Source organism: Quercus robur, chromosome 4 (assembly GCF_932294415.1).
Source record: "Quercus robur chromosome 4, dhQueRobu3.1, whole genome shotgun sequence".
Taxonomy (NCBI): Eukaryota; Viridiplantae; Streptophyta; class Magnoliopsida; order Fagales; family Fagaceae; genus Quercus; species Quercus robur.
Window position 1 is genome coordinate 7,584,159 of NC_065537.1, and position 72,089 is coordinate 7,656,247.

General features: G+C 34.2%; 1 pseudogene; it reads left to right on the forward strand.

The window, feature by feature from the left end:
- The first annotated feature begins 29,230 nt into the window (after positions 1–29,230).
- LOC126721286 (glycine-rich RNA-binding protein-like) lies at positions 29,231–47,641 on the forward strand (annotated as a pseudogene).
- Positions 47,642–72,089: the final 24,448 nt, after the last annotated feature.

The following is a 72,089-nucleotide window of genomic DNA, read 5'->3' on the forward strand; positions in this document are numbered from 1 at the left end:
CGGACCGTAAGGTTCAATCCGGTTAACCGGAAACCGTCTCTTGGGACGGTTCTTTAAACCCAAAAGCGGTTTTGCACAAAAAATATAGTGGACCGTGCAAACTACGGTTGAACCTTCCGGGTTTGAGAGCCGTGGCCTGGTCTCACGGGTTAGGCTGAAACTTGTAAAAAATAGAAGAAGTAAAAGACGGGTGTTGATGTATGCCATTTTCTCCGTTGAACTCTGGCTTTTTATCTCTCATCCTCCCCACAAATCCGAAAATGCGTCCTAAAACACACCATCACCAAGTCCACAAAATAAAATAGAAATGAAAAGCACAAACCTTACCTTTACCCTGCTTCTTCTGCGTTTTCCAGCAGTTTTCCTTCTTCTCCAATCTTCTGTGTTTACTTTCTGCGTTTATTCTTCTTGCTTCTTTGGGGTTACCTTTCTTCTTATGTCACTACTACCCAAAACGGCAAAACTATAAGAAATCAAGTCTAAGAATTTTTTCTTTTTCCAATAAAGTCGTCTACCAATATGCAGACACTACCCCTAATCAAAAGTCTAAGAATTTTTTCTTTTTCCAATGAAGTTGTCTACCAATATGGCAGACACTACCCCTTCCCCATGAAAAGGTTGGACATGTGGCCACGTTTTCATTATTTATTTGCTTTTAAATTTTTTTTAATCATTTTCATTTTTGCATTTTTTATAAGACATTTAAATATCTAATTGCATTATTTATTGGTACTACAAACCCACTTATTCATTTATTAAATTCATGTGTTATTGTAAATTAAAATTTTTTTATAGATTAAACAAGTGTAAATATGATACGTATTTGCATAAAAATATAATGCTGTAAGCATTTGTTTTGTCTATAATATTCTATCTTATCTTGATAGTATAATGTAAATAAATAATTTTTTTTATTATTTTTTTAACAATTAATAATATTATGTTGATATAAAAAATACATTTGAAAGATGGTTTTCATTTTTATTTTTTGAACTATTTTATTAATTTTTTCTATTTATACTAATTTATTATATTTATTTATATTTTAAATAATTTTTAAATTAATCATGACATCTTCACGGTTCGACCTTGATTAGACCTCGGTCTAACCTCAAAAACCTTAAACCCCTTCGTTCTCCAGTTCTTTGAATGGTCCAGGTTTCAAAACCATTATATGGGTTTGACAAGGTGTGTAGAAGTTGGATGATCTTTTGTGTCGTTAAGTAGGTTCTTTCCTAGGAATTTCTATTCAATTCGTATATGTTGTTAGGTCCTTCCAAGGAGAAATTATTAGGATGTAGGTCTTGAATAGTCCCAACCAATAATAAAAGGTCACACATTTAAAACAACTCTAATTCAACTTCCTAAATGAAAAAACGAAACAAAATCACATAAATTTAACTCTAGTTTTTTTTTTTTTTTAAAAAGGATTAATTGGAAAAACACAAATAAATTTAATTTATATACGGGCAAGATTCAAAAACTTGAAATAAATTTGAAATCCAAAAGCTCAATCTCATCAGTTTATATTTAGTTATAGTGACTGTAGTCTCTCCATAGAGGTCTTTTTCTCTCAAAACTCTAGATTAGTTTCCTTCTTCCACTACACAACCATCACTAATTTGTTTCAGACTTTGATGGAAAAGAATGTGGATGACGAGTATAGGTGCTTACGTGGTCCATAGACGTGTATTTTAAAATAATGATGAAAATGAAGGCATGACAAATTTTCGTTAAAGCTGTAGAGCAATTTTTTCTTTTTCATCAAGATTTTATTCTTGTGTGTATTTTTTTTTTGTTTTTTTTTTTCAAATAACTATTTAACCACTGACTATTTTTTTTTTTTTTTTTTTTTTTACATTAATAGTGGTGGTAACTGATGTGCATGTGCAAATAATGTGGAATCAGCCATCATCTAATAGCAAAGATTGATGTCAAAGTTTTGAATTGAAGATTGCAAATGCAGGTTATATTCAGTCGTGGGTTTGCCATGAGCTTTGAACATTGGTTCTAATTTGATGTGCTTGTGTGGTTGGGAATAGTTGTTTTAATTTGGAATTGTAATATTTTGGGTTATAAATAAGGTTAGTGGTATTTGTGGAAGTTTGGAGGTTAGTATTTGCAAATGATTTTCGTTTTAGAGATTAATTTTGTTTTGGTGATTGGATTTCATTGTAAATTGTGTTTGTTTTGATAATAAATCAAACAAATAGGAAAAAGCTTGTCAATGGCATGTGTTGCCTAAGGGTGGCAATTCGTGTTCGCGTGTCGGGTTCGTGTCGTGTCAACTCATGAGCATCTAACTATATGGGTCAACACTAACCCAACATGTTTATTAAATGGGTCAAGATTCCTCAATCCTAACATAACCCATTTATTAAACAGGTAAGTCGTGTTGACCTATTTATCAGATTTTATCAAAATGAAAAAAAAAATATTTATAAAAAAACAAGCAAATAAATATTTTTAATATAAAATTCAAAACTAAAGAGTAACTGCATCACATATAATCATTCAAAACTAAAGCATATTTCAATATCACAAATAATCAATCACAATATGTCAAAGAAAATAAACCACAACAACTAATAAGTTTGTATACTTAGAATTTGAAGGGTATATTAGTAAAATGTCATTTAATTAAACTAGTCAAACGGATCAAATGGGTTCCATATGTTGAACACTAACCTAACCCATTTATTAAACAGGTTCATCATGTCAACTCGAATATGACATAAACCCATTAAGTCTCAACCTATAACCTGTTAATTTTGTGTCGTATCGTGTCGAGTTCGCGGGTCGTGTCCAATTTTGCCACCCCTAGTGTTGCCTATAAAATGCTTTTAACAAAGTAGTTTGTTGTGCTTGGCCATATCCTTAGCTACATTCAGAAAGTGACTCTCTCATTGAATAAAATGAATTGTATTGAATATAGGATCCGGCAAAACTCTTGTATGCGCTCGGCGCATGAGATATCTTTTTGGGATTTGGGGATTAAAGTTAGTTTGTGTTGTAAATGAATAAGCTCTTGCAAAAATCATCATTTTTTTTTTTTTAATCTCTTTCTAGATAAAATGTTGGCTTTTTTGTTTTAAACAATTATTGTTTTACATTGATAGTATAATGTAAACTAATAATTTTCTTTTCATTTTTATGAGTTAATAGAAATTATATAAAAAAACCAGTGACGTGGACAACTTTATTTTGAAGTCGTCTTTCTTTCTAAGCATGCCGCCCAAGATTGCCAACCAATGGTAAGTGTAACCACCACGTACTGAACTCAACTAAGCCTTGATTATTTTGAGAGGTGCTACGTCCACAATATTTTTACAACATTTTCACAACAAATCGTAGGTGGTTAGTTGTTATTGGTTCAAATTTGAACCTAATACTAAGATTATTTTTTTGCCCCAACAATAACAATCGGTAACAACTTGTCACTTAAGATTTGTTGTAAAAATGTTGTGAACATATCATTTCTCGATTATTTTTGGGTCTATCATTTGATTTGGGATTTGGTTGATAGCCAGGGTTTTTTTTTTTTTTTTTTTTTTGTGAATTTTTAAATGAAAAATTATCTTAAAATGGGGAGAGGGGGGGGGGGGGGGGGGGTTAACGGTCTTAGCCTAACAGAAATTAACAAAATGATTAAGAGTTTCTAAACCTCCAGGTTAGACTAGTTAACAATTTGCAACTGATATATTCTCAAAATTAATAGACTACGTGTTAAAATTTTGGAAATTTTGATTTTCGATCTTTTAAAATAATTAAAATTTTTTAGATTGTGACCCTTAAGGTTACAAATTATTAGTGAGATTGTTACGTGACAATTAAGTTTAAAGTTAGCATGTTTAGTGTCAAAAATCACGATTCCAATTTTCAAATCATGATTTTTTGTGTTTAATAAAATTTTCTAATCATGTTTTTTGGTCCATGCTCACATGATCCAAAGCTTAAGGAGTATTTGTGGCTGCTAGAATCAGAACATTTTCCACACCGTCGCATACACCCTGAAATGTATTGAAGAAAATTTCCATTTCAAGATTACATGTAGATAAGTGGAAGGAAACAATTAATGATAATGCCATGTATTTACTATTTAATAAAATATAAAAACTTATTATGAACAGCATTGCAAACTAGCCTGCCATTCTAAACTAATATAACAATCAATTAAATAGCTATACAAATTAATTAAGGAAAAATCATATACAAAACACAACCAATACAAAATTATAACAAAAAATAGCAAGTAAATTTCATAAAACTAAAAAGCAAAACAAAGAGTAGAATCACTCACTCATCAAAATTTTGTAAACCCAACCCAATTTGCCTTGTTTTCTCTTTTGAGCCAAAGGCTGGGCTAGACCAAATTAATTTGGACCTTTTTTTGTCATAGCCCATCTACAATTTCAAAGCCGTGTTCGGGAATGGAGGAGCTGCTACAGTTGCCGATGTAAAGGAGTTTGGGTAGTTCAATCAGGCCAAAAAGAGATTGAATCTCATAGTGTTAGTCGGAGTTTGAAACTCTTCAAGCAAAGCCATCTATGGAAATGGGTGGAAGTGGAGAGTTGTCTCTTGCATCATCAGTCTGCCACAGATCGGTCATAGTTGCTGGATCTTGTGTATGTGTTTTCCATGGGGGAACCATGGAGAGGCGTTGAAGAAGAAAAAGAAGGAGATGGGACTCAGGTTTTATTTTGTTTAGTTCGACAGTTTCAGAATTGGGGAAGAAAGAGAGTAATTTTATTGAGTTTTTTATTTGGGAGGGAAATATTTTTTTTAATTATTATTATTTATTTTTTAAATATTGCTGATGTGAAAAATTGGGGAGTAGCAAATCCCATGTGACAAACTCTAAAGAAGTCAACAAAAAGTCAAAAGTTTCGGTTTTATATTATATATAAATGATATATATAATTTTTTTGGGGTTAAATATATATAAAATTAGGTAACACAAAAGTAACGATGAATGAAAAATATTATATATATATATATATATATATATATATACTAACCATATAAAAAGAACGAATAGCTCTTTCTACCGTACCAATTTGGTTTAGTCCATTTGGTGAGTTTTGACCAATTTGGTTTAGTCTATTTGGTGAGTTTTTCAAAACTCACCATTTGGCATATTACTTGAGCCTTTTTTATATTTTCGTCAGCTCACTAGTTTCGGTTTATTATCTTTTTTCTTTTCTTTTAAATGTTAGAGATATAATACGTTCACAATATTTTTACAATAAATTCTAGATAATAGGTTGTTATTTGCTATTATGGGTTGGCAAAAAAGTAATTTAATTTGTTAATTTAAATTAGAACCAATAACAATTCACCACGATTTGTTGTGAGAATGTTGTGAACATAGCACTTTATAAATATTTATATGTGTTGACACGGTATTGTTATACTGAAACAACAAATTTTCACAATTATTGAGGTGTTAATTTCTTATATGACAAAATAAAATATAAAAAAATATGAGATTGGGACTAAAAACAGCTGAAAATAAATTTATTGTGAAAATGTTGTAACGTCATGTTGTTACAATATTTTCACAATTTCCGAGATCTCAGTTCCTTATAAATAAATAAATAAATGTGAAGTTTACAACATTTTCACATTAATTTCACAACAAATCCTAGGAGCCGAGCAACTATTGATGGATAAAAAAGTTATCAATTGTGGGCTCAGTTTAAAATCAGCAATAACTTTATATCTATAATTTTTTTTAAAAAAAATATTGTGGAGGTAACATTTTTCTAAAATAAATAATAAAAAATCAAAACAGGACCTACCATGATTGAAAATAAAAGTATTGTGAAAATGTTGTAACATTTTGTTGTGTTCTCAAACTTGTTTTTTAAGTGGTGGTCATCATTTAAAACCAGTAATAATTTACCACCTAAGATTTGTAGTGGAAATGTTTTAGATGTAATTAATAAAATATTAGACAAGGACCTACTATAGTTGGAAATAAAATGTATTGTGAAAATGTTGTGACATTTTGTTGCATTCCTAGATTTCTTTTTTGGTTTAGTCAAAATTTGGTGAGCCAAAATTCACTGTTTCAAGCACAATTTTCTTCAGTTGGCTTTTTGTTTTGTTTTGTTTTTTTAATTTTTTTTAATATACAGTTTAATGTGTTTGTTCCAGTTTAAAACCAATAACAATTTGTCACCTAGGATTTGTTGTGAAAATGTTATGAACATAACAATATAGCATTATTCTAACATAAAATAATAAAATATCATACTAGGGCCCACCATAGCTAAAAATAAACGTAATATGAAAATATCATCACATTTTGTTGTATTCCTAGACTTCTTTTTTGATTTAGTTAGTTTGTTGAGTTAAAATTCACTTTTTCAAACACAATTTTCTTAGGCTGATTTTTTTTTTTAATTTTTTAATTTTTTTTATCACATTCTTTAAAGAAAAAAAAAAAAACACATAGTTTTACACATAAAAAATTTGTGTAAAAAGCACTTTCCCTCTTTATGTTTAGGGTAGTTTCATATCGCCCCCCCCCCCCCCAACACACACACACACACACACACACACACACACACACTCCAAGCTTTAAAGTTGAATGATTTTATCCTTTATATTTTGTAAACGAGCATATTCTTACTGTTACTATTTTAGTTAAACCTTAATGAAATCCTATGACTCCTAGAATATTCTATTGTACAATGTCTTAAATACCATACTAAATTTTAATGTCCCAAAAATTTTATTTGTGTGTTTTGAGTTATGTAGTGCTCATACTTGGAAAGTAAGAATGATGATGTACAGTTGCGAGATCAACTTCTTGAGCAATCTTTACCAATTTAATACTAAATCCAATACAGTAAAACCCCACAAAATACAAGGAAAAAAACTTTTGGTCATTGAATAAAGCCAACACAAATGTTATGTAAAAACCCATAACTTAACATTATCAAAACTTAATTGTTTATTATTCTAAGATAATGGCATTCGTTATCATTTTTAGTAGAATTTTTTTGTAAGTAGATTTTGCTTTTAGTAAAATAGGATCTAAGAAATTATCATATATTTTTTTTTGAAAAAAAGAAAATTATCATATTAAATAGATATTCATATGTTGAATAGCTATACTAAATTCAACTAAATGGTTTCATACTTCTTTAAAAAAGAATTATCTTAATTTTCTTGCTTAAGGAGCTGCACTTGCCTTGCAAGTGCAACCCACACTAGTATATATATAATTGCGCAATACAAAAATAATAATAAATGAAAAATATATATGAATGCTGGCTTCAATTATCCGTGGCATTTTTTAACCTATTTGGACTATTATTTGATTTATTATAAAAACAATTAAAATTTGGAAAGAAAAGTGTACGGATAGGATAATTGAATGAAAGCTAATTAAATTTGATATGAATAGGTTTTTTCGAGTAGAGGGATAGGGAGGCATATGACAACAAATTATTAAATATTTATTATTAAAAGAATATAAACATCGAAAAGGAATGGGGTTTGGGCGTGGGTCAGTCTCTGCCTCTGTTTGTGTCAAATATGGTCTTTATGCTTTCGCAATTCTAGCGGGTTTGTTCAGATGCAGTAGAAGAATATACGTAAAATAGACCTGTGAGTCTGTGGCGTCAATGCGTCATAACGCCAATCATTTCATGTTCTTAAGATAACATTCGAAGAAAGTTGGGAAAACAACAAAACATAACAAAACAAAATGTGTCGAAGCAGAAGTTAAAAATTGAATATACAAATTAGGTTAAAGGCATTTATTTTTTGTCTCAATGTAAAAATACAAATGTTGGCTTCTTTACTAATCCCAAAATTGGAGTATTTTATTGCAAATAATTCAACATTAAAAAATGCTTCCAGATGTCCCCCAGCTCCGGCCTAAGCATTTCTGAAATAATTATATGATATAGATGTTATATTAAATAATTAAAGTAAATGATAGTAAAAAGAAAAAATAATAATTAAAGTAAATAATTTGGTAATTTAAAGGATAAAGTTTAATTATAAAATTAATTGTAGACTAAATCTACAACCTTACTCAATAAAATAAATATTATTACATATTTTTAAATCTAACCATTAAATTGTATTTTCTTTACACTCCTAATACACATCAAATTTTGTGCCAATATGATATTATTTATTATATAATCTATTAGATTATATTTTATACATAATTTTAAACTACAAAAATTTGCAATTTAAACAATTTATTGGTGACATAGCTATTGATCTTTAATTTTATAGAATTTTGAAAGCACAAAAGATAAAAAAAAAGATGTAATTCAATGGTTGTGTAGACACACAATTTTGCACCCATGATTTAATCAAGGAGAATGACTTAAATGACCATCCATGTACCCCAAAAATCATGATTGCATTACATGCGTCAATTCTGGCATTACATGCATCAATTTGTCTTTGCATTATATGCATTAATTCATTTATTGCATATCATAAAAATGATCTTGAGATTCTAATGGTCGCAACGGTGTTTCCGGTTTTCAAATCGGACCATCGGATCGAAAGACATCGCATGATCAAGTTTGCATGATCAACATGCATTGTGTCTAGGTAGAGTCGACCACACATGATTAATTTAAATTAATTTTGATTGGTTAAACAATTAAAATTAATTAAATAATTTTGTGATTGGTTGATAATTAGTGTTTAAATAGGGATGCATGCATAGTAATAAAAGGGATGATTGGATAACGATAAAATTGTGGATAATCTGAACTTTATCAAGATTTATTTTAGTGTATTTATCTATAAGATAATTGTTCTTAAAAAACCTAAATTATCCAAAAAAGAGATAAAAAAATCATGGATAAAGGATGAAAACACGTCTAGGTGCGAGGACCGATAAAAAAACCCTAAAAGGGGAGTCCAAACGGCACTCGAACACGACAGAGCGTTCGGTGTCCAAGAGCCCATTCGACACTTTTGGAGTGCTGAACGACACTTTAAAAGGGCCGAATTGGCTCATTTTGGGCTTTGGCCCAACGGCCTTTGGGTGAAGATAAGGCACACCCTTTTTGATCTTTTCACAAAAGGATGCATCCAGATTCACATCCTAATCGTCTGTATTTATTTTTTAGAGTCTTTTGGCCTCTATAAATAGGGGCTGGGTCTCATAATTCAAGACCTTCTTTTAGACGCTCTGAGAGGCATATGTTTTGAGACTCTCAAATTGTTAATATTTGTTGATCCTCTATGAGATTTGCTGCAAAAATTAGGGTTTTTAGGTTTCAAAGATAACTGAATAAGTTTCTTTGAACCCTAAAACATCCCCTCAAGAACAAGGAGTGCTCATGCAAGAGGTTGTTGTCAATTACCCATTCCTTTTCTTATGCTTCTTGTTTATAATGATGAATGTTTTTTATCTTTGAATTATTAATCATTGTTTTGTTTAAAGCATGATTGTTTTTGTGCAATTGTTACAATCTCTTTCTTGAATGCCAATAATCTGCATGTGAACAACCCTTTTTCTTAAAATAAAAATAGATCTGCATCTTCATTAGATGTAGATCTGACTTTTTGTTAAAATAAAAACATATCCGCATCTTCATTAGATGTAGATCTGACTTTTTCTTAAAATAAAAATAGATCTGCATCTATTTTTTTTGTATACCACAAATATTTGTTTACACAATACTTTCCTAATTTTAAAGCTTTGATTACTGCTGGAGCCCAAATTGATGATGTAATAAACAATGGAACTATAAAGACTGATGTCCCACAAAAGTTTAAAAAGAATGTAGGATCTAATTTTAAGGTTGCAGAAATTTCCAACATCCATAAAAATGATCCTTATCAATTGATTGTACCTATTGCACCTGTGCAAGTACCACAAGTACCCAGACCTAGGAGGGAATTTCATAAGTTGTACATGCCCATAAGCCAAGTGTTTGACAAGCTAAAAGCAAAAGGGTTACTGAAACCCTTAGATCCAAGGCGAATTCCAAACCCCTTGCCCTCAAGGTTTAATGTGAATAAGAGGTGTGCTTACCACCAAGGCCCTAGTCATGATACTGATCGTTGTTTTACCCTTCGTCATGCAATTCAAGACCTAATAGACAATAAAGTGATTGCGCCGCCGACAAGGCCTAGCCTCACTAATAATCCATTGCCCAATCACAATTTTGGGAAAGGACCACGGATTAATTGCTTGATGATCGAAGAAGAAAACAAGGAAGACCCATCCGACTTGATCTATGACCTACTTGAATGCTTTATGATGACATGGGAAGAATTAATGGATAAGACATCTACCACCACCATAGGATGTGATATATGGAATGATGAAATACCAGAACCTGAGAACTACCCAACATCCACAAACGGGGGGAGACACTTCAAACCTCAAGAGGATAGCCAAACACCTACAAACCGGGGGAAGACACTTCAAACCCTAAGTAAATAGCCAAACACCCACAAGTGGGGGGAGATACTTCAAACCTCAAGACATTGATCTCTATGATCCAACCAAAATTGCCCACATTACAAGGGGAGGGAGACACTTCAAAACCCAACATTTAGAGATTGACAACCCAGTGGAAGCTTTAAACAGATCCACCTAACAAACATTTGCTGAAGAAGATGAAGCCCTCAAGCAACTACAAAAGACACAAGCCAACATATCCTTATGGGGTCTACCTATGGCCTCATACAAACACCGACAAAATCTAATAGACCTTCTCAACCAAATTCAAGTCCCTACAATCACAACCTCCCAGGATCTAAATGCTATGACTAGGTCCATAAATAGAGAACTTATTATTTCCTATTCTGACAATGATCTGACCAAGAAGGGGAAGCACCACAACGACCCATTGCATATCACTGTAGATTCCATGGGAAAGAGGATACCGATGGTTTGGATAGATGATGGAAGTGCTTTAAATGTGTGTCCTTTAAAGACTGCTAGTTGTTTGGGTCTAAGCATTAAAGACTTTGTGCCTACTAATCAACATGTGAGACCATACGACAACAGCAGAAGAGAAGTCTTGGGAACCATAACATTAGAGCTTACCATAGGACCAATGGTCAAGAAGGTGGATTTCCTAAATATAGCCTTATGCTTCAATATGCTCCTTAGGCGACCATGGATCCATGATACAGAAGCCGTACCTTCTTCTCTATATCAAAAGGTTCGGTTTCCACATGAAGGAGCTATTGTGACCATATATGGGGACACTTTAACTGTGCCTAAGCCTATTTACGGTATTGATTTTGAGAAAGAGCCGTTGACCTTGGATGGCTTTGAGATCGAGAAGCCTGGCTTTGAAAAGAGGGAAGAAGAAGTTAAGAAGATCCCAATAAACTTTGCCCCTTATGGTAACAACAATGTGGTAGCGATGATGAGGAGAATGAGCTACCTTCCTGGGATGAATTTGGGGAAAGCTGTGAAGAAGCCAACTATTCAAGACCTGGTAATCCCTACTGCCACACCACCTTTTGGGCTAGGCTATAAGCCCACTGATGATGACTTGTTAGAGATGGAAGTGAGAAAGATGGCTCGAGCCAAAGCCAAAGCAAAAGAACTTCCTTGTCCTCCAGATGCTCTGAAACCCCACACTCCTACATTGAATGGGAAGTTTGTAAAAGCTGGAGAAAGTCAACATTATTGGGGATTCCCTGAACCGAGATTTGATCCTATAACAAAGACAATGGTGCTCGGTTTCGAGATACTACTTGATTGCAACAATAAGGTTCCAGAATTGAAGAAGGAAGATACAACCTGGGTTTCTATTGATTGGGCTAATTACATGGACCTTGATGCCATGAATACACTCCTTGGAGATCATATTTGCAACATAGAAAAAGAAGAATATTGGGAGGCCTGCTAGCATACATTGAAGAGCTCGTATGAACTAAGAGCCAATGATGGAGATGAGGAAGGGGGAACATCCCCTAGTGATGATGAGGATGAGAGTAATGACAAGAGTGATAGCAGTAGTGACAGCAGCAGCAATGATAGTGGACATGATGATGATGACAACAACACCAATAGTGATGACAACAACAGTAGAAGTTATGATAGCCCATACAGTGGTGATGATCGGGGTAAACCCCCTAGTGATAGAGAAGATGAAAATGCAAACCTATTCTATGAGGAATATGACAGTGATGTGGACTACTATGATCAAGATATTGAAGATGATGCTGAAGCTAATAGGTGGAACTACATTAATAGTGATCAATACAGGCTGATAAATGTGTTAGAGAATGCAAGAAAGGAGAATGCATAAGCCAATCAAATGTACCATGAGAAATATCCCTATGGGCACCTTTCAGATTGGAGTGATATCACTAATGTTAGTTCAAGGTCTAGCCCTAGGTATGACAAGCATGGAAGAGAGGTTCTAGAATTGGGGTTGTATTATGATTCAAAACCAAGTTCAACAACCCCACATACTGAAGAGGAAGATGACTTAGACGCTAGGCTGGCCACTCTAGAGCAAAAACTAATGGTCCACAGTCTTAGAATCATGACACTTGAGAATGCTGAACTTAATGATGAGAGAATGGAAGAGAGTGAGTCAGAGCATCTCCCTCAACCCACTGACTTGGGCAACAAAGGCAAACACAATCTATTTGATGAATGGATGGATAATATAGAGCGCTTGGATGCTTTTGTGACCGACAAGCCCACAAACATGGAGATTGAAGAAGAAGCTACAGATTATATGGATGTAAATCCCACAGTACTGATGCTTAGGGAAGAAGGAGCTTACTGGGAGCCACCTGCCATTGTGGAGGCCAAGATTGAGTTGAAGAATTGGGCATGGAAGGGAGCCACCCACCCCTTGGAGGACTCTGTGAGGAAGATCAGGACCGTTAAGTCAGTCACTTTTGCCAAGAAAATCGAGATCGCTGAGCCAGTCACTCCTACCAAGAACATTGTTTCCATTCCTATTAAGTCTATTTCTGCTAATGTTTCTATTCCTGTTAAATCTGTTTGTGATAGTTTTTCAGTTGAGTCTGTAGAGTCTGTTAAAAACTCTTTCCCTTTTAATATGATTTTTTATTCTGCTTATTTGCTGGCTTTGAATGTTTTTATTTCTGAAATTGGTAAAGAAACTCTTAATAATAAGGAATTAAAACATGGATACCTAGAACCTATAAAAGAAGAAACCCAACCCTTTAACCTGGGAATTAATGATGATCCCAAAATGATCGAAGTGGATAATACCCTAACCACTTCAGAGAAAGATGCATTAGTGGCATTGCTGATAGAGTTCAAAGTGGTCTTTGCCTGGTCATATGAAGACATGCCTGGGAATGATACATATATAGTATAGCACTGCATTCCAATAGATCCAACCATGAAGCCGGTCAAGCAGAAGTTGAGAAGAATGAAGCCAGAATGGACTCTCAAGATCAAAGAGGAAGTAGAAAAATAGTACAATGCAGGATTCCTAAGAGTGGTCAACTATCTAGAGTGGTTAGCCAATGTGGTTCTAGTACCAAAGAAGGATGGGAATGTCAGAATGTGTGTAGATTTTCGAGATCTGAACAAGGCCAGTCCAAAAGACGACTTTCCTTTGCCTCACATTGACGTACTAATCGACAACACAGCAGGTCGTGCTTTGCTCTCGTTTATGGATGGGTTTTTAGGATACAATCAGATTAAGATGGCTCTAGAAGATATGGAGAAAACCTCCTTTATCACTCCATGGGGGACATATTGCTATAAGGTCATGCCATTTGGCCTTAAAAATGCTGGTTCTACTTACCAACGAGCAGCCACCACTTTGTTGCATGATTTGATCCACAAAGAAGTAGAAGTTTATGTTAATGATATGATAGTGAAGTCCAAAGACCGTGAAAGGCACATACTAGCTTTGTGGAAGTTCTTTGAAAGAATCTAATTCTACAAGTTGCAGTTGAATCCAAAGAAGTGCACTTTTGGTGTGACATCCGGAAAGCTATTAGGGTATATGGTAAGCCAAAGAGGAATTGAAATCAACCCAGACAAAATCAAGACAATTGTAGAGATGAAGGATACAATACATCAGCAGGTTCATGGCCCAACTCACTATGACATGTGAACCAATCTTCCGACTGCTCAAGAAAGAAGTCCCTACAATGTGGAATGAACAATACCAAGAAGCCTTTGATAAGATCAAGAGTTATCTGATGAAACCACCAATACTTGTCCCACTAGTTCCTAAAAAGCCATTATTGTTGTATCTCACCACTACAGATACAACAATGGGGGCATTACTTGCTCAATACCTAGAGGAGACTAGAAAGGAGAATGCAATTTACTACATTAGCAAGAAGATGTTGCCTTATGAAGAGAAGTATTCACCATTAGAAAAGACATGTGTAGCACTTGTATGGGCAACCCGTAAACTCAAACATTATATGCTTGCTTACAAGGTTTGGTTGATTGCAAGAATGGATCCTTTGAAGTACTTAATGGAAAAACTTGTGCAAGATGGGAAGATAGCTAAATGGGTTTTGCTTTTGTTAGAATTTGATATTAAATATGTGACTCAGAAATCTGTGAAAGGGAGAGTAATTGTTGATCACTTAGCCCATTGTTCACCAAAAGAAGCTGAAGAGAACCAAAAAGACTTTCCGGATGAAGACATCATGGAGATTGAGGTAGAATCATGGAAGATGTACTTTGATGGAGCAACAAATCAAAATGGAAGTTGAATTGGAGTTCTCTTAATTTTTCCAAAAGGGGCACACATTCCATTTTCTGGCAAACTCAATTTCCCTGCCACCAACAACGCCACAAAATATGAAGCTTGCATTATAGGCCTACAAGCAGCCTTAGGCCTAGGAGTGAAAGAGTTGGAGGTGTATGGAGGCTCAGCCTTAATAATCTCTCAGATTCAGAATAAATGGAAGATCAAAGAAGAAAGGCTAATGCCATATCATCAATGTCTCCAGAAGTGGGCGTCAAAATTCAGCAAGATTCAATATCAACATGTGCCGAGGATGCATAATCAAATTGCAAATGCTTTAGCAACCATGGCATCCATGATGGAGGGGCCAAAAGAAGATGAAGCTAGAACAATAGTGTTGGAACAAAAATAAGAACCAGCCTACTGCATGACAATAGAAGAAGATGAGGAAAAGAGTGGGGAAGGTGAATGGTATTTAGACATCCTACAATACCTCAAGGATGGGACATACCCACCATCTGCAGATAAGAATGACCAATTGACCATCCGAAGGTTGTCTACTAATTACATTATTTATGGTGAAAGGCTCTACAGAAGATCATATGATGGAATTCCTTTCCTTTGTGTAACTGCCAAGGAAGCACAACAAATTATTGAAGAGGTTCATGAGTCAAGTTATAAGCCACATATGAATGCACACATGTTGTCAAGGAAGATAATGAGATAAGGCTATTACTAGACTACTATGGAAGCCGACTGTGCGGCTCATGTTCGAAAATGCCATCAATGCCAAGTCCATGGAGATCTGAAGCACATGCCACCCATGCCATTACATACCATGACATCACCCTGGCTGTTCTCTACATGGGGAATAGACATTATCGGGAAGATCCACCCAATAGCATCCAGTGGCCATGAATTCATATTTGTAGCCATTGAGTACTTTACTAAATGGGTAGAAGCTGTTTCATACAAAGTTCTGAATTCAAAGAAAGTTGCTCAATTCATTCAGACCAATATCATTTGTAGATACGGGGTACCGCATGAAATTATCTCAGACAATGGGCAACATTTCAAGGGAGAAATAGAGAAGTTGCTATGACAATTCAACATTCAGCACCATAAATCTTCACCTTACCATCCTCAAACCAATGGAGCAGTTGAGACTGATAGGCCAAAAATGTATTGACCCCTTGTGATGAATTAATTGATTAATTAGCTAAGTTTAATAATTAATCAAATTAACATGCAGAATTTGTGGTAGCACAAACAAATCAACAAGTAAACTAAGTATGCAGCGGAAAATAAATTGACACGGCGATTTGTTTACAAATGGGGAAAACCAACACAGAAAAAACCCCATCGGCTGATTTTAAGGTCACCACTCTCAAGAATCCACTATTATCAAAACAAGCGGTTACGAGTAAAGGAATCCTAGTACCTTATACCAATCTACAGTTGAACCCTTACCCCAATACCCAATTGGACTTGTTTTGTAGTGACAATCTTTCTTTTTGATGCACGGCTCCAAGTACGTGACTAACCAATTGCGCAGATCTCAGTACATGACTTCAATCACCAACTAGAGAAGGTTGTTGGCTACAAAATTCTTCAGTTCATCCAAACGATAAAGATCAAGAAGATGCTTGGTTACAAAACCCTACGGTGCACAAACACAGCAGCTTCTTCACAAGAAAGATGAACTAGGGAAAATTATGTCTCCGGTCACAATTTGCATGAACAAACTTTGCTCAACACTTGTGTAACTTGTTCCACCTTTGACGGTCCTTAAAATAATCCTTTTATATGTCTAGGGTTGTGAGAAAAGAAAGCCTAAACATATAATCACAAATTGAATGAAAAACAGTCCTAAAAAACTGAACTTCATAAACCTCGATAGATGCCTATCTGTCGAGCTGCTGTTGAGCTACGGGCTTCATTAGCTCTTTAAGGCTCGATAGATGGCTAGCTGTCGAGCTTTAATGAACAATACTTTCTGCACTTGAATCTTGGACAGACTTACATGGCTTTAACACTTAACTTGAAACAAGGTTTCTTGAAGCATCAAACACATCCTAGATCTACCTAATTACAAGTAAAGTACGCTTTGTCAAAGGATTAGCCAATTACATAAATTAGTGACATATGTTCCTAAAAAGTGAAACACATATGTCCTAACAATCTCCCCCTTTGGCAATCTGTGACAAAACCACAAGAAACAAATGAGATATGAGAGAAGTCATAAATCACTCAACTCATATTCACTTGTTGAATACAATAAAATCTATCCTAGCACAAACTCTTGAAAAAATTTGCAAGAAGAGAGTTTATGGCGAGTAGACTTTAACAACCTGTATTTCTGAAACAATTTAAACAAAACTCATCAAGGCATCTTTGTGTGAAACAGAAATATTAGATGGCATATACGTAATAAGAAGCATGTGCATAAAGAGAGAAAAGAAACAACACATGTAAGGATAGGTGAAAGAAACATACATCAATATATAAAGAAAATAAGTACAGTGTATGTCAATAATGGTCACAAGACCCATGTACAAGATATAAATGTATCTAAAATGAAGAAAAGAAAAAGATACAAGTAATCCTCACTACATCCCTCAGTAAACACTCCCCTTGTCAAAAAATCTCCTATGCTAACCCTCCCCCTAACTATGACTACTCTTATAACCAAAACTACTCCCCCTTTTTGTCACAAGTGACAAAGGGTAAGAGTGTCAAGTAGATATCTCATCATCGCTGGGTGAGCTAGCATTTCCATCATCCTCATCATCGGAAGCAGTAGCATCATCATCATCAGCATCATTAGCACCGTCGAAGCCATCACTCTCATCTGTAGAGGCCACAAGAGTGGAAGGCATGGTGTAATCGCCCATCTCAGCCTAGCGTCAAGCAATGCGTCCAACACGGGTGTTCACTTGACACAACTCATCACTGAGAGTGTCGAGGCAAGCATCCATGCGCTGAAGCTGCGCCATGATGTTCTCGAGTGTCACTCTGCCCATAGAAGAGGAGGGAGTGGATGTAGATAGAGCAGAAGGAGTTGGAGTGGCTGTAGATCCAGACCGTCTCGAACGAAATTGCACCTCACTGCGTTTAACGGTACCAACATCTATAGCACCCATGATAGGAAAGGGATCGGAAGAGGGAAAACGAACCTCAAAATAGCGTAAAAGCCTCGTGATAGCTGAAGGGAAGATGAGCTTATCACAGGTCACCGTATCTCTATAGACATCTATGATAGAAAGAATGAAGTGAGAAGAAAAATCTATGGTAAGACCCTCAATAAGAGAAAGCAAAAACCGAGCATGAGGCTCTGTGATAGAGTTATAATGAGAGAGAGAGAGAGAGGGTGTAAAACAAAAGTCATGACCATGTTCAAAAATCGAGAGCCTTTTGCAAAGCCCGAACAGTAAGTGAACTGGCGCTCACCCCAATCGGATGGACCCTCACAAAAAGTAGAAATGAGCTCGTCTTTAGACACTGTTCTCAGACGCTCACAACTAGGGTAGTTAGGAAACTCAACCCTGGGGACACAGAGAACATTTGCAACAATTTGCGGTGTGACAACTATTCGCGTACCTCAAATGCTAGTAATGAAATGAGGTACTGAGTAGTCGAATCCATGCATGTTGGAGAAAAACTCCTGGATCAGCACGGATGGACAAGTGACCAGGGCGTCACATAGTGGACCCCATCCCCTACTGTAGATGATAGTGGGTAGGTTGGTGTCGGAGAATGAATGTCTCGTCGAGAAAAGTTCTCAAAGAAGTCCGATTTGGCCTTCTCATCACGAAACCGGATAGAGAAAGGAGTAGTGTCAACAGAAAAGGATGCCCCGGAACGAAGAGGGTTTCGGGACGGAGCAGATTTACGTTTGGGTGCCATAGAAGCAGACTAACGTAAACGGAGAGAGGGAGAGAGAGAGAAGACAGTCAAAAAATTCTCAAAGCAATTCAAATATACACAAATATATTGAATGTAAAGGACATATGCATGAAAATGCATGAGCATGTGACGTGCAACGGTAATATCATCATGGGCTCAGCCCAATCCAAACCTACCAACATATAAGCAGTTTAACATATATAACACACATCTAAATGCATGAAAATATAGTTATAATGCATATGAGATGCAATGCATGAAGATTTTAAAGCATTTTCACAAAAAACAACCCAAAAATTTCTCAATAACTTCATCAATTTTGAAAAACCCCAAAAATTTTTCAAAAACCCAAAAACTTAGGTTAAAACTCATGAAATGCATGAATATGAGAGATTTAGAGACTTACCAATTTAAGAACTTGATTAAGGACGAAAATCTCTTTGAGATGAAGTTTGGAGTGTGAAGGAGAAGTTTGGAAGGTGAAAAGGCATGGACAGATCGAGAGAGATCAAGAAAATGAAGACTGGATCGCGAGCGCCCCTTATATAGCCCATCAGTAAATCTTGACAGATTGAGAGGTGTTGAGGATCTTTCGAGCTTTAATGGGGTCGACAGAAGCATCTGTCGAGCAAGTGTCCAAGGCAAAAAGAAGCTCGATGGATCGAGGAACTGTCAAGGATCTTTTGAGGGGACAAAATCTTTCTCGATCGATCCACTTAGCTATCGAGAGGTGTCAAGATTACAATAAAAATAAACTGAAGAGTTCGACAAATAAGCCAGGTATCAAGAGGTGTCGAGGATCTGTCGAGGTTGCTTTCAAAACAGTTTTTTTCAAGAAGGGAAAAGCACAGATATGAATACAATCAAGCATGCAACACAATCAAAGATCCAAACAACATTTTAAACTCTCAAAACCATCTCTCAACAATAAAAATGATAAGCATTTAGATCCCAAAAAAAACACACACACACACACACACAATAAACAAGTCTAACCAATTTTATATTTCAAAAACAAGTTAAGATAGTTTAGTGAGCATACATTAACACATGTAAACCTTGTGATGGCCAAATCACATTGTACTAGCACATGTATCAAGAGTAGAAAAGAATATTGCATGTTGTGTGTGAAAAACATTGCAAGATTGCATAAACGTCTACATGTTATGACAATTTGAGATATGAGAAAATCACTTTAACTCACACACAATCATGACTTTTTGATGGGGACTATCACCTTCAAGGTACATCCTATAACTCCCACATCTCCTAGAATACATGCTTGCAATCATATATAAAGCATTTTGATCTTTTTGCTTTTATTTTTCTTTGCATATTTTTCTTTTAATAAGCATATCATGCATGAGCATATAAGAGATAGAAAAGAAATACCCAATGATGTTAAGCATTTTACATTCCAATTTTGCTATGCCGAAGCACACAAATGTCATTTCATGATTGGCAGGCAACAGTGGTGAGATAGTTATTTATGCCTTTCTCTTAGGATTTTCTAGTCTTTCCCGTAAAAAAGAGTGATACGAGTGTTAAGTGCAAGAGATTACTTAATCTTACTCATCACAAACACGAGCCACAAAGCTCAATTGCTTAGTTGTGCATAGGGATGCTCATCTAAGCTACAAAAGATACAAAGTTTAGAAGACTTTGTTTCAATGGCCATCCAAGGTACACAAGTACCAATGTACACAAAACACATACTGTTTTTGTATTTTTCTGATTTTTCAATTTTTTTTTATTTTTATGAAAAAAAAAATTGAAAATAAACAGACAAAAACATGTTAAGCAAAGCAAAGCTTAAAACTGGATTGACTCAAAATAAAAACAAAACGCACAAGTAATGCAAAAACAAAACAAGAAGGGAGAGAGAGAAACAGTGATAGAATCACTTGGAGCCCTTTTCCTTCCATACCTTGAAAGAACCTTTCCGTCTAGCAAACCCTTGATCTGACGGTGAGGGGGAAGAATTGAAACCGTTCAAGTTCGAAAGGAACATGAGAGCTTTAAGAAGATCTTCAAGAGGAGCAAGATAGGATGGAAACTGATTCTGGTTTCCCGATGCTATCATGCTGTTGCTCTGTTGAGTGGCTAGCCACTTATAGCCATTAGGTCGAGTATGACCAGTTGCTCCGCAGTGATGACAGAAATGCTGCTTTTTCTATTTTGGATTTTGAGAGTTAGTCTTCTTAGCCCTAGGGTTTTTAACTTCTTTCTTATCCTACTTAGGGGGTGCTCCTAAAATAGATTTACCCTTGTCTAAGTTCTCACTAGCTAATTCAGTTTTATCATTGTTCTCAATTTTAACATTATTAGTAAGAGGAGCAAAAACAGTAGTACTAGTAGAAGCAATACTAGGAGAAGAGAAATCATACCCTAAACCGGTTCGTCAGAAGCATATTTCTGAAGACTGAGCATCTCATCGAGCTTAGCGCTTAAAGTCCTTTCCAACTAAGCTCTAACTTGGAACAGTTCTGCCTCAAGTTTCTTGGTCTTCTCAACCAAGAAATTATTCTCAAACCTTAGTGCTCCAATAGTCTGATTGGCTTCATCAAACTTTGTGGAAAGCTCTTCTCGTTCCAGCTCTACATCACTAAGCTTCTTGGTGGTCAACTTATACATCTTCTCATGCTTCTCTAAGACCTTGTATAACTTTGCATAGGTTGTGTGGATATCATCTTGTTTATCCATCTTTTCAAACTTGGATTCCACCAATTCTTCTTCTTCATCCAAATCTTCAACAATCCCCTCAGTAGGATTGACAGTGGCAGTGAACACATTCAGGATTTCATTATCCTCATTGTCGGAATCATCCTTAGGCTCAGTATTGCTCAAGGTAGCAGCAAGTGCCTTGCTCTTCCCAATGCTCTTCAAATATGTAGGACACTCCTATTTCATATATCCAAAGCCTTGACACTCGAAGCACTTTGGTCCTGAGAAAACATTGTACTGACTGCCATCCCTAGCATCCTTCTTCCCTTTGTCTTGGCTCTTAAACTGAGAAGAACTGGATTGCCTACGGTCCTTATCGAAGCCCTTTCCATTGGCATTTTTCATAAACTTCTTGAATTGCCTTGTGATGTAGGACTTCATCTTAGAATCTTCATTTTCTGAAGACTCCTCAGTATCACTAATCTTGGCCTTCGGTGCCATGCTCTTGCTTTTACCTGACTTACCAATCCTTGTTAACCCTAACCCGTAGGTCTGCAGATTGCCAACCAACTCTGTCAAAGGAATCTTGTCAATATCCTTTGATTCCTCTATAACAGTGATCTTGGCATGAAATCTCTCGAGTAGAGATCTGAGCACCTTTCTCACAATCTTGGGTTCAGGAATGGTTTCCCCAAGATTGAAAGCTAAGTTTACTATATCCTTGAGCTTGGCATAGAACTTATCAAATGACTCATCCTCCTCCATCTTAATCTCTTCAAAACTAATAGTGGGTCTTTGAAGCTTCGAGTCCTTGACAACCTTTGTTCCCTTGTAGGTTGTCTGGAGAATGGTCCATGCTTCCTTTGCAGTTTCAGTGGAGGATATCTTCTTGAATTCCTCATTAGTGACTACACTGAACAAAGCATTCAATGCCTTACTGTTGAAGTTTGCCGCCTTGATCTTGGCATCATCCCAATTGGCTGGTGCTTCCATTGGCTTGGTCCAACCTATCTCCACAGCTTGCCACACTTTCTCATCTAGAGACTGCAAGAAAGCTCTCATGCGTACTTTCCAGTATGCATAGTTAGTACCATCAAATAATGGAGGTGTGATAAGAGACTGTCCTCTATCCATGACAAATAGGGGTCAATGGATCACACAACAAGGATTAAAACCTAATCATAGTGTGCCTGCTCTGATACCACTTGATAGACCAAAAATGTATTGACCCCTTGTGATGAATTAATTGATTAATTAGCTAAGTTTAATAATTAATCAAATTAACATGCAGAACGCGTGGTAGTACAAACAAATCACCAATTAAACTAAGTATGCAGCAGAAAATAAATTGACACGGTGATTTGTTTATGAATGGAGAAAACCAACACGACAAAAATCCCACCGGGTGATTTTAAGGTCACCGCTCTCGAGAATCCACTATTATCAAAACAAGCGGTTACAAGTAAAGAAATTCTAGTACCTTATACCAACCTACAGTTGAACGCTTACTCCAATACCTAATTGGACTTGTTCTGTAGTGACAATCTCTCCTTTTGATGCACGACTCCCAGTACGTGACTAACCAATTGCACGGATCCCAGTACGCGACTTCAATCACCAACTAGAGAAGGTTGTTGGCTGCAAAGTTCTTCAGTTCATCCAGACGATGAAGATCAAGAAGATGCTTGGTTACAAAACCCTACGATGCACAAACACAACAGCTTCTTCACAAGAAAGATGAACTAGGGAAAATTCTGTCTCTGGTCACAATTTGCATGAACAAACTTTGCTCAGCACTTGTGTAACTTGTTCCACCTTTGACGGCCCTTAAAATAATCTTTTTATATGTCTAGGGTTGTGAGAAAAGAAAGCCTAAACTTACAATCACGGATTGAATGAAAAACAGTCTTGAAAAACTGAACTTCATAAACCTTAACAGATGCCTATCTGTCGAGCTGCTGTCGAGCTACAGGCTTCGACAGCTTTTCAAGGCTCGATAGATGGCTAGCTGTCGAGCTAGCTATCGAGCTTTAATAAACAGCACTTTTAGCACTTGAATCTTGGATTGACTTACATGAATTTAACACTTGACTTGAAATAAGGTTTCTTGAAACATCAAACACATCCTAGATCTACTCAATTACAAGTATAGTACGTTTTGTCAAACGATTAGTAAATTACATAAAGTAGTGACATATGTTCCTAACAAGTGAAACACATATGTCCTAACAGAGACTACTAATAAAAACATAGGGCGAATCTTCAAGAAGAGCATAAAGAACTACAAGGACTGGCACCTACAGTTGCCCTATGCACTTTGGGGGTACAGATCATTAATTTGATCTTCCCTTTCTAGGCTTAACAGAAAAAAAAAAAAGATAGGTTGAAAACTTGAAAAGGCAATATCTATGCAAAAGGAGAGTAAAAAAAAGAGTGAGAGCCTGTTAGGTTGAAAACCTGAAAGAGCAACCTAGGCAAAGTTTAAGGCAAATAAAAAATCATCATCATTGAACTACGTGATGACCCGATCCTTCTATCAAGGGGATATGTAGGCAACCATGCATTATAATTTCCCAAAACCACCATTTTCCCATTGACCAAAGTTTCCAAAAATTCAACCATTTCATTAAACCATGTTATTACACAAAATTCAAGAACCCAAACCCTAAACCAAATCATAAAAAATTCCAAACCCCAAAAGCCTATACCTTAAACAGAACCCATAACCTACAAATCCTAAATAATTTCTAAACATAAGAGTTTTTACATAAACTTTTAAATAAACATGTTCAAAGCCAAAAAATAAGGTCACTTTGTCTTTCATCTTTTCTTTTTCTGTTCATCATTGATTTCTTCTATGAGAGGTACTTTGTCATCATTGTCCCTTCTTTTGAACTCATAGTTGTCTTCATTGGGTCTTTCTCGGTTGTCTTTGAGAAACTGTTCTATCATAGCAACCATCTCAGCTTCCTTGTCAACAATCTTGTTCACCAACCAATTAGAGTATTCGATAGTCATCTTGTGAGAGTGAACCTTGACAAAATATTGGTCCACTCGGTCAGCCATCTCTAAAACCCAATAGCATGTTCTTTATAGAAGTAGGATTTGTGTCCACAGGAGAGAAAGGTCTTTTTCTTTTGCCACTAGGAATTCCGTGCTCATATTTGAATTGCCTCAAGAGTCTATCTCCCTTGTAGAAAGTTGCCCTCCCCAACCCAACAAGGAAGATGTGGTTTCATCCTAAAGACCTCAGTAAAGAGGGTAGGCACTTCCACCAATAATAGTCGCATTGAATTGAGGTACTGGATTTCTTGTCTAAGAATTTCACCCAGTCACTCTCAGTTTGACACTCAGTTTTGATTACAGCCCTTCTAAGTAAATTGCTAGGCCCATAATTACTGGTTGTGGGCTTGGCAATCATGTCTAGTCGCTCCATTAGCCATATCTGCAAAGTCAAAGGACTCCCTAAGAAGATCTAAGTCTCTCCACCATGAAATACAGCATCCAGTCCTAGAAGAGTTTCTGCCAAGATTAGAGAAATAGGATTATCACCATCCTTAATTTGATTCACAACACTTATGGCTTAGGCATCCACAAAACCGCGCCTTCCAGAATAAAGCAAAATTTTTCCCACCATGCATAAAGCCAAACCGAAGTTTTTCTGCATATTGTCGATCACTCCATAGGTACGCTTGTCAATTAGCCGAGAGATAATGGCACGAAGATTCACCATATGACCTTCAATCATACTATCAGTAATGGAAGTAGGAAGACCGAGAGCATCAGACAAAGATTCCTTATGCCTGGGATCACAAGAAATCGCTACAAATTTTTTGCTTGGATCATAGCCCAGGAATTGTCAGACAGAGTTCAGTGGTGTTAAACCAAAACACATGATCTTCGTGATCCCATAATTTCACAACAACACGAAGGAAGTCCCTCTTGATTTTGACATTCCTCAGAGCCTTGATTCCCTCTAGTTTGAAGGTTGTAAAATTGGTTTTGGTACTGAAATCAAAGCTACAAACCCATCTGTTGATATCATGAATTGTTGAATGAGAAAAATTTTGATTGCTAGCCATGGATGACTTTTGCTTGTGATTATTATGTTTTACTAACCTTTAAGCAGAGATTTGTCGCAGGAGAATTCATTTATATAAGCTACATCAATTCCTAATCAGGTTTGAAATAGGTTTCAGAGTGTTTGTAGCTGACTAGGAGAGTGTTTCATGATCACAAATGAAATAAAAATCTTTCAAAAAACATGAAAATGCGAAACACGCATTGGAAAAGCGTGAGGAGTCGGCCCACCATGGCGTGAGCATTGTAGCATGGCACTCCAAAAGTGCCGAATGGCACTCCTCATATGCCACATGGCACCCACTCCGGCCATCGCGCATCTATGCAGTTCCATGCAATTTTGCACTCTCAGACATTTTTTTTAAAGATTGTTTAACATTCAAAAAGATTATTTTTGGTCAAACTAGGGTATTTTGACGCGTCTAACACATTTGTTTTCAAAAATCATCACTTGCATCATTGTTTTCAAAAATTAGTCAAATCAAGTTTTTTTAAGACTCATGAATTTATGTTCCAAACTAGGGGCATTCATCCATGCCTCATTCATTTTCAAAGAATCAAAAAAATCACCATCATCTATTTTTTTAAAAAAATCATAAACAAGATTTCCAAAAATCATGCATTCATTTTAAACTAAGGGCATTCGGCTTCACCTCATTCAAGTAAGTGCAGATTCCAACAGAGCCAAGTAAGATAAGTTCAAATTAGTACTACAAGATCTCATCAAGTGAATTCTAAACTTGTCTTAGTTAAAGTCTCTACATGATGCCAAGGACAAAGAGTTAAACATGGAAATTAATACAAGGTTGTCTAAGGAACACTTCCTTTTGTTTTGCAGAAAAAATAAAAATACAAGTCGTACATCATTAGGACTCTGAGTTCGCTTGCGTGACGATCTCCTTGATCCACCTCTGGAATAGCCACCTTCAGTATTTCCTTCCTGACTTACGAAAAAGCGAGGATTGTACTGACAATTTTCAAGTTCAAAGCTCTTGATCCTTTCCTCTAAAGTTTTTCTGGTAGTGTCAGCAGTTTCCATTCGATGTGCCTGAAAAGTAAGCAAAATTAGGTGTTAATTCTACTATCAAGCAAAGTTCAAGCCAAAGACACTCATAAAGCAATGTGGCATACCCAGTTCGAATCATTAAGCACATATTGGGAGGACTGAATGCGAGCCAATGGCTGCAAGCCTCCAATCATCTACACGCTTTCTTCCGCAAGATCCACATCAACCTGAAGCACAACTCTACCGGATTAAGAGCCACTCATCAAGCTAAGATGAAATAAGAATAACGAATTAAACATTATAGAACATACCAGATTGGGTCAAGGAACATTTGGTACGTGCTCTGGCCTAGTCAAAGGCATGGAACTATATGTTCCATCAGGATTCATCACATCGTACTGCCATGTCGAAAAATGAGGATAAGTCTCCATGAAAGAACTAAAAGAGCTACCAGCATGGTGAGGAGAGAGAATCTCTTCCTCTTCCTCTCCCCCTTCCTCTCCTTCAGAAGATGGAGGCTGAAAATACAACACGTAAGTGTTATTACCAAGCAGAAATATGAAAAGCAATTCGTAGAACAAAAATTTGACTTCAAAAGGGAAGAAAAATATTGTTCTGCCAACCAAGCAACCTTGCAGATGAAGTTGGATGAATTCAAAATAATTTCCTTCTACTCTTGCAACAATATAGCCATCACCGGCCAGAGCAATCTATTCATTAGTCAGAAAGTCACCCTACCGGACGGTGTGACAAGGAGGAGTTGGAATTGTGGTAGGAGGATACTCATGCTCAACTTGGGGCAACACCCGATCACCATGATACCATTACCTTCCATGCCCACACTCAAACAACACTTGGAGGCCATTCAGTTCAAGAACCCGCTCACAATCTACATATCCCTCACATCCAACCCAAGGATTTAAATCCATCTGAAAAGTCACAAAGGAACTTAGAATGAGAAAAGACTGAACCATAGCCAAGTGCCAAAGATTTCAAAAGAAAGGGGAGGAAGAATTCACATCATCAGCAGTCAAATTATCAATCACCAAGAGCCAAATTTCCAAAGAACGCCTAGAAGGTGTAGACAAATGATGTTTGGGCAACCAACGTAGAAATCTAGGGAAAATACCAACAACTTCTTCCCAGATTTCAGGACCAATTCCAAAGTACTCGTACATCTAGACTTGAAAAATTCACAATACCATTACCACATAGCCAAAATAACTTTCCAAAACCCATACATGGCCAAAATAATTTTCCACAACCTACACATAGCCAAAATAAATCCCAAACCTCACATGCCATACAAATGGAGCCCCACCCAAGCTTGAAAGGCTCCGCCTGGAGAGTTGGGTCATGAAATGCATTAGAGTAGCATAAGCCATACCGCCCCAGTCATAATTCCGGATTTGTTCAATTTTTCTTAAGCTCCCCAGTAGCGCAGATTCACAATACTGCCTAAATTCGGACACAAGAAGGTCCCAATAAAAAGAATCATGAACATATGAGGACCCTTTGCTGCAGTCTCACATTGGGGAGTATTCTCACATAGCCAAGACAAAAGAATATTGTTACTCTTCATTCTAGAAGGCACTACACCTAGAAGTTTCTTGAGCTCAATTGAAGTAAGGGAATCATTGACAAGAATTCTTTTACCACCCAAGCTCAGACCGGTAATAACAGAGAAGTCATAAGGTGTCAACATTACTTCCCTAATGCCTGGAAAATGGAAGGTACATGTAGTGTCCTAGAAGCGCTCTGCCAAGGCAAGAAGTAACTGAAGATCTTTGTATTCATGAGTTTCTTGATTTAACAGAGCTTTGAAGAAAGTGTCAAAGCCCGCTTCATTGAAGATATTTTTGATGCTAGGAGACAATGCTGACCATGCACTTTTCAACATTTGGAGACTGCCTCGACTTTTAAGGCACTGCAACACAAAAGTTCAACTTATCAATTTCCATAACCAAAACCCACATGACCAAAAATTTCCATAAAAAATATTCTCACAAAATACCCCACCACCACAAAAAAATCAATGCCCCACCAAAATTTCACCACAATCAAAATTTTTCACATGACCAAGGTCACCAACAAATAAATCCTACATGTCCAAGATAGCCATACAAGAATTCCCACAAGTTCATGTCATGCACAAATAAATTCTCACATAGCCAAAATCACAAATATTTCCAAGAACCAACATCACATACCCAACAAAAATTTTTCCATAATCAAAATTTCATACCCACAAATTTTTCCCATGTCCAAAAATTCTTACATACCCACAAATTTACCCACAAAATTTTGCCATGTCCATAAAACAAAGTTTACACATGCCAACAAGTTTTTCCCACATACATCATGAACATATTCACATAAGCCTACCACAATTTTCACAATACCATTACTCTCAAAATTCAAGCCAAAATTCATTCAACAACATCACAATTTACCTACATTGTCAAAATTCCATAAATCACCAACATTGTCCAATTTGCACCACAAAAAAAAAAAAAAAAAAAAAACACTTCAAGAATGCTCCAAAGCCAACATTCTTCAACATGATCAATAACACAATGCTCCAAAATTTCAAAATAACCAAATGACAATATCTCACCATGAAACTTTCAACGAAACATGCAACAACATTTTTCCAAGCAAGGAAACCAAAGAAAAAAAAACTCACCTTGGTGTCTACATGACAATATGGAACATGGGTCCTAGGGTCTTGAAGAAGTCCATCCCCATCATTCCAATCAAATGTTGGATCATATTTCTTACCATGAAAAGCAAGAAAAGAAGATCCCTTGGAGGAATAAGCCATCTTGATGCAAAGAAAATGGGTTTCACCGAAAATGGGTGTGTGATGAAAATTCTCAAAACATAAAGATCTAAAGAAATATTGATAGAGATGGATGAGGGAAGGTTAAGAAACTTAAAAAAGTGTTTTTTGTGAGAAGAAATGGTGTGATGAAGAAGAAAAATCAAGGGGAAGAAGAAGGTGAATAGTGTCAATGGAGGAAGCGAAGTTGATGGAAGATGAAGCAAAAAAGGAAAAAGGAAGAGACAAAGAAGTGGGGAGGCCAAAATTTCGGCCCCCACACTTAAAACTCAACAAAAAGCTAAGTCAACTCAGTCAACCAAAAAAAAAAAATCAAGTATTTTTCAAACTTCAAATTTTCAATTCAAAATTTTCATTCCCAAAATTTCAATCCCACATTTTAAACATAAGTCTTTAGTTTTCAAAAAAATCCAAACCTTAGATTTCATGATCAAAATTTCAAGCCTTAATTTTCAAAATTCTAAGTTTCAAAATTTCAGATTTCAAGTTCCAAATTTCAAGTCAAAATCTTCAAGTTCCAAAGTCTCAAAATTTTAAATGTCAATTTCAAAACTTCCAAGTTTCAAAGAATCAAATGTTTCTCAAAAATAGAATCTTATGTCAATCAAACTTTTCTTGATAAAGTTCAAACCAAGAAAGAACAAATGAAAATCATACATTTCAAAAATAGTGGGATCAAAAAGTTCTCATAATTTAAAAGTCTAGCCTCCAAATTTTGACTTTTGCAGACAATTCCAAATCGAAGTAGAGAAGACCTTTGATCGACATTTCAACAATTCCAGTTTCTAGGTAGAAAAGCCCTAGATCAACATTTCAGCACTCCTGATCGAGGTAGAGAAGACCTTTGATTGACATTTCAGCACTCCAAATTGAAGTAGAAGAAGACTTTTGATCAACACTCTAACAATTCTAGATCGAAGTAGAATAAGACCTTTGATCAACACTCTAACAACTCCAAATCGAGGTAAAGAAGCCCTAGATCAACATTTTAGCACTCCAAATTGAGGTAGAGAAGACCTTTGATTGACATTTCAACTTTGGATCGAAGTAGAGAAGACCTTTGATCGACATTTCAACAATTCTAGTTTCAAGGTAGAGAAGCCCTAGATCAACATTTTAGCACTCCAGATCGAGGTAGAGAAGCCCTAGATCAACATTTCAACAAACTCCAAATCGAAATAGAGAAGACCTTTGATCGACATTTCCACAATTCTAGTTTCAAGGTAGAGAAGCCCTAGATCAACATTTCAGCACTCCAGATCGGGGTAGAGAAGCCTTAGACCGACATTTCAACAAACTCCAGATTGAAGTAGAGAAGACCTTTGATCAACATTTTAACAAACTCCAGATTGAAGTAGAAAAGACCTTTGATCCACATTCCAACAATTCTGGATCGAAGTAGAGAAGACCTTTAATCAACATTACACCAACTCCATATTGAAGTAGAGAAGACCTTTGATCAAAATTTTAGCCATTTCAGATTAAAGTAAAGAAGACTCCAATCAAAGTGGAGATCGAACGTTTTAGTAATACAAATTAAAGTAGAGAAGCCCCTTTTGACCAACATTCTAGTAATTCCATTTTCAAGGTAGAAAAGCCCTTTGGTTGTCTTTCGTCAAGATTGAGGTAGATAAGCCCTTGGGTCGCAGACAGCTTCATTATCAAGATCAGGATTGGAAAGTCTCTTGGTAACCCCCAATTGTCAAAAGTCATCAACTACCAGCTAAGTTCGGTATTTTCATTGTTTTTTTTTTTTTTTTTAAAGAAAAAAAAAAGATAAGGCACTAGTTCATGTTCCAAGGTTTTAGGTTCAAGGGCTAGGTAATCTTTGAAAATTCAACCTCAATTAAATCATGGTCACTAAAAATCAGTGTCTTTGTTTTACATTGACATTCGCTTTCCAAGCTCTGTCAATGAGGGGCATTCTATAGACACTCAATTTTGCACCTATGATTTAATCAAGGAGAATGACTTAAATGACCATCCATGTACCCCAAAAATCATGATTTTATTACATGTGTTAATTTGTTCTAGCATTACAAGCATCAATTTGTCTTTGCATAATATGCATTAATTCATTCATTGCATATCATAAAAATGATCTTGAGATTCTAACGATCGCAACGGTGTTTCCGGTTTTCAAATCGGACCATCGGATCGAAAGATATCGCATGATCAAGTTTGCACGGTCAACATGCATTGTGTCTAGGTAGAGTCGACCACACATGATTAATTTAAATTAATTCTAATTGGTTAAACAATTAAAATTTATTAAATAATTTTGTGATTGGTTGATAATTAGTGTTTAAAATAGGGATGTATGCATAGGAATAAAAGGGATGATTAGATAACGATAAAATTATGGATAATCTGAATTTTATCAAGATTTATTTTAGGGTATTTATCTACAAGATAATTGTTCTTAAAAAGCCTGAATTATCCAAAAAAGAGATAAAAAAAAATCATGGATAAAGGATGAAAACATGTCCAGGTGCGAGGATCGGTAAAAAAACCCTAAAAGGGAAGTCCAAATAGCACATGAACACGAAAGAGCATTCGGTGTCCAAGAGCCCATTTGGCACTTTTGGAGTGCCGAACGGCACTTTAAAAGGGCTAAATTGGCTCCTTTTGGGCTTTGGCCCAATGGCCTTCGGGTGACGATAAGGCACACCCTTTTCGATCTTTTTGCAAAAGGATGCATTCGGATTCACATCCTAATCATCTGTACGGCCTCTATAATTGGGGGCTGGGTCTCATAATTCAGGACCTTCTTTTAGACGCTCTGAGAGGCATATGTTTTGAGACTCTCAAATTGCTGATATTTGCTGATCCTTTCTCAGATTTGCTGCAAAAATTAGGGTTTCTAGGTTTCAAAGATATCTGAATAAGTTTCTTTGAACCATAAAACATTCTCTTAAGAACAAGAAGTGCTCATGTAAGAGGTTGTTGTAAATTACGCTTTCTTTTTCTTATGCTTCTTGTTTATAATGATGATTTTTTTTTTAATCATTGTTTTGTTTAAAGCATGATTGTTTTTATGCAATTGTAACAATCTCTTTCTTGAATGTCAATAATCTGCATGTGAACAACTCTTTTTCTTAAAATAAAAACAGATCTGCATGTTCATTAGATGTGGATTTGACTTTTTCTTAAAATAAAAATAGATTTGCATCTTCATTAGATGTGGATCTGATTTTTTCTTAAAATAAAAATAGATCTGCATCTTCGTTAGATGTACATCTGAATTTTTCTTAAAATAAAAATGGATCTGCATCTTCGTTAGATGTAGATCTGACTTTTCCTTAAAATAAAAATGGATTTGCATCTTCATTAGATGTAGATCTGAATTTTTCTCGATTAAAAACTGATTTGTATCTTTCTTAGATACAAATTTGATTTTTCTTTAACATATGCAGACTTTTGAAATAAAGAAAAAGATTAAACATGATTGTGTTTGTGTTTGTTTTATTTAATTCATGTTGCATAAATTTATCTTATGAGTGAAACTCTCTTCATAAAAAATCTTTTCCATATTTTTTAAAACATATAAAAAACATATATGATTTTTTTTTTCTGTTATAAAAAAAAACCATTTTTTTTATTATCACAAAACAGATCTGATCTTTTACAAATCAAAAACTTTTTTTTTTGTTCTTAAAAATAGATCTGATATTTTTCAAATCAAAATACTTTATTTATGTAATAAAATCAAATCTGAATTTTTATCTCCAAAAACCACTTTTTTTTTACACATACAAAAACAGATCTGATTTTTTTAACAAACCAAAATCAATATCTTTTAATCACTAAAACATATCTGAATTTTTTTAACAAAGAAGAGACTTCATTCATAAATAAATTTATGTGATTTAATCTTTATTTAACATATTCAACATATCATTCATGACGTGCATTAAAAGGTACATTGGTCACAAAAGTCAAGAAGACCAGACTTTGTCTAGACGGAATGGGTGCCTAACACCTTCCTATTCCGTAACCTAGCCTACGGATTTAGGTCTTTGGTTAAGTAGATCTAAGCCTTGTCTTTACTTCTTTTTTTTTTGGGGTAGAATGTAACTAGGACAACAAGCCATGTAATTATTTGGTAGTTTGTAACTAAGACCCAAAGCCATGTAATTTTTCAATTTTCCAAATATGTAATTTTTTATTCAATCAATGAAGAGAACAATTCAGTCATGTATTTAGTTTTTCTTATTTTTTTTTAATAAACAAATAAGTGGCGACTCCATACCACTTACCCAAAAAGAGAGGTGCCCTAAAAAGCTCTCCAAAAATCTCTCTTTTTTGAGAGGCAACTTTCGAGGTCTCTCACATGTTGATTTGTCAAAATTCACCTCTAATCAAAATATATTGAGTAAAGTTGTAGTCTAAGACTACAACCAATTTTGCAACTAAACTTTGTCCCAACTTAAATATAAAAATGTCTGAGTTAAGATAAAGAATTAGTCAAATGTGTAACAGGTTGAAATCAGTTGTGGGCATAGCATTTGTCTTTATTAGTAATTTGACTTTCTCGTGTGTTTCTTTTGTGAAATATTTTCAAAGCATGAATTTTGATTGAAGAAGAAAAATAATTAGTGTTACCTATAAAAGATATTAAGAAAATTTGATAATAGAATCTCAATTTTTGTAATAATTTATTCTCTTCAATTAAAATTTCTGTATAAATAATTAAGTGTGAAGATGATTATATAATAAATGTTCATAATATTGTTTTATAAAAGCCATAGTTGGCATTTATTGAACTAATGCGTAACAATCAAGGGAAACTACATTTTTCTACCTAAGTCATATTTCACTTTACAAGTTGTCCCCTAAACATTCAGATGCACGTGTACACATACACAAGTTGAATTGAAATTGTCACTTGAAATCACAATTTCAGTTCAAGCTATGTGTTAAGGTTGTACAAAATAAATGTGTAATAAGCACTACTCTTAAAATAATTTATTTTCTACTCACACCAGCTACAACCCATGGCTCAAACCATTTGCAAACACCAACTCTAACCTAGCAACAACCCACATTGATGGCTGAAACCCAAAACCAAATCCACCTCCAACAAAATTGAAACTGCTGACACGACCACTACAAAACCAAAACAACCTCATAGCATCCACCTCATGGACGACCCTAAGACCACTGCCATGACAACCCCAAAACTGCTATGATGACAAACATTGACAATCCACCCTAGCAACACCAACACCAGCAACCCACCCTAGCCACAACAACTGTTGCCCCCACTGCCACCACCCAAATGTAAAACAATGACCTAAATCCAACAATGACAAGTGACAACAACCCAATGATGAGAGAGCTAAGGAGCGATAGAAGGGGGTAAGAGAGTAAAAGAGAGAAGAGTGAATAAACAAAAGGAAAAAAATGATATAGATGTTACTACAATAATATCTAATTTAGATGTAACTATAGCGTGTTGTAAAATATTTTTTGGAAAACAGCTCACCAGAGGGAGGGTTTTTGTGTATTTATGTGAATGGTGTACTCTATTTAGATTTTTTTAAAGGACATTTGCATATTCTTAATTAGCTAGGATAAACTAAACATGATCACATGGGCGGCTCCACTTGGAGCCAGGGGGTTCAAATGAACCCCCTGAATTGAACCCAAAAAAAAATTATTATAATATTTTTTATTTTATTTTTATAGTTTTCACATTTAAAATAAAAATTTAAACACCCCGACCTCAAACCCAATTGAAATAAACTTAAATATAATCATTTTAACAATATCGTGACCTTTTTAAACACAAACAAAAATCTCAATAACAAATCAATTGATCTAAAATCTGGGAAAAAAAATTAGAATTTGCTAATCTTAAACCTTAGAAAATGCTCATTTAAATCTTAAGAAATTTTGAATAAATCATTCAAATGGGAAATTAGTGGATAAAATGATTACTTGACTATGTACATTGAAACAAATGCAGCTAGTAGGATTTATAATGAAGATATCATGCAACAATTTCAAAATAAGAAATATCGTAGAAAGCAATTGTAAAACTTTATGTATTAAAGTTTTTTTTTTTTTTGTGATGTCGATATATTGAATTTATCTTTTGTTTAAAATTTTGTATAATTTATGTTTCTTATTGAACCCTCTAGAAAATAATCCTGGAGTTGCCACTACATGATCATCAGTCTTTTATTTTCCATGAAAGGTCAACGACGCTTTATAAAAATATAATAAAAAATAGAAAGTTCTATGTGGCTTGGACCCATGGCCAAGTGGGCTTAAAGCAGTGAGTTTTGTTTTTTGTTATTTTTTGTTTTCAGAGTAAGACTTAGGGAGCATTTTAGGCTTTTTATTGTTTTAGCAGTGTACCATGAAAAAATAACAAAACAAAACAAAAGATCTTCATGCAAAAAGAATAAAAAAAACAAGACAGAGAAGCCCACTTTGGATGAGCAAGTTTGGTGAAGTTTTGGGATAGGAAAAGCATTCTCTTACAGTAGCTGAGAGTTCCTGAGACCACTTACAAACAATGGTGATCCAAGAAAGTATAAAAGCATGCCTTGTGGCGTTGGGGACGTGGGTCAGTCTCTGCTTGTGTTTGTCTCATCTATATAAAATACAGATGTAGGCTTTTTTTACTAAACCCAAAAGCCAAAACAGTTGAGTATTTTGTTGCAAATAATTCAACATTAATAGGTGCGAAGGGCGCAGCCTGGGGAGGTTCGGAAGGACAATTGTCCCCATTGCCTGCCCAAATATATATATATATATGAAATTGAAGGTCAACTTATAATATTCACTCTATAATGATTACCCTTATTATCAAACTAAGATATACTAAGTGAATTTTTGGTGTCGATGAGAGTTGAAATCCACACACACACACATATATATATTAGGGTTAGGTTCAAGTTACACCTGATGTTACTGCATAAGAGTTATACATTTTTTGTATCATTGATTTATATTAGATCTTGAAAACTCGGATTTGTGCTAAAACACAAGAGTTTGTTCAGACCCCCAAATAAAAATTACGGCTAGATTGCTTTTACTCTAACTTAAACAAAGTGTGGAACAAGAGTAAATAAGGGTAATGAACCGATAACACTACTCTATGCCATATCCATCCACAACATACAATTAAATGAAGGCATAAAGAGTAGAGAAGAGAGATGCAAACACAAGATAATATCAAAACGTGTTATCGAAGAGGAAACCGAAGAACTCAATGAAAAACCTCTCTATGACCCTCCAAGTCGAAATTGATCCACTAGAGAATAAAGTTGGAGTACATGAATAACAAAAGACCTTCCAAGTCTAGTCTACCTTATGTACTTGAGCCCTCCAAGCTCTTGCTACTAACGGACTTCTCAGAGTCTTGTTTTCTCTAGCTTTCCGGATCTCATAATTCAGCCCGATTACATTTGCCACTAAATGGCTCCTTCCAGTACTTCCCAACAGCACCAAAATCTCACTTAACACTCAAAATGGGTGTGGTAAGTGTTTGGGCTAACAACCTCTCAAGGATCTAGAGATGGAGAGGTAGGAGTTGAAGAAAATTACAAGAAAATGTGTAAATGATTGTGGGTATAATAATCTCTAACTCTCAAGTGTATTTGATAAAGTTTTCTCTCTAAAAATCACTCCTTACAATTCGTGGGTAATGAGGGTATTTATAGTGTGGGTAAAGAATTTGGTAAAGCAATTTAACATTTTGCCAAACAAAATGTTTTGCAGGTACTTCGCGGGATGGCCCTTCTCATGAAACACTCGCAAACTTGACAGCTTGGTGTGACTCTTGAGTTTCCAATCATGTGCTTCACACGTGGCCTTTTCACGAGTTGCTCCTCGTGAGCTACTCGAGCTAGTCGCGAATTGCACTGATTCATCTTTTGAAGCTTGATTCTTCACCGATCTCTCACACTCATCCCTTACAAATAAATACACATGCATGCAGGGAAAATGGTTGAAGAAATTACAATAAAATTTGGCACAGAATTAAAGCTAACACAAGCTAGTTGGAAATCACAACTTTACAAATCTAATGGTAAAAATAAACATTAAAGGGAATTTCATAATTGCTCTATAGAAATTAGTAATTAAGGAATTAGCTCTTCTTATTAAAAAAAAATTAAAAAAAAAAAACATTATCTCTCTACTCTCCAGCTCATCATCTCCATCCTCTTTCCCTCTCTCACGTGGTCTTCATGTTCTATGTACTTTTAGCCTTAAAAATGAAGTAGGAACTATTATAGATTCAGCGGTTTTTACCCAATTCATCCAATCCACTTACTTGGAAATTAGGGGTGAGTTTAGGAAACATGTGAAAGATCTTTTTTATTTTTTGTTACACTGGGAGTGTTTGATTGCTTCGCTCATTTGACGCCACCAGTAAAGCTGTTCTTTCATGGGGCCATGCCTTCCATTTTTTCACCACCAATGAAGGATTGGAACAAGAATTTTTGTTGATATGTATATTATATCCAATCTTCCCTTCCTCCCATTCTTCTAATAGATATAAGCCTTCTTATGAAAATAATTATTATATCATATCTTGACTACACTACAAGAAAACTGAGCAATTGTGGTGGGCCTATTGCGGCGAGTGCAAAAACCGCCGCTATATGTCGCCTATTGCGACGCATTTTTGGCCCGCCGCTGTACATGAGATCTATTGTGGCGTTCTATATGCACACCGCAATAGCTCTAGTATTTTGCGGCGTACTACAGCGGCGGGCTAATGACCCGCCGCAATAGACCTGTTTTAGCGGCATTCAGCTTAGATATAGCGGCGGGTCATTGACTCGCCGCAATAGCTCTAGTATTTTGCAGCGCGCTACAGCGGCGGGCCAATGACCCGCCGCAATAGACCTGTTTTAGCGGCATTAATCTTAGACAATGACCCGCCGCAATATGTACTCCCTTTTGTGGTAGGTTGGACCGTCGCAATAGACATTTAAATTTCAAACTATTTTTTCGTCTTCCCATTTAAAGATCAAATAGTAAATTACACCCGATTGGCATGAAAATTGGCATGCATGTTAAGAACATATAGAAAATATGATCCAACGGTTGAATTTTCTAAATTTAAATTCAACTATAAGTTATTGGTTGGTGTAACATTTTTTGGAGTTACATCAAGTGTAACTAGAACCTAACGATATATTTTTTAATTCGATGTGAATTTTGACAAATTTACCGTTAGATTACATTATCTTCATATATTTTTCATGTATACAAAATTTCAAGGTGATCAAAGATTAATAGTCATGTCATCAATTAATTATTTAAATTCAAGTTTTTGTAATTTAAAATAACGCATAAAAGATGAGTTTAAAGATAAAATGGTAAATTACACCCGATTGGCATGAAAATTGGCATGCACGTTAAAAACAAATATAAAATATGATCCAATGGTTGGATTTCAAAATACGAATTCAACAATAAGTTATTGTTTGGTGTAACATTTTTTAGAGTTACATCAAGTATAACTTGAACCCAACGCTATATTTCTTAATTCGATGTGAATTTTCACAAATCTACCGTTAGATTACATTATCTTCATATATTTTTCAAGCATACAAAATTTCAAGGTGATCAAAAATTAAGAGTCATGTCATCAATCAATTGTTTAAATTCAAGTTTTTGTAATTTAAAATAATGCATAAAAGATGAGTTTAAAGATCAAATGGTAACTTACACCCGATAGGCATGAAAATTGGCATGCATGTTAAGAACAAATATAAAATGTGATCCAACGGTTGGATTTTAAAAATATGAATTCAACAATAAGTTATTAGTTGGTGTAATATTGTTTAGAGTTACATCAAGTATAACTTGAACCCAACCCTATATTTCTTAATTCAATGTGAATTTTGACAAATTTACCGTTAGATTACATTATCTTCATATATTTTTCAAGCATACAAAATTTCAAGGTGATCAAATATTAATAGTCATGTCATCAAACAATTATTTAAATTCAAGTTTTTGTAATTTAAAATAACGCATAAAAGATGAGTTTAAATATCAAATGGTAAATTACACCCGATTGGCATGAAAATTGGCATGCATGTTAAGAAAAAATAGAAAATGTGATCCAATGGTTAGATTTTCAAAATGTGAATTCAACAATAAGTTATTGGTTGGTATAACATTTTTTAGAGTTACATCAAGTGTAACTTGAACCCAACCCTATATTTCTAAATTTGATGTGAATTTTGACAAATCTACCATTAGATTACATTATCTTCATATTTTTTTCTTGCTTACAAAATTTCAAGGTGATCAAAGATTAATAGCCATGTCATCAATCAATTGTTTAAATTCAAGTTTTCATAGTTTAAAATAACGCATAAAAGATGAGTTTAAAGATCAAAGAGTAAATTACATCCGATTGGTAAGAAAATTGGCATGCATGTTAAAAACATATAGAAAATATGATCCAACGGTTGGATTTTCAAAATATGAATTCAACAATAAGTTATTGGTTGGTATGACATTTTTTAGAGTTACATCAAGTATAACTTGAACCCAACCCTATATTTCTTAATTCGATGTGAATTTTGACAAATCTACCGTTAGATTACATTATCTTCATATATCTTTCATGCTTACAAAATTGCAATGTGATCAGAGATTTATAGCTATGTCATCAATCAATTGTTTAAATTCAAGTTTTTGTAGTTTAAAATAACGCATAAAAGATGAGTTTAAATATCAAATGGTAAATTACACCCGATTGGCATGAAAATTGGCATGCATGTTAAGAAAAAATAGAAAATGTGATCCAATGGTTAGATTTTCAAAATGTGAATTCAACAATAAGTTATTGGTTGGTATAACATTTTTTAGAGTTACATCAAGTGTAACTTGAACCCAACCCTATATTTCTAAATTTGATGTGAATTTTGACAAATCTACCATTAGATTACATTATCTTCATATTTTTTTCTTGCTTACAAAATTTCAAGGTGATCAAAGATTAATAGCCATGTCATCAATCAATTGTTTAAATTCAAGTTTTCATAGTTTAAAATAACGCATAAAAGATGAGTTTAAAGATCAAAGAGTAAATTACATCCGATTGGTAAGAAAATTGGCATGCATGTTAAAAACATATAGAAAATATGATCCAACGGTTGGATTTTCAAAATATGAATTCAACAATAAGTTATTGGTTGGTATGACATTTTTTAGAGTTACATCAAGTATAACTTGAACCCAACCCTATATTTCTTAATTCGATGTGAATTTTGACAAATCTACCGTTAGATTACATTATCTTCATATATCTTTCATGCTTACAAAATTGCAATGTGATCAGAGATTTATAGCTATGTCATCAATCAATTGTTTAAATTCAAGTTTTTGTAGTTTAAAATAACGCATAAAAGATGAGTTTAATGATCAAATGGTAAATTACACCCGATTGACATGAAAATTGGCATGCATGTTAAGAGCAAATAGAAAATGTGATCCAACGGTTGGATCTTCAAAATATGAATTCAACAATAAGTTATTGGTTGGTGTGACATTCTTTAGAGTTACATCAAGTGTAACTTGAACCCAACCTTATATTTCTTAATTTGATGTGAATTTTGACAAATCTACCGTTAGATTACATTATCTTCATATATTTTTCATGCTTAAAAAATTTCAAGGTGATCAAATATTAATAACCATGTCATCAATTAATTGTTTAAATTCAAGTTTTTGTGGTTTAAAATAACACATAAAAATAGTTTCAAGATCAAATGGTAAATTACATCTGATTAGCATGAAAATTGGCATGCACGTTAAGAACATATAGAAAATGTAATCCAGCGGTTGGATTTGCAAAATATGAATTCAACAATAAGTTATTGGTTGGTGTAACATTTTTTAGAGTTACAACAAGTGTAACTTAAACCTAACCCTATATTTCTTAATTTAATGTGAATTTTGACAAATCTACCTTTGGATTACATTATCTTCATATATGTTTCTTGCTTACAAAATTTCAAGGTGATCAAAGATTAATAACCATGTCATCAATCAATTGTTTAAATTCAAGTTTTTGTAGTTTAAAATAACGCATAAAAAGAGTTTAAAGATCAAATGGTAAATTACATCCGATTGGCATGAAAATTGGTATGCACGTTAAGAACATATAGAAAATGTGATCCAGCGGTTCGATTTTCAAAATATGAATTCAAAAATAAGATATTGGTTGGTGTAACATTTTTTAGAGTTACAACAAGTGTAACTATCTTTCTTAATTCAATATGAATTTTGACAAATTTACCGTTGGATTACATTATCTTAATATATTTTTCTTGCTTATAAAATTTCAAGGTGATCAAAGATTAATAGCCATGTCATCAATCAATTGTTTAAATTCAAGTTTTTGTAGTTCAAAATAAAGCATAAAAGATGAGTTTAAAGATCAAATAGTAAATTACATCCGATTGACATGAAAATTGGCATGCATGTTAAGAACATATAGAAAATGTGATCCAACGGTTGGATTTTCAAACTATGAATTCAACAATAAGTTATTGGTTGGTGTAACATTTTTGAGAGTTATATCACGTGTAACTTGAACCCAACTCTAGTTTTCTTAATTCGATGTGAATTTTGACAAATCTACCGTTAGATTACATTATCTTCATATATTTTTCATGCTTACAAAATTTCAAGGTGATGTCATGAATCAATTCCTTAAATTCAAGTTTTTGTAGATTAAAATAATGTATAAAAGATGAGTTTAAAGATCAAATGGTAAATTACATCCGATTGGCATGAAAATTGGCATGCATATTAAGAACATATAGGAAATGTGATCCAACGGTTGGATTTTCAAAATATGAATTTAGCAATAAGTTATTGATTGGTGTAACATTTTTTAGAATTACATCACGTGTAACTTGAACCCAACCCTATATTTCTTAATTCGTTGTGAATTTTGACAAATCTACCGTTATATTACATTATCTTCATATATTTTTCATGCTTAAAAAATTTCAAGGTGATCAAAGATTAATTGCCATGTCATCTATCAATTGTTTTAATTTAAATTTTTGTAGTTTAAAATAACGCATAAAAGATGAGTTTAAAGATCAAATGGTAAATTACTTGCAATTGGCATGCATGTTAAGAACATATTGAATTATTAAAATATATTTTTATTAAATAATATATTTCATTTTATTAATTTGTAGTGTTAAATTATATTTTATTAATTTGAAGTATTATATTAACTCTTATTAATTATTAAATTATACTGATTAATTTGTAGTATTAAAATATATTTACATATTTGGAAGTATTAATTATATTGTTATTAATTAGTAATTTATAACAACCGAAACACTCCCAAAACCTAAAAATGACCAAAATACCCCATGCTTGAAAAAATACCAAAATACCCTCGATGACTAAAAAAAAAGACCAAAAACGCCTATTATTATTATTATTATTATTATTATTATTATTATTATTATTATTATTATTATTATTATTATTATTATTATTATTATTATTATTATTATTATTATTATTATTATTATTATTATTATTATATGGACTATATATATTTATATAGGTAAAGTACATTTATAAAATGTATTTTGCCTTAGTGCTACGCACGAGTGTGATTCTACCTCATGTCCCAAGTTCGAATCTTCTGAACAGCCTTTTTTTTCATCATTTATGTTTCTATCAAACCAACTAGTATATATTAAATATTTATATGTACAAAAAGTTTCAGGATGTGTACCACTAGTTTAGTGGTAAGACACGTGTGTTACTATACTTGGCCCAAGTTCGAATCTTACTAAAAACGCATTATTGATTTTATTCTTTTCTCTCCTTCAAAACCACGTCGTTTTATGCATCAACTTAAAACATTATAAAAAAAAAAAAAAAAACCCTACTCTTTACATTTCACTTCAGCCGCCTCATGCCCTCACCCTTATTCTTTTCTTTTCTTCTCTACACAGACGCTCTGTTTCTCTGTTACTTGATTCTCTGTTACTATAAACTGATTTTTTTTATTGCTCGCACAAATCGGTACGTTCATCTTCAGCTTTGTTTCAAAAAAAAGCGAAGATCGATCGGTTTTGTTAGTTTTTATTTTTTTGCTTAGTTTGATGATTTTTGGATGTGGATCTGACTAGATCTGTTGTGTTTTCTCTTTGTTGTTGTGGCTTTTGTTGTTTTCAGATCATCAACGACTATATTTTGTGAAACCAGTAGATCTAGAGGATTCGGATTCGTCACCTTCAGCAACGAGAAGTCAATGAGGGACGCGATCGAAGGAATGAATGGCCAGAACCTTGACGGCCGCAACATCACATTCAACGAGGCTTAGTCTCGCGATAACGGAGGCGGCGGTGGTGGCGGAGGCTACAGCTGTGGCGGAGGTGGTTACGGAGGCGGCAGACATCACGAAGGTGGAGGGTTCGCTTCGGGATCTAAGGAAAACGACGTCGTCGTCATCGGCGATGGCCCCGGTGGCTACTCCAACACATTTTCTCTGGTGCGCATCCCTTAAGCCATCTTAATTTGTTTCCCATTTCTGAGTTAATTATTAATTGTTGTTACATTTATTTATAGTTTTTTTATTCAATTAATTATGTTCTTTGATCAATTGCTTTTTCTTTTTCTTTTTTTGTGTCTTGAATTGTGTAGCATACACCTAGAGTCTAGAGAAGAAGAATATTGCTGTGAGTGTGATGAAGCATACATATATATTTCTTTTTGCATTCATTGAAAAATATTTTATATATGTAAATTTTATTAATGTATCAGATGCTATTAGCTTATTACGTTTGCTCTACAGGACTAATGGTGTTGTGAGGCATAGGTAACCTCCCTTGATATTGATGGCCTTTCATTTTTAGAAGTAGAAAAGGCCTACGGCCTTTGTGGCTTTTCAATTCTTGTGCAGATGATTGATACCCATATTTTGGTTCTTAATGTGGCTTTTCAATTCTTATTACTTTATTGTTATTTGCTAAATATTATTTTGAAGGAGTAGCACTTTATCTAAGAAGCTTCTATAATCTGTGATGCAAAGAACAATTGTGCCTAAAATAAAAGTAAGACTTTAAAAAGCAGTATATAAGAAAGTTTTTAATTAAAAAAAAAAAAAACTTAATTATAAGCTTAATCAAACAAGCTCTTAAACAACTATTATTGACCTTGAAAAAGAAAGCAAAATACCAGCTAGCATGTTATAATTCTTTATCCCTGGATGGTCACTATAAATTTTTGCAGACTGTTTCTTTGATCTGAACTTGCAGTTTGTTTAAAATTTTCCTTTGTGAATGACATAGAAATAATTGCTTAAGCTGTCTTATTGAAGTAATTAAATGTATGGGCAAAAAAATTTTAAAATTTCTCGTGGCAGATATTATATGAGGCAGACAATATTCTACATTGCATTGATACATAGTTAGTCACACACACAAAAAGAAAAAAAGAGATAGTGGTGGAGTACAAGGTTGCGAGCTCATAATTGTGCAGAGTCTTAAGGTCAATGGTGTGTTCGTTTCAGTTTGAAGTTTGATCTTTTTAAAAAATTTTTTTTTTTTTATAAACAATTTTATTTTATGTGATCTAATAATCTAAACAATTCTACAATGTTTTTTGATGTCTCCAGCTGTTAAATATATTCTAGTGAATTTTGAATGAATAAAAAGGCATGCATGCACAATGCACCAGTAATTAATTACCTCTATGTCTGTTATATGCTAATTCATTAGTACCCAATCAAGAATAGTAGTATCCTCCTCAATCCATTGGACAATACAGTTTCAAATGGTGAAAATGAGTCAAAAGGAAATAATAGAAAGAATGCATAAAGAAATATATTTATTTCATTATTCCAATATTATAGCAAACAATTAGGCAATATTCAATATTTATTTGAGGGGGGTTTTGGCTTTTGCATTTGATAATTTTTTTTTGGATGTAGAAACTTTGGACTTTAAGTTCCTGTTGAAGCCCAAGTACAGTAATGTGCCTTGTATAGTTGAGGAAGGTCCCTCTTCGCTCATCTCTTTCTAGGATTCTCGGTCCCAACAACAGTTATACAGTTACAGGTAAACAATCCAATTCCTCGTTCAAAATGTTTCTCGGCGAGCTTTTCGAGAGCTAATTTAACAGCATCTTGACCACCAAGAAGCAACCGGGTCACGATTTCCGGGTCGGTCTCGAATGGTACAAATCTCTCTCTCTCTCTCTCTCTATTTTGTGCTCGTTTGGTTTCTGATCGTTGAGTTCGATCTCGTTCAAGGGCTAGGGTTTGGGTCTAGGGTTTTGGCTCGTCAATCTCGTTCTTAATTATGCTCTTATTTGAAAATTTGAAAATAAAATCTGATATTTTTATATATATATTTTTTGTAATTGTAGGCTCTACCAAACCAACAGAGTGTGGAGTACCCAAGCTTCAAGCTTGTCATCGTCGGTGATGGAGGCACTGGTATTTCTCTTTTTACTTTTTTTTTTGGGTTGAAAATTTTGAATTTATTTTTTTCGCTGTTTGTATCAAATTGTGGAGTTAGGGCTTTTGATTTGCATGGTGGAGGCTATGTTTGTTTTGAAAGATAATAATTTCCGGACAGATTTGCAGGAAAAGAGTTATACTGTAGATGTGTATACACTATGTATGTGTAAATCTATATTGGTGTTGGTGGTGACGGTATTGATTGATCTGAGAGTGTGTGTTTTTTTTTGAATGGTGGCAGGAAAAACAACTTTTGTGAAGAGACACTTGACTGGAGAGTTCGAGAAGAAATATGAATGTAAGGGTCTCGAATGATGCTTTGGTTTTAGTTAGGGTCCCCATTCAGTTTACATAGAAATTTGTGCTGTTTTGATGTGTTTGGAAGTTATTAATTTTTTAAAATGGGTTTTATTTTGCAAATAGCAACTATAATTGCTAAGTTTGAAATGTTTTATTTTTTAAAATGGGTTTTAAAATGTTTTGCTGTTTATCATGTTATTCTAGCAGTAGAGCTGTATGACTCAAAAGCCCTTTCAATTATTGCTAAGTTTGAACTATAATTGTGAGTTCTTGTATTTAATGTGTGTGATTCTAAAAAAAAAAAAAATAAGAGTGGTGCCTTTGTCAAGTAACTTCCCTATACTGAACAAATTTAAATACACATAAAATGAAGTAAAATAAAAACAAAGGAAAAAAAAGTGCCTTTCCAATTTTGTTTGTAGGCCTGCCTTTCTTTGCTTAGACCTGTAAGTTTCTTGTTAAACATGATGATTGGAACTATGGAAGTCAAATGGAACAATTAATTAGTTTTCTTGTACTTGAATCTTAAACAAAGTTTGCACCAATATCTCTTTTTCATTGGCCTTTCACAGACTTATTACAATTATAGTCACATTGTATTTTATGTATGCAAGAGGTGAATTGTGAAGGTGGTATAATGCTTTGACTGTGATCATACATTGCAAACATTTTATCATGCCCTTGAAAGAATGAAAATTTGTTTCTAAACAAAAAAATTTAGTTGAATCTCTTGTACTTAGAAAATGATGTCATGTGACTATGAATTTAGGGACTTAAAATTTCAGATTCTAGTATCATTTCTTAGTTTTTGGTTGGTGGGACTGCAGATCACACAAAATGGGTAGGCGCTTTTCACAAAAAGCAGGATTTCATTGATGTAGTAGAGGTAAGCAAATTGTAGCTCCTTAGAAACTGAATGGAGTTAAGGCTCAGTTATGTTAATTGTTAGTCTTGCCATTGGAATTTAAATTCATTTTTGTTTATATACTTTTGTGAAACTAGTCTACCTTGATACTCAAAAAATTATAAGTTGCTTCCAATCACCATTAACACATGCATAAATGTAAAAACATCATCAGCTTTGTTGTGATTTACTTACCTAGTAGTGACATCAATATTCAGAAGACTTTTATTTTCACTAGTCCTTTGTATTGTTAATTGCAAGACTAAGTCCTCTAATATGAATCAAGATTTTGCAGTATAGTTTATTTACAATAATTTCTTTGAGCGGTAGAAGTGGAGTACTTGAAAATTTAAACTACAGCTATGATTTTGTCAATGTTATGTTGGGCCATGAATCAATGTAGGAAAAGCTATCTCTTTTTTCTTTTTTTTCTCTTCAAGGGAAACACTCTCTTAAAAAGAAGAGGCAAGGTGGAAACTCTCTCTTTAGCAGTAGATATTGGATACTAAAAATTTTCAAATACCAAAATTGGAGCTGTTTTAGGTGCTAGATTAATATGTGTAAAGAAAAACTATACTGGTTTTATAGTGAGAAAAAGTGATAAGAATAAATGCATGCACTTTTTTTTTTTTGAATCTTATCATTGGTTTGTGAGTAGTGATAAGAATATAATGTTAGTTTGGAGATATTTGTGGTGCTATCTAGTTACATTTGTGATAATGTCTTAGTGGGGCTAAAATTATTACAGGTTATTTGTAATAGAAATGTGGTTTTAGGACCCAGGAGGGAAAGAAAAAAAAAAAAACCTATAGCGGCGGGCAAAAACCGCCGCTAAAACTTCAAACATATAGCGGCGGGTGAAACCGCCGCTAAAAGGTACATAGCGTAAGTTGTGCATGAAGCCCTATAGCGGCACTTATTGACCGCAGCTATAGGTTGTACCTATAGCGGCGGGCCCATCCTGCCGCTAAAAGGCCACTTGACCTGATGACAACCTCATATGGCAGCGGTTTTTAGCCCACTACAATAGACCAAAAACGCCGCTAAATGGTGGATCTATTGCGGCGCTTTTTGCGACCGCCACAATTGACCTATAGCGGCACTGCATCACTGACGGGATGGCCCGCCGCAATAGCTCCCGCCACTATAGGTCAAATGTACCTTTAGCGGCGGTTTTGGGCCGCCGCAATAGCCCGTTTTTCTTGTAGTGCTATTAAATATTAGCATTGATGTGTATACTATGTTGTATATGTTAGAGTAGACGTGGAACTAGATGCATAGAATAGGAACTTGAGAACACAAAGGTTACTTAGTTAAGCCTTGTCGGCCTACGTCTACAGAGGACAACCTTTAGGGCTAAATTTTATTATGTAAGAGTATAGTACGATAATATGTATTACAATGAACCATAATATGAGTATATATAGGAGACTAAACCCTAGACTATGAGTACATGTAGGAAACTTGCCTTGCACACATAGTAGATGTGGGGTTGGGCCTATTACATTGGGTTAATATGTATAATATATCTCTAACATCCCCTCTCAAACTCAAGGAGGAAACTCGATGAAAGCTTGAGGTTAGATAAGCATAAGAAGATCTCTTAAAGTAAGCCTTTGAAGAAACCATGATAATAAACTGCCCAATTCAGTGATTTAAGAGCTTCAAATGAAGAAATAGAGTCTAAAATTAGAATCTGTGTGAAAAACTGAGCATGAGAGGCCATTTTCATAAATTTTGTCTTTTAGTCAAAGGTCAATGCAAAAGCCAAAGTCAATGACTAGTCAACAAGTCAACGATAAGGTCAAAGTCAACGGTCAATGGATAAGGTCCACTTTTGGGTTGGCTTGGTCTAGGTCGAGGCACATGGATTTGCTGAGCTGATGATGTGGCACTGATTGGATACTGATGACGTGGCATTGACGTTCTTTAGGGATGACATGGTATGCTTGTGTGGTAGCTAACATGGATTGGATGACTCATATGATGATGTCACAATGACATCAGCAAAGTTCTTAGGCACGTGGCGGCACATGCTATACTTTCAATGCGTGGATTGGCAGCAGAAACCCAGGTGGCACATGAAAGGGTAGATGAATTTGGGATTTCAAAGTTTTACAGATCGAAGGACGACGAGGCCAATGGGGTGGTGCATTTGGTGCACCAATAAGCTGTGAGTGAGATTTAGGAAAGGCGCGTGAGATTGTCATCGAAAGTCCAAGTGGCATGTGGGGGCGTGTATGTTGGCTATAGGTGACCAAATTTTTGGGTTTTGCTCATAGGAGGTTGAAGAGCACGTTTGTGTGGTTGGTTTCTTGAAAGGAAGGCTTGATTTGCAAAGATTTGAGGTTGGATAGGCACCTCTTGAATGTGTTGTTGGATCTTGGATTTAGTGGCAAGGTATTGTCGATGGCTCCGTGAGAGCTATGTGATGCCGTGTGGTCCATATCTGAAGGTAGCAAAGCAAGCGATTGTGACCAATCTGTGCATGTGGGAATCTTTTTTGGTTGAAAGAGATATTTTGCTTAATGTAAAGAATGAAGTTTGGATGCGATACCAAGTTAAATATTAGCATTGATGTGTATACTATGTTGTGTATACTAGAGTAGATGTGGAAGAGGAAGCATATAATAGGAACATGAGAACACGAGGGTTACGTGGTTCGATCTTATTAGTTTACATTGACGGAGGAAACCCTTAAGGGCTACATTTTTATTATGTAAGGGTGTAGTACAATAATCTATGTTACAATAAAACTTAACATGATTATAAATAGGAGATTAAACCCTATATTACGAGTATAAGTGGAGACTTGCCTTACTCACATAGTAGGTGTGGGTTTAGGCCTATTACATTTAGTTAATATGTCTAATATACTCTAACATTGACCTTGAATAAGAAATCTAAGCTTGATTTTAATTAAAAAAAAGTTCTTAAAGGTAGCATATATGCTCTAGCTTTATGATTGGCATGGTGATTGGTTTACTAAATAAATCAAATCCCTTGAACCACCACACCCCCCCCCCCCCCCCCCCCCCCCCCCCACACACACACACACACACACACACACACACATATATCTAGTTTATGTAAAGAAATTTTGGGTTAGCTCAAAAAATTTGTGTTTCATGTTTTAGAGTGATTTGCCCTTAGAGCATTAGCATTGGCAGAGCTAAAAATTTTAGTTTTTAGTTCCTCAAAAACTTACTTTATATATTTTACCACCTCACTTTACAAAAAATCTGACATCAATGGTTTTATTTTAGCATTCAACACATGAAAATAATATAAAAATCACTATAAAATAATATATCCACTATAATAAACAACAACCACAACCACCCATAACAACCACCACCATAGCCATGAAAACCATCGCACAGCCACAACCATCGTCATCGAAGCTTAAACAGATTCAAAAAAAGGGGAAAAAGTACAGAACATAAAACACAACACAACCAGAGAGAAAGTTCTGGAAAAAAAAAATTGTAAAGTTGTAATTTACAACTGTGTTTTGTTGGCTTTTATTCCGTACCAAATTTGATTGTAATTTTATTCAATCTTTTATACCTTGTATTTATTGTAGGATTTAATTGTAAGGGTTGTGTGATAGAGAGAGAAAGAGTGTGAAGACTCAAGCAATTGAAGACAGAAGAGTTTTCGCGGGTAGCTTGCGACTAAGCATCCCGCGAAATGATGCATGTGCCCTACACATGACTGGAATGCGAAGAGTCAGGACAGATGAAGATAGTTGTGTTTCGCGAGTAGCTCGCAGGTAAGGCCTTCCCGCAAGACACTCGCGAAACATTCTGTTTTACCAGACTGTGCTATCTGATACACACTTTCTATACCCACACTATATATACCCACATTACCCACAAAATTTGAGGAGTGCTTCAGAGAGAAAACTCTAGCCATAAACCTTGAGAGTTAGAGATTGTTATACCCATAATCCTCTACACAATTGCTTGTGGATTTTCCTCAACTCCTTCCTCTCCATTTCCATATCATTAAGAGGTTGATAGCCTAAACACTTACCACACCCTTTCAGAGTGTCAAGTGAAGTTTTGGTGCTGCTGGGAAGCAATGGAAGAAGCCAAGGATGGCAGATGTAACATGGTGCTTGTTGCGGGATCCGGAGAGCTAGACAAGACACGGTTCCATGAAGCCTTGTTGGAGTAAGAGCTTGGAGGGCTTAGGTACATCGGGTAGATTAGGCTTGGAGGGTGTCTTGTTAACCCATGTTTCCCAACTAATTGTCTAGTGGATCAATTACCTCTTGAAAGGCGGCGGAGAGGTTTTTCGCCGAGTTCTTCAGTTTCCTCTTCGATAACACATCAGCGTGTTATCTTGTGTTTGCATTCTTCTTCCCTACTCTTTTACCTTTCATTTTACTGCTGTGTTATAATGTTTATGGGTTAGAGTAGCTTGTTTGTTTATCCGCTTGTATTTACTTTATTCCGCACTTAGTATTAAGTTAGAGTATAATCAATCGAGCCGTAACTTTAATTTAGGGGTCTAAATAGCTCTTGTGTTTTCACACATTTTTGAGCATTCAAAAATTGATCTAAAATACCCAAACAAGCAATTAGAATGTTCAAGGTCACCACCTCCATTCTCATTGCTTGACCTCATCGTCGGTGAGGGACCCCACGACAATGATTTTGAAGATGCCAGGGATCCGAACACTTTTTTGACTTGGGCCCAAAAACTAACGTCTATGAATTTTGAGGACACCATTGAAGGAGATTTTTTGAGGCTTTCATTCGTTGTGTGACTGAAGTTTGAAGAGAAGGGGACGGGCAAAGAAGAAAAAAAGAGCAAGTTGCTGTGATGAGAATGTAGAGGAAATAGGAATCAGCAAAAAGAAAAAGAAAAGAAAGAGACAGAAAGAATGGAAATTAATATTATTTAATTAGAGGAGTAAATAAAATATTAATATTTTGGTTTACCTTTGAGCGACACTGCACTGCAAAAGATGGCAGTGCATTGTAGCTCAAGTGCCAAAAATCTAATCTAATTTAATACTATATATAAAAGCAGAAGCCTTTAAGGAGGTGCTAACACGTTAGGAAAAATGCCTATCTAAAATTTTGACACGTACAACTTAAAAAAGCGATACATTACATTGTTTCGCATTGCTTAACACCGTTTAAAAGCCTCTAATTATAAATAAAAAAATTAATCGGAAGATAGAAATAGAGAGACGCAGGCGACGAGGACACGGAGAGTAATAGAGAAAGAGAGGCGATGAAATCAAAAAGTTTCAAAAAAAGATTTTGCAAACCCAAAACCTAGGGAGAACGGTAAACAGAGAAGGGCCCGGAGTGGGGACTGGGGAGAGAGAAAAAACTGCAACGATGAAGAGAAAAAAACCTAAATTATATTCAATTCCCTTTCTCCTTCGACAAATTCAGCCGTTCTCTCTGTCTTTCTTAAAAGCAAAAACCCTAACCATTGAGTTCTCTTTCCATCAGCCCATCCTCCACCCATATACCGCCGGGAAAACCCCCACTTAAAACATCAAGTGGTTTTAAGTAAAGCCTCAATCCCAATCAACCCGATTAAAAGGGAAAAAAAAAAAAATCAAAAACTTCCATTGCCCATGTATCCATAGTTTGCAATCAGAGAACGTCTTTCAATTCCTCTACCGGTTAGTTTTTCTCTTTGCTTTTCAGTTTGTGCATTAATTATGATCAGGTTTTTATAATTTGGTTGGAATCCTTTTTTATTTAACTTTCTGGGTTATATTTTTTATTAAGGTATTTGAGTTAGATTTCGTTTTGTTTTGGGTATTTGGTTAAATTGATGTGTGTATCTATTTATGGTGTCCGGTTAAAACTCAGATGGATGGAACCAAAGTCCTTGGGTGTCAATGTTAACTTTCTAGGTTGATGAATATTCCAAATTGGGTCGAGTGTTGCACGCCAATTGTTTGATTTGTATTGTCTTTTTCTATTCTGATTGTTGTTTGGGATGTACAATTGTATTCTTTTGTTTTTCTATATGTCTCCTGGGGACAAGAACAGGGCACCCCAGAACTCAATCAAAGGTCTATTTCTACCCACCTTTATATTTGTCTTTCTACATAAAAAAATCGTGACATGTGTTCTGGGTTATTATTTAACTATTCGGAAATCTATGTCCCATTCAATGTTCACATAAATGAAAACAAAGGCATGAATGCCCAATGAGTATTATCTCCCCTTTCCCTTTCCTTCAGTTTAGCCTTTTCATCACTCCTATCAACTGCTATTGCCGTTCCAACACTCCTTCAAATTCTGTTGCAGCCCTTCAGTTCAATTCATTCAATTATGGGTTCCTAATATATATATATATATATATATATATATAACTTGATTAATATGTATATTACTCAGGAAAAATTTGTTGTGTTTTAGGGTCTTTTATGAGAAACCCAGATGGATTTTTTTGAGGGGTTTTGTTTGATTCTTTGTTTGGTTTGATCGGTATTGAGTTTTCCCTTTATACAGTCTAATGAAATGTTTGAATTTGTTTTAGTTTCATTATTAATGTTCTGGGATATCCCATAAAGTTCAATTTTGTTGTTTTTTCTTTGTGCTGACATTTGTTAATTGATACAGAAAAAAAAAAATGTTGGCCAATAAATGAGGAAGAGCAGGGCAAAAGGGAGATAGTACAAATCGAGGCATGACAAAGCTAGTACTCAATTTGATTGGTAATCTGGTACTATCTTTGTTAACTGCATTATATTTTTTAGAATTTGCTATTCCTATTCCATTGATATTGCAAGCCATAGATGGTTCTCTTAAAAAGGAACCACCATAGGCATGAGAATTACAAATTTCAAATGATTTATACATTAGTTAGAGATATAAGTGCTCAAGTTTAATATTTCCATTATTTGTGAACAAATCCTTGGAAGTTAAGTGTTTAGTACCACCAACATCTACATTTCTTTAAATGCTTTACATATTTAAGAATGCCCACGTTGAAGACAAATTAACTATATGTAGTAGAGGAATTGTACATATTATTAATAGTCTTTCACTTTTACCCAGTTCAACAGAGCTTTGAGTTGAACAGCTGACTGAATTCAAATACAAGAATCATGAGTGTAAGCTATTATGTCTTTCACTAATTTGTTAAGAAAAGAAGAGATACTGAATCATATTTAAAGGTTTAGGTTAGCCTGATTTTCCTTTTGTTTATCTCTTTTTTTTTGGGTTACATTTTTTTCATTTGATGTCTTTGGGTTTGAATTAGTCTTTTCCCTGCACAATATAGTCAGAATTGTTTTTGAAGTATTTGGTTTCAATTAAATTTTTTTTTCTTCAGTAAATTGACCTGTAAAAGTATTGTCTGTCTTATTTTTTTTAAAGACTGGAACTTCACTTTTTAATTCCATTGTACATTTTCCTTTGTCTTGGTATTTTAAAAGTTTATATGTTTTCATTATAGATAAAAGTCTATGTTACAAAAAATATATAACGAAAGCAGTTGATGAAGAAGAAATTAATATGCATGTATTTATATATTTTTTTTGTGTGTCAGTAAATGGGTAACATTTAGTCAATGGGATTTGGATCTGAATTTGACATGGTAGCTGTTCCTAATTGGTAGACTCTCTTTTGAGTCCAGATTGTTCGATTAAAATTCCCAAAGGACCAAAACAAATTTTTGTTACTTGCCAAAACTTGCAAATCATCCAATCCTGTTTCTTAAGATATGTGGATTAGTTTTGCCAATTGAATAGTGGTTAATAGTATTCCTATTATATTTGTACTCCGAGTGATTTTAGTACCACCTTAGTACCATAGGTTGCCTATTCTCCATGATGCAGGTCACTACCATCTTAATTATTCTCTACATCATTTTGCATATGTGACCAAATTTACTTCTAGATTTTTTGTGGATGGAATGTGTATAGGAACTCAGTTTGTATTTTGCAGAACCTGTTTTACATTGATGTTTATTAGGATTAATGTATTTTCAATATCTTTTTGTTTTTGTTTTTGTGTTTTGTGGTAGCACAGAAGCAGATAAGATCATTGGTTGTTGTTCAAGAAGAGTTACTAAATTAAATTGAAAGGTCAGGATAGCATAATTTTCCCTTTGTTGCTTTTATTTTTAAATGAATGTCTTCTCATTTGTTAATGCTTGATAATTATTAAAAAAAAAAAGCAGTACATGCAGATTTTCACGTATGTACTCTCTGTAACCAAAAAAAAAAACTATTAAAATATGCTATAGTAGCATGACAAAGATTATATATAATGCAATGGTAGAATGACAAAGAAGGCGGATGATAATGTTTGAGAAGAGAACCAAAAGAAAATGGCATGGAAGATGAAATAATTTCCGAACTGTGTGTATTAGAAATGGTCTTACATTAGCTAGGAAAAATAGGAGAATGGTCATGGGAACAATTGGAACCATCTTCTACTAGAGTTTCATTTATACTTATGTTTGATTTAGTTGCTCCAAAGGAATGGCCAATATGCATATATTATGCTATTTCTTGAGGCCCCAGTTAATTAAAGCATCAATCATTGCAGGAAACAAAAAAGTCCATCAACATTTAGAAAATACAAATGACACAAACCTCTGAAAGTTTTTTATAAAATATTTTTTAGAATTGTTATGATATAATGTTTTTACAATTAAAGTCTGAAGTTGGTTGATTTCGACACTCAATTAAATTGTATTATGCTATTGCTAGAATTTCATTGTATTTAGAATATATATCCTCAATATTAGTTTTAATTTTTATCCCTGATTATAACTAATTGTGCTCTAATGTCTTTCTTTATTACATTACAGGGAATGTTTTTCTTAGACAATCTGACAACATTCTTAAATTTCCTGGATCAATGGTCTGCATTTAGGCAAAACTCAATGATTATTTTTATCCTGTATTTCTTTGTTTGTTGCTCTACATTTTCCTTTGGTGCAGAATTTTGTGAGACTATTTACTACTGTAGTTTGATGCATTTCATGGATTAATACTTCAGGATTTGAGTATCATTATATTTTAATTATTAATTATTGTTTGTCGAAGTCACCTATATTTGCTTCTACAAAAAACAAAGACAACTATAATCTCTCTTGGACCACCATAATTTTATTTTGATAATCTTTTGGACCTTTGGAACATGTTTTGAATAATAAATTATTAGAGTAAAAAAAAGAAGAAAAAGCACTTTCTTTTTGCTTGAGTGCATGGGTGGTAAAGGAATACAAATTTTCTAAATATATTTCTAAAAGGTCTATCTAAAATTTTGTTGACCGACCACGAAATTTCAAGATTAAATTTGGAAGTCTCTATGAAAGACTATTTGGATTCATGTCTTTTTCTTGCAAGTAATTATTTGATTTTATTTTTTTGGTATTATCTTAATGAAAAAATGTTTATATTTTCAATTATCATGTCTTTTGTAATAAATAAAAGTATCCCACACATTGTGCGGGGTATAAGCTAGTTTTAATAATAGCCCTACTGCTACAGCATCATTTTTGTTATTTTGAGTGGTAAAATAACCTTTTAGCTAAAATACCATCATTAATGTGATGCTCTTAGTTGTTAGTTGGGTATACAATATAACAATTGTATAATTAGAGGTTGCTTTTTTCATGTGGTGATGATGATGCCTTCAATGCTTGCTGCTCGTCATTGGTGATGCCACAGATTCACTAGTGGCAACAAATGAAAACGGCATATCAAACACTCCCAACATAGAACTTGCAACAAACAAAGGATGATTGGTAGTGGTGGAGAGTTAAAGTCTTGAAGATGATGGTGGAGTGTTGGGAATTAATTTAAGTAAAACTAGTCACTAACCCGTGCGATGCATGGAAAAACTATTGACTCTGAAAAAAAAAATTCAACAGTGAGTAAATAGACATTTTGAAAAAAAATAATTAATTGAAATTAATACAAACAGATAATTAATCAACAAAAAAAATATAGCTTGCTTTTAATAAGAAAACAAAAAATCACATGAACCTAAATAAAAAGTATTTGAAGTGAAGAATTAAGATCAACCTACTGAGTCGCAAATACCAAAAACCCCAAGACTTAAAACTTCAAAATTTATAGAATTCCCAAATTCTACTTCAGAATCAAACTAAATTCAACAAATTTATATATAACATACCAAATAAAAATTTATCGTTCCTTAGACTGGAAGACATAGGTTGCATCTTTAATTTTTCTCCAAAAAAATAGAGATGCTTTATCTGCCATGTACAATATAAAAATATAATTAGTAGAAATTTTAACCCAAAAACCAAACCCACGATTATCAACGTGAATCCCTTTTTTTCCAACGTTAGTCTCTTTTTTTTTTTTTTTTTTTTTTTTTTTTTTTTTTTTTTTTTGAGTCCTATCATAATTTTTGTTTTTATATAGATTATCAATGTTTGAGTTTGAGTTTAAGTTAGACTTGTTAGAGAGATAGAGTTTCACTCATTGTTAAGTTTTGATTAAACAAAAATAATTTTATTTAAAAAAAAATGATAATGATGAGTTTGAGTTTAAGTTGGACTTATTAGAAAGATAGAGATTCACTCCCGGTTAAGTTTGAACTAAAAAAATAATTTTATTTAAATAAAATGATAATTTTATTTAAATATTTTGTAGTTTTGGTTAATCAAAAATAATTTTATATTAAAAAAATGATAATGATGAGTTTGAGTTTAAGTTACACTTATTAGAGAGATAGAGTTTCACTCCTGGTTAAGTTTAAACTAAAAATAATAATTTTATTTAAATATTGTGCTGACGTGAAAAAATGCGAGAGATTCAGAGGTTTCGGTTTTTTTTATATATATATATATATATATATATAGATGAGGTGACATATGGCAAATAATAACTTTATATTAATGATATGATAAGTAGTGGTATGCTCACTGTTTATTTTAATAAGAATCTACGGTCATTGGCGGCACTATGTATAGTTCAGGGAGTTCAAATGAACCCCTTGAGTTGGCAAAATTATATATATATTATAATATTTTAATGTTTTTTATATAACCCTAGCTTTTAAAAAAAATTTGAACACCTTGACCTTAAATTTATTTTTAAGCCTAGTTGAAAGAAGTTTAAATATGATTCTCTTAACAATATTTTAGTCTTTTTAAATACAAAAAAAATCCCAACAACAAATCAATTTTATCTAAAATATGGGGAATAAAAAATAGTAAGTCTAACAATAAGAGTAAATTAATTTGTTCATCTTAAACCTTAGAAAATGCTCATTTAAATCTTAACAAATTTGAAATAAACTAATGGAAAATTATTAATTTACATTGTATTATCAAAGTACAATTTATGTTGTCTCTAAACAAATGTGTAGAACATTATACATTTTTATGCACAAGTGATATTATACACTTTTTGCAAATCTTAGATTGATAGTATTTAATCTACAATATAAATCTTATATTGATGTTTCTCAAAAAAAAAAAAAAAATCTTATATTGATAGTACAATATGAACATAATAATTTTCCTAAACTAATAAATAAAAGTATTCTAAACAATATTAATTAAAGTTCACTTAACAAAAATAATTAATGTATTCATTGTATATTAATAGATGATTTTCAAGATTTAATTTTAGTAACAATAATTAGTATGTTCATTATATGAAGAAATAGTATGTCTAATGAACTTATAGTTTATTTTTTATTCTCTTGCTTGTCCATCCTATGGACAAATTTGAAATAAGCTTGTAGGTTATAGCATTTATCTCTTACCCAAGATTCATCTTTTTGCTGACTCTCTAAAAAAATATCGAGCTGCCACTGTGACTATGTTCTTAAAAAGGAGTAATTTTTTCAAGTTACACCAAGTGAACTTGTATGAACGAGCGGATTTTATTAAAAGAAAGAGTTTACATTACACATGCACACGAAATACAACCCAACTGGAAATCAACTACCTGAAACACCACACTATCAAGACTGCCACACAACTATTCAGTTGCCGACCTAGAAGAGACCTGCAATCCAAACCAATTCAACTTCCTTTTATTATTGTACATGGCTAGATATTCAGTTGTGGTTGTGGATGTAACATTTCTATATATTTATCAAAAGATAGATTTTTTTTAAAGGGAAAAAGATAAAATATTTAGTAATTAGACTTTTTTGTGTGTTTCTTTTGTGATTTTTTTTTTTTTTTTTTTTTTTTTTTTTTTTTTTTTTTTTTTTGCATCAAGAGAATTGATTGAAGTGAGTTCCATTTAGCTTAACTAGTAAAGTGTCTGATGGCTCAATCCCCGCCTACATAAAAAAAAACCAATTGGTGTCTTGATCTGATGATAAAGAGATATTATCAAGAGCAGACACCACAATTTGAAACTCTCCAAAAAAAGAGTTTTGATTGAAGAAAAAAAAACTGTTGCGTTTAAAAGATGTTAAGAAACTTTGATCATAGGATCTCAATTTTTTTAATAATTTATTCTCTTCCATTAAAATTTATATATAAATAATAAAGTGCGAAGATGATTATATAATAACTATTCATAATATTGTTTTCAATTATTACCGTTGCCATGCCAAACACCCACCCCAACTATGATAACCACCAAAACGAAACGTAGAAACACTGGCACTGACATCTTACTCCAGACACAACAATCGCGACTACCATGCAGATCTAAAATGATGACCAAGAATGCAACCTAAATCCGATCACAACAACTCGAAGGTGAGAGAATTGAGGAGTGAGAAGAAATCTGAGAATGAAAAAAGTGGGTAAATAGATAGAAAAAATGATCTAGATGTTGCTCCAATAACACCAATATTTAGATGTAATTGCAGCATGTGGTAAAATATTTTCAAAAAATGGCTCACCGAATGTAGGGTTTTTGTGAATAGTGAACCCTATTTGCATATTTAAGGACTTACGCATGTTTTTTATTATTAACTAGTCACTAACCCGTGCGATGTGTCAGTTTTTAGACCCCTTAAAACAATTGATTTAACCTAGTTAATTAGCCAAGTTGTTACTTAGTCCAAATTCCAAGTCTAGGTTATCACAATCAAACAATCATATCATGCATAGCAGCGGAAAATAAATAAGACAGTGATATGATCACCCAGGAAAACCAAACCGGTAAAAAACCTGGGGAGGATTTAACCTAACTATCCTCAAGGTAAAAAGCAAATCCACTAGAAAGAATCGAAGTTCATACAAAAGGACTTACAAGCACCCCTGCTTGACTTCCTAATGCTTCCAACCAGTAGAACTTACTGACACGACCACGTGCAAGCTCCGAATCCACGGACTCCTTCTTTCTTTGGCCTTTGCAAAACACAAACACCCCCGTTTGTGACTTTGAGATCCCACTCAAAGGTTTAACAACACAAACTCTCCTGTTTGTGACTCCAAGACCACTCTTGAAGGTTTAGATCATCAGCACCTTTGATGACTAGAGAAGGCAGCAACTTCTACAATACCGGATCTTGAGATTCTTCAAGGAATAGCACCGGTAGAAGACATAAGAGAGCTTTTTAGGAACAACACCCTAAATACAAAAGAGGCACACTCTTTTCTCTCTGAAAAGCCACATAAAAACGTGCTTAGGGTTTCCTTTATATATTGGGAGAAGTAGATTAGAAACCCTAATCCTTAATGGGCTTGAACTCCTGTTTGGGTTTAATTAAAATTCTGCAGATACGACTTTCGATCGGTCGAGCCTGTCTTTCGATCGATCGAACCAGACAGAACATGAAATCTTCTTCCTGCAGCTTGTATGTTCTTGAATCTTGACTTGAATCACCTTGAGCATTGTCTAATAAAACCTATAGACTCTAAGATCTATATCTAGACAAGTTTGTGTTCACGATTTGCCAATTGTTCTAAACATTTAGAACCTAACACGATGCACGAGAAATTTTTTAGTAATTATAAGATTTCAGCAAATCAAATGCTTTAAAATTTGAAAATCTTAAAGAACTTACATTAGCACTCATCAATTTGTTTACAAAGCCAATGCTAAATAGATCTACAAATTGCATTCTCATATCCTCTGTCATTTGCAAGGTGACAGGATTCTTTTCATTACGGTTTGCCTCCTTCTATCCTTCAAAAGCTTTAAGAAGTGTCATGTGGTCATTGCATAAGAATGTGTATAAGGTTATACAAAATTCTATCATTATGATCAACATCTTAAAGCTAATATTCAATCCAAAAATGTGTAACCAATGTTACATATTAGAGTGTTGTAGAGGGCAGAGAGGAGCAAACATTTTCTTACAACCACGACCATATGGCTTAGAGTTCTAACCATTATTCTAAGGAACCCAACAATATCAATAACCCAAAAATTATTGTTGTGATACATCTATATAATAACTAATAGCCGAAACGTTTGACTTTTAGTTGACTACACCTCATTGCGCCACGTGGTTACACAAATTACTGCCACGTTTACATTTAAAAACACCAAAACATTGTGCCTTTTCATTTGAAATAAGAGTAACGTTTCAGTACTATTTTTTGCTACCGTTGTGTTCATTTGAAATAATATTGTATTTGCGACGACATTAATATCGTCGCTAAAAAACTTTTTTGTAACCAAATTCGTTTAACGAAAGTTAGCGACGACATTTTTCGTCGCCAATATAATTAGCGACGATATTTAAAGCATTAGCGACGACTATATGCTGTCGCTAAAGACCAAATTTCTTGTAGAATAGGCAGAGTAGAATCATCTTCCTTCCAAATTTTTGGTAGAATCAAGATGGTGAAGTCTAATTACAAACTATGGATATACATCGATTGAAGTTTTTGTTTTTCCTTAATCACGAAGTAGAGTGAAAGATATTGAAAGGAATTTGAACGTAGGTTTTTTTTTTTAAGCCGTGTGATTGCAAAGGGAAGAAATTAGTACAACTTATTTGGGTAAAGCAAAAGGTGTGGTCTTTTGATCTGGTTTTGAAGGTTTTTCTTTTATCTTTTCTGGGTTCTGGTTTTACTTTCCTTCGTTTTCTGGGCAACCAAACAGAAATAGAAAATAGTAGAGAAAGAGACCTATTGGGAGGTGACGTCGATGGCGCAAGGCTTGAGGAGGAGATGGAGGTGGGGGGTAGGATTGGAGAACCACGCAATCGTCTCCGTACACTGCTTGCACCGCTTCTACTTCTACCGCAACTTCCTCTTCTTTGATGACGCTGCTTGCCATTGTTCTCCGTGAGAGGGGGAGAGAATTTTTTTAAGTTTCAATTATTACTTTTTACACGTGTTTAAGCAAAACACTGTAACTTTTGGAATTTTAATGGTAAACATGGCAAGTTTTTAAGGGGTTTTAACTAGTTATTTTAACCGGTTATTTATTATTTATTTTTGTTTTATATATTGGCAAGCCATCAAACGGGGTTAGGATTGTGAAAGAATATAACTTATTGCTTTTTAATTGTGAACGTGGCAGAATTTTAAATAGACATTTTTCTTACATGGCAACACCTCTTTAATTGCAGGAAAATGCTTTTACTTTTTTATATATAGTATTAGATTAGATATGTAGAGAGAAAGAGATGATGCAAAAATAATATATAAACGAATAATATATGTGTATGCTTCAATCATGGTATCATTTTCTAACCTATTTGGAAAATCATTTCATTTATTATAAAAACTATTCAAATTTGGGAAGAAAACTGTACGGATAGGATAAAGGAAAGAAACCTTTTTAAATTTGATATTAACACTTTTTTTCTAGTAGGGGGACAGGGAGGCGTATGACAACAATCTCAAACAGGAACAGTCCAGGAGGCAGGGAGGGCAGTGGCATCAGATCAGGGAGGGAGAGTACATCAGCACAGATCAGAACAGGGAGGCAGAGTGTAGCAGGGGACTGGCAGATAATTATCAAGCTTGGAGATAGTAGAAGAGGAAAGTTACATAGATATGGTACTGCTTATGAAGCTCTAACAGTTCAAGGGGAGAAGGTGTTTTTTGGAGCAATCAGTAGTAACGCTCGAACATCAACTGGAGCACTGCTGGAGGCTATGCTTGAAGCTGTTCTGACAGCAAAGGGTCAGGGTTTTCAGCAGATTTTGGTTCTCAGCAATAGCAGGAGTCTTTTGCAGACTTATAAGAACAACACAGCTTCTGATTGGTTAGATAGTACTAGACTAACTGACCTATGGTTTATGAATCAAAATGGGGTTTCTTGTGATGTCTTTTGGGTTCCCACTGTAGTTGTAAAGGATTTGAGAGCTGTAGCTTGCTTGGCAACCCGTGTGCCAATGCATTTTTGTTGGTTTCCTTCCGTTGGTTCTAATCTTTTGTAACATGAACTGATGTTTTTCTCATTTATAGTCTTTATGCTTTCGCAAATTTAGCAATAGAATAATATAATCAAAATGTGTACTTTTTTTTTTTTGAGAATCATCAAAATGTGTACTTAAGATAACATTCGACGAAAGTTAGGAAAACGACAAAACATAACAAAACAAAATGTGTCGAAGCATAAGTTAAAAGTTGAATATGCAATTTAGCTTAAAGGCATTTATTTTTTTGTCTCAATGTAAAAATACAAATGTTGGTTTCTTTCCTAATTCTAAAATTGGAGTGTTTTGGCAGTAGAATAATATAATTTGGCAACTTAAATGTAACAATGTTAGAGCTAAGATAATGAATTAGGCAAATGTGTAATCCCACATTGGAAAGGATTGAGATTCTTTTATTTCTTATTATTTATAAGTATGATGATTAATGGGTTGAAATCAGTTATAGATGTAGTATTTTTCTTTATTAGTAATTGGACCTTTTGTGTGTTTCTTTTTTGATATCTTTTTAAAATAGGAATTTTGACTGAAAAAGAAAAATAATTAGTGTTACCTTTAAAAGATGTTAAGAAAATTTGATAATAGAATCTCAATATTTGTAATAATTTATTTTCTTTCATTAAAATTTATGTATAATAAAAACGTGTGAAGATGATTATATAATAAATGTTCATAACAGTATTTTTAATTATAACAATTTGAAATTTTTTTAGCCTACCATAAGTAATATTCATAAATTTATAAAAGCTACTGTTGGTATTTATTGAACTAGTAACAATTAATAGAAATTACATTTTTTTTACTTTAAGTTATATTCCAATTCACACTTTGTCCCCTAAAAACACACACACACTCACACAATTTGAATTAAAAGTGTCACTTGAATTCACAATTTCAATTCAAACTGTGTGTTAAGATTGTGCGAAATAGATGTTTGTAATAAGTACTACTCTTAAAATAATTTATTTTCTACTCACACCAACTACAACCCATTGCTACCACCAACTCAGACCTAGCAACAACCCACACTGACGGCCGAAACCCAAAACCAAATCCATGTCTAACAAATTTGAAATTGCTAACACGACCACCACAAAACCAAAACCACCTCATAGCACCCACCTCATGGATGACCCTAAGACCACTGCCATGACAACCCATAACAGTTGTCACGACAAACACGAACTATCCACCATAGCCATGACAAACATTGACAATCCACCCTAGCCACGACAACAACCACCAAAACCAAACCTAGCAACACCAGTGCCAACAACCCACGTACACCCCAGTAACAATAACCATTGCCACCACCCAAATGTAAAACAATGACCTAAATCTAACAATGACAAGTGACAGCAACCCAATGATGGGAGAGCTAAGGAGTGATAGCAATGAGGTAAGAGAGAGAAGAGTGAATAACAAATGGAAAAAATGATATAGATGTTGCTACAGGAACGTCTATATTTAGATGTAACAGTAGCATGTTGAAAAATACTTTGGAAAATAGCTCACCAGATGGAGGGGTTTGTGTATTTTTGAAAATGGTGTACTCTATTTACATTTTTTTTTTAAAGGACTTTTGCATGTTCTTAATTAGACAGGATAAAATAACTATTATCATCACATACTTTATTTTACCACGAAAGGTCAACGATGCTTTATAAAAATATAATAAAAAACAGAAAGGTCTATGTGCCATGGACCATGGCCATGTGGCCTTAATGCAGTGAGTTTTGTTTTTTTTTGGGTTATTTTTTGTTTTTAGAGTAAGATTAAGGGTGTGTTTGGATACTGTTTATTTGCTGAAAATTGAAAACTGAAAACTTATTGCTGAAAACATTGTAGCAAAATATTTTTTAAATATGTAAATAGTGCAGTAAGATCCAAATTTATATTAAAATCTGTGTTTGGATGACTTTTGTAGATCCATCAGTGCCATAAGACCCACTATTTTTCAGTAAAATGCAGAAACTCATGTTCAGCGTGCGTTCCAAATGCACACTAAGGGAGCATTTTAGGTTTTTTATTGATTTAGTAGTGTACCATGAAAAAATAACAAAACAAAACAAAAGAGCTTCATGCAAAAAGAATAAAAAACATGACAGAGAAGCCCACATTGTATGAGCAAGGTTGGTGAAGTTTTGGAATAGGAAAAGTAATGTCTACAGTAGTTGAGAGTGCCTGAGACCACTTACCAAACAATGGTGATCCAAGAAAGTATAAAAGCATGCCTTACGGCTAGTCCTGATGACCACCAGCTCCACCTCCTACCCAGAATTCGAATATTTCACCATGGCTGCCCTGTTCATGTTCTTTACCATCCTCGACATCCCACCACCACCGGAGCCACCTGTTCCAACCCTCTATCCATCACCATTATTTCCCCCCGTTACTCCGCCACCGCCAACGTCTACGTTTTCTCCACTCCCACCTTTTCCCTGGTTGCCCCCATTCACTCCATCAACCACACGGTCACCACCAAGTCCAAGTCAACCAGAACTCAATTGGTTGCAGCTCGTTGCAATGTATATCTTGCCTCCAATAACCGTCCTCGTAGTGATTTTTCCAAAGCACATTATAACCAGATACATTTTTCCAAAGCACGTGGATATTGAAATAACTAATAACAGATTGCCTAGAATAGAACGTACGAGAATGCGGCAATCGATGGAATTGGAGGAGTGTAATGCGCACGAGAAAGAGACTAGGCATTGGTGCCGCTAATTTTTATCCTATCTGTTTGGATTTTATTTTTTATTCCCCGGTTTTTACCCATTTGATCCGATCTGACTCATCTGAGTATTTGGGTATCAGAGGTTCTGTAATGGTTTTTTTTTTTTTTTTTTTTTTTTTGGAGTGTTTGTATTAGGGGAACTGTTTCTTATCTCTGTTCTGTATTGGATTGTTATTGCATTGTTATGGTTCATTCTTTGGGTCCGTTTGGATACAACTTATTTTTGCCGAAACTGAAAATTGAAAACTGAAAACACTGTAGTAAAATAATTTTTAAATGTGTGAATAGTACCGTGAAACCCATTTTTAATATTTTTAAATGCATGAACAGTGATGTTACAGTGTGTAAACAGTGATAATTGTCTCCTACACACTAAATCCATGTGATTTTACTGTTCATGTGCTAAAAAAAAAAAAAAAAAAAAGGAAACGTGAAATAGAAAACATAGACGCACAATAATCTCTATCCAAACCGGCACTTTGTATTTGAGGTTAGGTTTGACAAGATGCGGAGAAGTTGGATGGTCTTTTGTGTTGTAAAGTGGGTTCTTTCCTACGAATTACTGCCGAACGCTGTTAAGTCCCCTTTTAAGCTTATCTCAATTTATAATTATTTCATTAAAAGAAAGGAGATTGGTAATGCCCTTGGCAACTTGGCAAGTTGGAAAAAACGGTCTTTGCAGTAGGCTTACTTTAGAGTAATGTTAGTAGGAGTCATTAAGACAATTGTTTTTTTTTTTTTTTTTTTTTTTTTTTGAGAAATGATTACAACATGCTACTAACCCTACAGTTCGAACCCTTTCCTCCCTAGACAATTGTTAATAAATCATTTTAATAATTTTTTGACATTACTCTCTTGAGAAATATAAAAAGCCGTTAAAACAATTAATTTTTTTTTCCATAAAAGTTTCTAAAAATATTTATAAACTAATGCTCTTAGGATATTGTTAACTTTTCCCTACTTTTATTAAAAGTGTGTACTTCTAAGATCTCCAATAGCTTGGACAAATTTTCATCCTATTTAGAGAGTAAATAATTTTGTCTGCCTACTTTTTTAAATATATTTTCCAATAAACACTCTATCATTTCCCTATCCACATTTAAATATTATTTTGTTAGTAATTTTTTATTATTATTATTTTTCCCAAATTTGATACACTTTATCATTCAAAAAATACCCAAATCTCTTTTGCATTGTCATCAATCAACAATATCAAATCTTCTGCCCAAAATTTTATCAAAACTTATTCAAAGCTTTCTTTTGCTAAGATTTTATCAACCTACAACATCCAAATCTTTTATTGGAAAGAAAAGTCTCAAATCTTAATTCAGAGAGAGAGAGAGAGAGAGAGAGAGAGAGAGAGAGAGAGAGAGAGAGAGAGAGAGAGAGAGAGAGAGAGAGAGAGAGACGTGGTGGTTTCATCAACCAACAACATCAAAAAATTTCTGTGTTGGGTTGAGTGAAACAAGAAAAAAAAAAATCCAAAATTTTTGCTCAAATTTCATAACCAACAACATCAAAATTGTTCTGTGCTACTGCTTTTATCAAAATAAAAAGAAAGATTCCTAACAGTACTAGTTAGGTTTTAAGTTGTTAGATTCAATTGATGGTGCTGTCATGCAGGATTTTGTGCTGTTAAGTTCCATTTGTGGTGGTTGTGACTTCAATTGAACGATGGCTAGATCGGATTAGGTGATGTAGAACAGATTTCCATAGCCTTCCTAAACTCTCACATGCGCTTGAAATCATCGCACAAGGCAAAAATGCACTAGTAGAAATCATGGGCCTTGGAGTTAGAATCACACATGAAATTTGGCAAGCTGAAGTGAAATAGCTTTCTGAGCTATAGTTTAGTTTCTCCTTGGGGATTCAGAAAAACCTCTCGTGGATTCGAGATTTACTACTAGAGCCTAATAGTTTAGTTTATGTTCCATCAAAAGAGTGTCATGTATGTTTTCTTCAAACTTCGGTGACATCATTAGGAGAGATACATTTGAGAGTGAGAGAGAGGGATAGGTATTTCTGTGATGAAGAGAGAGAGAGAGAGAGAGAGAGAGAGAGAGAGAGAGAGAGAAGTTGGGAATGGGGGAGAGTGAAAAAAAATTGAATAAAAATTGGAGTAGTTTGATATTTTATTGGATTAAATTCTTATGGAGTGCAAATAATGCTCTCTTGACCATGAGAGCAACTATAGCAATTCCATATATATATATATATATATATATATATATATACCATAAGGGCAGAAGTCATATGGGCGGACGTGCACAATATATTAAGATATTAAAAGTAAAATACTTGAAGTGAAATGCTGAATATAAAGAAAGCTTGAAAAAAAAAAAAAACAGTATGGTAAAAGCAGTTGGTATTTTAGCAAAATAAGGTTTTAATAATAGATTAAAACACTTACAGGAGATAATAGTAGATATAAGGCTTTGAACTAGAATAGAAAAAGATTACAAGCTTATGAAGTAGTCTGGGAACTATATGGAATTTGAAACTAGGAAAATTGAGTGATGCCTGAACCTGAAAGGGACATCTCCCCTTTATAGGCAAAATAAAACACTATTTAAATAGTGAATAGTGAACAATAAAATTGACTTTTTTACTATTCATTGTAGATCAGCGAAATTGTCAGTATGTGTTGTCTAAAGGGAATCATCCCCCGTGGGGAACAGCCAAAGCAAGAGCCTCTTATCATGGAATCAAAGTAGCTTTAGTAACTTTATCAGGGAATCAAAGCAGATCAGTAGCCTTAATAGGAGATTGTTTATCTTAGCAATTTTGGACCTTATGCCGACAAAATTAATCCTCACCTAAGTCTAGTGTGGAAGCTTCATCATGTCCAAATAATTCTTAATTATAAGGGTAATAAGGATCGTTATTAGTAACAGAGGCTTCTGAGGATGCCTTGGATTCTTGGTCATCATCTTCTTCCTTTGAGTTATCATTTGCTGCTACTTCTTCATCCTTCATTTTATTTTTTTGGTCTTAATAGTGCAAATATATCAAAACTGCTGAGACTATCAAAAACAAAGTTTTTCTTTTTGGTCTTGGTAGAAGACGACTTAGCAGGTTTAGTAGCAAATGTGGCAGCAGGTGTAGTGGGTTAAGGCATGGTTGCCTGCCCTAGCGGGTACGCTAGTGCTTGAGCTTTAACCTGAGTAGTAGTGTTAATTGTGCTTTGAGAATCAGAAGGGAATTCTCTAGTAACATTATCAATAACATCTTGGGTGTAAGAAAATTTGTCCCACCATTTAACAAACCATTGCCAAGTAAGAACATCGTTTTCCTTGACATATTGCCATTTCAAGATCCACGGCACCTTGTATATTTTAAAAAAATGTAGGGTAGCAAGAAACTTAGCACCATGTGTGTTTGTCTTAAAAACACTTGAAAAATACTTGAAGGAGCCATTTAGAGGTCCTAGAAAAATATCAATAATAGGGCCAAATTGTGTCCACTAGCAGATGAACCACAAAGGAAGTTGAGAATTGAAATCTTTATCAAACTTAACAAACCAGGAGTGGGTCATAGTAGCATCTTGGTGTAACATGAACTTGAACCATGCATGAAAATAATCATGGTATGAATATGGAATAGCTGAACCAGGTAAAGGTTTTGTAGAAGTAGGACGGAGTCCCTTTTTTTTTCCAGTAACAATATTGAGGATGAAAACACTATGATAAATAATTTTTGATTTATCAATCTTATCAAGTATGGATTTGACAAAGACCGATTTTTCATGAAACAGGATAGCAAAGTAATAATTTAAGTTTTTACCATTGTGTTCGGGTATCCAGTGGAAGTTCAGGGGAAAGTAATTTGTAGCAAGTTTAAGGGGGTCTTGATCATAGCTCTATTGGGTTCAATGGAAAACAGGTTTTGGAAGTATTGTTTTTTAACATATTGAAAAAGCATTGGGGTTTTTGGAGAAAGTGACTTTAACAGGTTGGTTGGCAGGGACCATAGCATATGGATCAAAAGAGGATGCTAACACAGTGGAGTAGTTTGGTTTGGGGATAGTACCTAGGGTAGTAAAACAGTTAGTAATGGCAGCAGGAGAAGCAAGTTCTTGTTTAATAAGTTGTTTAGTAGTATTTATTGCAAGGTGTTTGTCTTTGGACCTTCTACTTGCCATTGCAGCACTACAAGAATTCATGGGTAAGGAAATCAATAATAGCATTTTGAGAACCTTTAATATATTCAATATCAAAATAATAAAATAAAATGAAATAAAAACTTAAAATAGCTTGCCATTGGGCAAAAATATGTTTTGAAGCAATATTTTCAACTTTATTTTTCTATAACATGTTTAGCACTTTTGCAATCAATGCGTAATAAAAACTTTTGATTTAGTAAATCACTTTGAAATTTGGAGATACATAGTACTGCAAATAAAATTTCTTCTTCTTCTTCTTTTTTTAATTTTTTTATTATTATTTTTTTTTATAGTAGTATAATTTGTTTGTGCAATATTCCAGCCTGTTGAATGGAAATGAACAATTTGTTTGGATGAGTCTGGTGAAACAAGCTATTTTAGAATACCTCCATAACCAATGTCTGAGACATCAGTTTCAACAATTTTGAAAGCATTAACAATAGGGATACCTAGACAAGGCAAAGTTTTAACATGAGACTTGATTTGTTTAACAAGAGAAGTATGAGTATCAAACCAGAGAGGAGGATTATTTTGTAGTCGATCAAAGAGAGGTTTGCATTGTTTCCTCAAGTCCTTATAAAACTCAGCAATGTAGTTCAAGGACCCAAGGAATCTTTGCTCAAGGTCCGGGTTGCATCCAACAAAGATTATAATAAGGTCTCAAAAATAACTCATGCAAAGATAAGCTAGCACAAAGGATGGCCCACCACAACAAGTTCTTAAATAATAGCCTAGCGATAAACAGGAGAAGTGTCTAGGGGTAGATCTCTGGAAAATTAATAAATGTATTCACATAGTAAAAATTATGCATTACATCCATAGTCAGTTAATGTAAAAGTGGGCCCATTATAAAAAGTACATAAGAGAAAAATGGTCCAGCAGTGAATATGACAGACCTCCAGCGATAGACGTCTGACAGATTAATAAATGTGTTTACATGATAAAAATCATATATTTTCTTCGTTATTATTAAGTCATCATGAGGGAAAACTTTCATAGTATTCAAGACATTATGGCCTTCATTATAATAGCAATAAACAAGGATTAAAGTCTTCATAATTACAAGTAAAAGAGGAAAATTAGGATGGAATGAAGAGATAGAAAGAGTGTCCATCTAGTGCAGCAAATGTTTAAATAAGACCTCCATGTGCCATATCATGCCCATAATAATGAATATATGTGTATAGTAAGTGGTGGGAGTTACTTTATGGAAAGTTTGAGTGAATATATGGAAATATGAAAGAGAGATGAAGTGATGTTTAGCCATTTTCGGGTATGGTGTAAAGAGGGGCTGTTTATGACTATTTTAAGGTGCTTGAGATTTTCTAAGGAGATGGAATGGGATATTTATCAATAAGTGTACATGGGTATTTATGGATCAAAAGTTGATTTATGAACTAAAGGACTTATTTATAAGCTGAAAATAGCATGATGGGTGAAGAATTTTATGAGGAGATGTTATTCCCTTGATGAGTTAATGGTAGTTCCTTTTATAGTGAAGCGTAAGGGATTGATTAGAAAAATTTAGAAGGAACTAGGTCTGACAGTAGCAAAATCCCAAAATATCTCCTCTGAGATTTGGCCCAAAATGGTGAGACTTGCTTTTAGAGTGTTTTGTTTATTTGGGTAATGTAATTGGAGGTTGAGATGCTCCTAATTTAGGCATTAAATGCTTGGTTTTGGAGATTAATTTCATCCAATAGGATTAGGGCAAGTATGAGGACTAGAGATCTTGCTTGCTGCAACTAGGATCAAAGCTCAAGAGGGTTGGTTGACATTCTAAGCCAGGTGTCAACCATTGAAGCCTCTGCTGGGAACTTCTGCTGAACACCCCCTTATGCCCTCTAATTTTCTAATTTTTCTAATTTTCCCCTTTTAGGATTCATGGGCTTGGTTCATGAATCAATTACATACATTTTTAGTAATAAAATAAACTATTTAGTTGAGGATTTCGTGAGCTTCGAAGTCTTGGTTATGGCTTCCTTAAGTTGTGACCAAAACTTGGAGAAGAAGGTTATTTATTACCAATTAGCTTTTAGGTGTCAGTCTA